The sequence below is a fragment of the Notothenia rossii genome, assembly GCF_949606895.1.
Source record: "Notothenia rossii genome assembly, chromosome: 2".
Lineage (NCBI taxonomy): Eukaryota > Metazoa > Chordata > Actinopteri > Perciformes > Nototheniidae > Notothenia > Notothenia rossii.
The window spans coordinates 24,635,818-24,706,168 of record NC_136904.1 but is presented as its reverse complement, the minus strand read 5'-3'; the positions used below and the strand labels follow the sequence as shown (position 1 = coordinate 24,706,168).

The 70,351-nt window shown below is 41.5% G+C and overlaps 5 protein-coding genes and 1 long non-coding RNA gene across 11 annotated transcripts in view; 4 read left to right on the top strand and 2 right to left on the bottom strand.

Moving 5' to 3' along the window:
* The window catches only part of LOC307029895 (interleukin-1 receptor type 2-like), an 11,988-nt gene extending 6,021 nt beyond the window's left edge, over nt 1-5,967 (top strand). For both annotated transcript variants that reach the window (XM_079665991.1, XM_079665990.1), the window contains 7 exons: nt 956-1,211; nt 1,557-1,743; nt 2,145-2,289; nt 2,376-2,438; nt 2,548-2,671; nt 2,783-2,928; nt 4,728-5,967. In XM_079665991.1, coding sequence (XP_079522117.1) covers nt 956-1,211; nt 1,557-1,743; nt 2,145-2,289; nt 2,376-2,438; nt 2,548-2,671; nt 2,783-2,928; nt 4,728-4,867 — 1,061 coding nt within the window. In that variant the 3' untranslated portion in view covers nt 4,868-5,967. The remainder of the gene's footprint in view (nt 1-955; nt 1,212-1,556; nt 1,744-2,144; nt 2,290-2,375; nt 2,439-2,547; nt 2,672-2,782; nt 2,929-4,727) is intronic.
* Nucleotides 5,968-12,542: 6,575 nt separating this feature from the next.
* LOC307029899 lies at nt 12,543-19,829 on the bottom strand. The gene is made up of 2 exons (XR_013805441.1): nt 17,411-19,829; nt 12,543-17,216 (listed from the first exon to the last, which is right to left on the bottom strand). It is a non-coding gene; the product is annotated as an uncharacterized lncRNA (long non-coding RNA).
* Nucleotides 19,830-32,003: 12,174 nt separating this feature from the next.
* LOC307029897 (interleukin-18 receptor 1-like) lies at nt 32,004-34,070 on the top strand. Its single transcript, XM_079665994.1, has 3 exons — nt 32,004-32,081; nt 32,998-33,150; nt 33,236-34,070. The coding sequence occupies exons 1-3, from the start codon at nt 32,054-32,056 to the stop codon at nt 33,604-33,606; spliced, it is 552 nt and encodes a 183-aa protein (XP_079522120.1). The 5' UTR covers nt 32,004-32,053; the 3' UTR covers nt 33,607-34,070.
* Nucleotides 34,071-34,258: 188 nt separating this feature from the next.
* On the top strand, nt 34,259-48,638 carry LOC307029894 (interleukin-18 receptor accessory protein-like). Of its 3 annotated transcripts, none has more exons than XR_013805440.1 (12): nt 34,259-34,489; nt 34,626-34,779; nt 35,520-35,673; nt 35,765-35,939; nt 36,734-36,802; nt 36,904-37,027; nt 37,189-37,343; nt 45,623-45,760; nt 46,320-46,421; nt 46,501-46,643; nt 46,880-46,995; nt 47,976-48,114. XR_013805440.1 is itself a non-coding variant. In XM_079665989.1 (12 exons), the coding sequence occupies exons 1-12, from the start codon at nt 34,402-34,404 to the stop codon at nt 48,222-48,224; spliced, it is 1,608 nt and encodes a 535-aa protein (XP_079522115.1). In that variant the 5' UTR covers nt 34,260-34,401; the 3' UTR covers nt 48,225-48,638. The 3 variants fall into 3 exon arrangements, 2 of the variants coding, with proteins under 2 accessions (XP_079522115.1, XP_079522114.1); XM_079665989.1 differs by having other exon boundaries at nt 34,260-34,489; nt 46,371-46,421; nt 46,501-46,635; nt 47,976-48,638; XM_079665988.1 differs by having other exon boundaries at nt 34,260-34,489; nt 46,501-46,635; nt 47,976-48,638.
* Nucleotides 48,639-48,642: 4 nt separating this feature from the next.
* On the bottom strand, nt 48,643-51,782 carry pcnp (PEST proteolytic signal containing nuclear protein). Of its 2 annotated transcripts, none has more exons than XM_079665996.1 (5): nt 51,630-51,782; nt 50,407-50,633; nt 50,142-50,213; nt 49,987-50,042; nt 48,643-49,838 (listed from the first exon to the last, which is right to left on the bottom strand). In XM_079665996.1, the coding sequence occupies exons 1-5, from the start codon at nt 51,673-51,675 to the stop codon at nt 49,727-49,729; spliced, it is 513 nt and encodes a 170-aa protein (XP_079522122.1). In that variant the 5' UTR covers nt 51,676-51,782; the 3' UTR covers nt 48,643-49,726. The 2 variants fall into 2 exon arrangements, with proteins under 2 accessions (XP_079522122.1, XP_079522121.1); XM_079665995.1 differs by having other exon boundaries at nt 50,407-50,636; nt 51,630-51,752.
* An 861-nt stretch (nt 51,783-52,643) lies between these two features.
* stk16 (serine/threonine kinase 16) lies at nt 52,644-60,059 on the top strand. Of its 2 annotated transcripts, none has more exons than XM_079665993.1 (8): nt 52,644-52,750; nt 53,113-53,237; nt 53,623-53,842; nt 53,924-54,057; nt 54,703-54,790; nt 55,696-55,824; nt 55,976-56,097; nt 57,404-60,059. In XM_079665993.1, the coding sequence occupies exons 2-8, from the start codon at nt 53,152-53,154 to the stop codon at nt 57,540-57,542; spliced, it is 918 nt and encodes a 305-aa protein (XP_079522119.1). In that variant the 5' UTR covers nt 52,644-52,750; nt 53,113-53,151; the 3' UTR covers nt 57,543-60,059. The 2 variants fall into 2 exon arrangements, with proteins under 2 accessions (XP_079522119.1, XP_079522118.1); XM_079665992.1 differs by having other exon boundaries at nt 52,647-52,718.
* Nucleotides 60,060-70,351: the final 10,292 nt, after the last annotated feature.

Below are 70,351 nucleotides of genomic sequence, written 5' to 3'. Positions count from 1 at the left end.
GCCCATCCTTGGTTAGTTTGTTCTGTTACGAGTGAGCGAAGCAAGCAGGACCCAAATGCAGATAATACTGATAATACCTTTATTTCAAGGATGAGAAACAAACTTGGACAAACAGAACACTCCCCGGTGAACTCAGTCACCAACAAAAGACGAACCAACACTGAACACAGGAAGAGACAAGACTAAATACAGGGAGGGGTAATCACGAGACGAGAAACAGCTTGGCAGGGGAGGAGAAACACAAGGGCAACAGGTGAACACAATCAGACAATTAGACACACTATTATTAATGTGAGTGTCGCTGACATTTCGTATATGGTTTTTCAAATAATCTAGATGTTATCAAAACTAAATTTAAAATACTTTGGGAAGTGCTCTTGTTCTCTTTGTTGCCAAGGGTTAGATGAGGTCCACATCAGTTTCATGTCTTTACGATAAATATGAACCTTTTTTAATTTAAAAATCACATTTTTAAATCTGCGCAAAAACCAAGGTGTAAAGATACATATAATTTCTTGTTTTACAAGAAGTCATGTGCAAGACTATTTCTTTCCTGGGTTTGGTTACTTTTGGGTGAGAACAAGATTCCAGGGTTGGTTATTATTATTTTCACTTTGCATTAATATAAGAAGAATTTGGCTGTAGCTTCATATTCTTTAGACATAAGAGTGGTGTCTATCGTCTTAATCATGGCAGATAATAACATACTTTGCAAATGTATAACTATTCCTTTAATAACATCCTTTTAATTCAGAGTTGAAGCTATGCTTTGATTGGTTGACAGCAGTCCATTTACTGATTTTTTAATTAGAAAACTAATTTCCCATACCCTTTGAGCATAAAATATTACTTTTCAATCTGTTAGTTGATTTTGAAGGCCCATAAACACATTCATATACATGTATATAGGTAATGGAAGTACAATTAACAACAAATGTGTGACACTCATTTGCAGGTGTGTGTCCCCGGAGCCCCAGAGTGATTTATGTGAAGGCTGGTGAGATGGTGGCGCTGTACTGCCCCCTGAATGGAGAGGATAATCACTGTGATGATGAGCTGATCTGGACCAGTCCCCCCAGCCAGGAAATGGATCAGACCCCCAACATATCGTCAGTTGAGCAGAGGCACAGGGACCTGCTGGTTCATGGGAGGAGCCTGGTGATTCTCAACGCCACTGCAAACCATCAGGGGAATTACTCATGCTCTCTGGGGTAAAGTCAAAACCAAATAATAAAGAGTATTCCTTTTTTACAATCAATCCTATTCCCCCATTTACCACCGTTAATGTGTTTTGGATCAGAATCTGACATTAAGCAAGGATTTGAAGTTGGCATAAATAGTTCGGACATGTAAACAGATTTTTATCACCTCCTTGGCGGACAAGTCTTTTCACTCAAATCAATCCAAGTCATGGACCAGTCCAGACTTCATGGGGACCATGAATGTCTGTCTAAGAATCTGTTCCTTGAAGCCATCTCTATCTTATTTTAAGAACCTGTGCAAGGTGTTTAAAACCTAAATGTGAAATATTTTCATTAATCTTTTTTACATGACAGCAATACCAGCACCCACCTTGGTTTCAGACTGAGAGTATGTACAAAACAGTCCAAAGGGTGCGAGCAGAGGAGCCATTACCCTATGGTATGTCACTCACAAGAGGCCTGCACATTGTATTGTCCTGATGTGAACACACCCGCTGCAACCACCCCCAACATTACCAGCAATGGCGTTGTATGGTACAAGGTAAGTCGACTCAAGATATTCTTGATTTTATTGGGAAATTACAAGCTGTATTTTGCATTATACATTATTTGTTTTTACATTATCACGCCATATCTCAGGAAGGCATTGGATATATTGACTCAACGATGAACTGATACGATTTTGGTGGTTCATCCTCAAGTTATCTGATGTCACAAAACACTTGCCATATTCCAAGAGCTAATTTTGGAATTAAACAATAAAATAATGAAGTGATAACATTTTGGATGGACGTGAATGTAAAATCCAAATTAACTTGAATAGTTGGTGAAGGCTTACATCTATTTTGCGGTTATGTGACTCAAGTAGAATTTGAATGTCATTTTTTTATATTTAAGGCTGTTTATATTCATTGTATGCTTAAAATGACATTGTTCTTGTAGGAAGGCGAGCCAACGCCAAAAGCCAATTACTTCTTAAGTGTTGAAGAGAAGGACCATGGTGTCTACACCTGTACCAGATCTTACCTGTATTATGGACAAATATATAACATGACCTTTACAGTGGTGCTTGATATCCAACCAAAGGGTAAGAAAAACACCTACACACCATATGTTTACTTTTGTATTTTGAAGAAAACAGATGTAAAATGTTTCCACCCTTTCTTCACACAGAAAAACCTAAAAAGAATCCAGTGATCATATCACCACAAAGTGGTGTAATTCATGTACATTTGGGTGAGCATAAATCTTGAAGCGTGGATACACACACATGGATGAACGCACACATTCACACTCTTACTAAATGAACACATTTTGGAACTGTGTAAACTCTGTTTTTTTCTAGGGTCTCCAAAGGTGATTAATTGTAAAGCTCTCATGTATTCGGACTTTGATGAGGTGTTCTGGTTTAGCACTGATTCATTTGTGGAAACTAACAGCAGCTTTCCCGTTTTCTACAATTACACAAAGTAAATGTTTCACACAAATACACCGGCAAGTTCAAATGTTTTACAGTACGTAGCCAGATATTCACACACATGTATCACAACTAACACCTGTACTTTACCTTTCTTTTCCAGAGAAATAAATGCTGACGAGATAAAGATGACGGCATCTCTAGTTTTCAAAAAGGTGTCAGATGAGGATCTATTAAAAGATTACACCTGTAAACTGCAAACTGTTACTGGACGCTCAACATTCGTCACCATCAGCTTGTCCCAAAAACGTGTGTAAAAAGGACGGATAGATATAATTAATGTTCATATCCTTCACTCAAATTTTACATAAACTCATAGTTGTACTTTTTACGATACGATACGATACGATATTACTTTATTTGTCAGATCAAGTCTGAAATTTGACTTGCGTCACAGCAGCTCCATGTTCAACATCAACAGACAAGTATCCAGACACAATACATGAAACACAAACAACAAACATTTAACGTAACAGCACAATCAGTGAGAGAAAACATGCTCAAGAGCCTTCAGCGTGCATTTGATCTGGGATTTAGCTCTGTGTTTACTGTGAGGATTGACTGATGCACAAAGGAGTGCTTCAGTCTGACTTTATTGAATCATGGGAACCTGTATCTCCGATTAGATGGTAGCAGTTCATATTCAGTGTTCAGAACATGGTTTGGGTCAGAGAGGATGTTGTTGGACAGCCTCACTAGGTTGTTATGATAGGCTGAGTCATAGAGTCTCTGACAAGGTTGACCAACAATCTTTGAGCAGATTTTTAACAGGTGGAGCAGTTTTGATTTTAAAGCTGCTGACAAACATTTGTACCAGGTAGTATTGCAGTACTGCAGAATAGACATGATCACAGATGTAAAGAACAACAGAAGAATTTCTCTGCTCGCCCCAAAAGACCTAAGACGGCAGAGAAAATAAATTCTTTGTTTTGTCCTTTTGCACAGATATTCAATGTGAACCTTCCATGACAGCAGATGGTCAATCATTACACCCAAGTATTTATATGAAACTCCCTGCTTGATTTCATCTGTATGGATGACAATGGGGACTTTATGGGAGTCAGACGGTGAGCCAAAAATGATTTCCTCAGTTTTCTTGGTGTTGATCTCAAGAGCATTGTTATCAGTCCACTCCACCACCTGATTTACAGCCTGTTGGTGCAGCTCAGGGTCGTCTGTGTTACTGAGCAGAGATATTATTGCAGTGTCATCAGAGTACTTAATGATGACTTGATTTGGTGTGTTGGTACGACAATCATCAGTGTATAGAGTAAAGAGCACAGCTGAACTCACACAGCCCTGGGGGGCCCCTACATTGGTTGTGATGGCAGATGATAGGGTTTTGTTAACCTTCACAAGTTGCTCTCTACTGGTGAGGAAAGCAGCATACCAGTAAATCAGGTATGGATTTACTTCCATTTTGGCCATTTTTGACAACAAGATGTTTGCTTGTATTGTGTTGAATGCTGATGAGAAGTCTAGGAAGAGGGCTCTCGCATAGGTGTTGCGTTTATCTAAATGTTTAGTGATGATGTGAACCAGAGTGGCCACAGCATCTTCCGTGCCGCACCCTTGTTTATAGGCAAATTGGTATGGATCCAGTTTGTCTTGTGTTGTACTGATAAGAAATCGGAGCAGAATTCTTTCTAGTGATTTCATAATCACTGAGGTGAGGGCTATTGGTCTGTAGTCCTTATGTTCTTTTGGGCATGGAATTTTGGGCAGCGGTTTGATGTATGAAGTTTTCCATGACAGAGGGATGGTGTGCATGTCAATAGAAGCCTGAAAGATGGGTTGCCACACTGGAGCCAGCTCAGTAGCAAAGTTTTTCAGCAGAAAACCGCTGCACCCATCTGGCCCAGCCGCTTTCTTGGTGTTGGTGCACTGAAATGTTTTTCTGACCTCTTCAATTTTTTGAGTGGGCTGAGTCAAAATATAAAATCAGAAATGTTAGAATTAGCTTTCGTTCTAGTGACTGTCTACGACCATTATAATCATTTTAAATGACTGTTTAACAAAAATATGTTTCCACTGTTATCTCCCCACAGATTCCCGTTCTCATGTTCCCCTGGCTCTTGGCTTTGTCGGCTTTGGGGTGATGATTTTGGCAGTAGTTGTCTATGTGAGGTTCAAAATGATCAGAATGCGTAAAAATCAGGCTTTTAGCTCAGACTATAGGACATATTAAAAGTGCAATTCAATCAATCAATGTTTATTTTTATATATATATAGTGATGTAACTACGATCTCAAAATGACATCAGTCCGTCCGTCCCCTCAGTACTAACGGTGCTTGGGAAAAAAGCCATATCATACTCTGCCCCCTCGACCTGGAACACACTTCAGCAGGAACTTAAGCTGACCAGTTTGATACCCATCACAGATTTTAAACTCATTTTAAAAAAACTGGAGAAATCATCTGTGGGTGTTTGCACCTGCTATATCTGACTACTGTATATGGATTTCAATTGCTACTTTGTTTACAATGTTGTATTTTAGTGTTGCCTCTGTGTTTAGTGTCCTGTCTGTACACATTGATGGTTTGGAAGAAAGAATCATTTAATTCAATTGTTCAAGGTTTATGGCTGAAAAGCATTCTAATTTACTATCTAGTGTAATATTAGAACTTACGTTTCCGGGAGCTGTTGATAACACTATACTGGTCAAAGGCAAGAGGTCATTAATTTTGATCTAAGAGTAACAATTTTATCATTAAAAAAACACATAAAATCATTGCTACTGAGTGCTATGGGAATAGAAGGCTCAACCGAGCTGTGGATCTCTGTCAGCCTGGCTACAGTGCTGAAAAGAAATCTTGCATTATTCTTACTCTCGTCTATTAATGAAGAGTAGTAAGCTGCTCTTGCTTTACGCAGTGCTTTCTTATATTCATTGAGAGTAATATGCCAAGTTAAACGAGATTCTTCAAGTTTAGTGGTACGCCATATCCTTTCAAGTTGTCTCGACTTTTACTTTATTTTCGGGTTTCGGCATTATGCCATGGAGCTAATCTATGTTGTTTTATTTTCTTCTTTTTCAAAGGAGCAACAGAGTCTAATTGTATTCGCAGCGCACCTGTAGCACTATCAACAACATGATCAATTTGGGGTGGTGTACATTTTGTATAAGTTTCCTCCCTTACATACAGACATGCTATCGAGTCAATTGTTTTTGCCTATCCATCTTTTATAAAGAAATGGGGGGAAGCATTGTTATGGAAATCTTAGAACTAGTCAATACTGTGGAGATATACAATTAGAATGATCATTCAATAAACTGGTGAAACAAACAGAGTTGTCTTTCTGGATCTTTATTCGAGGTGCCTCGAAGGCACAAGTCTCACAGAGTACAGGGTAGTCTGCAGGAGTGTGCGCAATAGTCACAGAATAGCAAAGCTTATATACAAGATAGGGCGGGCAGACAGAGTTTTTGTGTAGCTAGGCGGAACGCCTCAGAAATCTGCTTTCACACGGATGTCTCATATTGTTATTAGACACCTGTGTCCTTGAGCTGTAGAAAGTATAATGGTTATCAGAATATGGAAGTTCAAACTTTGTGTGAAGAGGAGTAGTTTCAACATAGTCTGCCAAATCAGCTCTGTGGCCTTGAAGCGCTTGAGAATAATAATCCTCATTAGAGACAACAGATGAAACAGCAAATATGAAGAAATGGTACAGTAGTGTTAGACAATGCTTTCAGAAGCATTTGGTTTTACCATATAAGGTAACATAAGAAATTGCCACTACAGCATTTCACCTCTACTAGTGGGTCCATGCAATCTAGATATACAGTCAGTTGTATATCTAAAAAAGTTAGTTACCCAGCGTCAGACCCCTGCTACAGTTGTTGTTTAGCATGCTAATTTCATTATCTAGCAATTAAATACATTCAATCTTTAACATAACTAATCACTTTAACATCTTCACATTCTGTTGATAATGTAAATATCTGTTCTAATGTTTTAAACAACAATTCTGTCCATGTCTTACACACATACCCTTAATGTATTTAGTCAAAATGAATATATCGATTCATATTGCTAAAAGTAGGCCTATGCTATGTGACATATAAGTCAAGTCATACTGCAAGTAAGCTTGAGAACTATATTTATCAGATCATTAATATTTAACCTGAATTGTTTTAATACTTTAAAATGTTTGAGGATTCACAATTAACAGTTAGCTTTTAAGTGTAAAAGTAAATTTTGCTTAATCACTTTAACTAATGTTACCCACTCGTGATTTTCTCCACCCGCTCTTCACCATCACTTATTTTCCTATAATCCTGTGTAAAATGTAGTGACTTTAATGAAGTGGTGTCTGCCCCATTTATCGTCTCTCCCAACTACCCAGACGTGACGTGATGGGCCCCTGTTTGTTTGAACACATGGGGAACAGACTTTTTCACAGCAGTCATGTCATATTGTGATAAATCGAAATGTGTTAGTGATCTTAACCATTTCATTCATCAATAATTATAGTATTTATTCATGTGTATTTCCTTCTGTAAAATATCCGTGTTGTGTGGAAAAAGCCTGTAAGATGTGGGTAATACAGGAAAGATGGAAAATATTATAAGAGCATCAAATTCAGTGCCTTATCGTTGTCTTTTCTTTTTGTATGAGTTGCCCATGCTCTGTGAACTGCTGAAGCACAATAAGTATATTTCAGGTGAATGAAAACCTTTTGTCTAATGCCACCTAGTGGATGACTTTCAAATTACCTATTTTGAGCTAACAAATGTGCAGGCCACATTGCATTTCCTGTGACTTCTTCACAACAAAAACCACCCTTTTGTTTTCTCAGTTGCATCAAAATCAAAATACATTTTATTTTCATGTTGAATTTCACCCTATAACGCCAAGTGTATCATATTTGATACATGAGTTTCTGAGACCTCTACGTCATCCAAATGACTAGTAGCCTACGTTCCTAGAAGAACTTGTATGCAATGTGATACATGTATTCTGCCCTCTGGTGGATTATCCGGGCACTGCAGGCTGTAGAGCGCTTTTAATGACCAAATCCAAAATGGCTACAGTCATGTAACGGTTCAGACGCTTTTGGAAGCGACATCTTTGCCAATATTGAATACATTACGGTGCAAATTACTTTTATATTGTTACTGATATTTCACTATGAATATTTACTGTATTGAAGCAACTTATAATCAGTTTATATTTTGTAGCTTATTTCATAGAAAAATCGTGTTGAAAATGTATGTATTGTGGTGACAGTTACTGGACATAATTCACTGTCATACAGTGTGTGTTGCATCCCGGACCCGTTAGTGAGGGTAACAGGGTGAGAGTTCATTCATGCTAGCTGGTTACACAGAGCAGCTCATGTACTCACGTTGTCTGGATTAATAATAATAAAGTGTGGAAATCCATTCTGAATGCACCTCCTATGACTTCCGTTCATCGGCTCTACACTGGTGACCCCGACGTTTTCGTGAAAGTTTCCGAAGACTCAATGAACATGGCTGATCGCGATGTTTTAGTAAAGCTGCAGGAGTTTTGGGAGCATGCCACTGCGGCGTGGTTCACACACGTGGAGGCGCACTTCGACCGCGACAAGTCTGTGATGGGGATTTGAAATACTACCATGTAGTAGCAGCGCTGGGAAGCTCCACGTCATCCAGGTTGGTGGGATTTATTGCTGACCCCCCACACCATGGCAAATATGAGGCGATAAAAGCCCTTCTCCTTAAGACATTTAGCTTATCTGCTAAGGAGAGGGCCCGCCAGATTCTTGAAATTCAAGGCCTAGGGGATAGGTTGCCTTTTGGGCTCAAGAACGCCGCCCAAACGTTCCAGCGCCTGATGGAATTCGGTGCGGCGGGAGCTGCCGTTCGTGTTCGTCTACCTGGATGACGTACTCGTCGCCAGCGCTTCGGTGGAAAAGCACCTGTCACACCTCCGAGCCCTTTTCGTGAGGCTCAGACAACATGGGTTGATCATCAATCCTGCAAAGTGCCAGTTCGGGGTGTTTGACATTGACTTCCTCGGACACCGCGTCACCAAAGGCGGTGCAGCACCCCTGCTGGCGAAGGTGGAGGCTGTTGCGGCATTTCCTCGCCCACTCACAGCCCGGTCGCTCCGTGAGTTTCTGGGGATGGTGACTTTCTACCACCGTTTCATCGCCCGGGCCGCTCACATTATGCGGCCGCTGTATGAGGCTTTGAAAGGAACAACCCCCATCCAGGCGATCGACTGGACGGCGGTCAAGACCGCGTTGGCTCAGGCGGCCCTGTTGGCACACCCATCATCCACGACTCCCATCTCCATTACCACAGACGCATCGGACTACGCTGTTGGTGCGGTGCACGAGCAGTGGGTGGAGGGCGCTTGGCAACCACTCGCCTTTTTAAGCCGCCAGCTGATGCCCGGTGAACGCAGGTACAGCGCTTTTGACCGAGAGCTCCTTGGACTTTATTTGGCTGTGTGGCACTTCCGCTTTTTACTAGAAGGCCGTGAATTTACGGCGTTTGTCGACCACAAGCCGCTCACGTTCGCCATGTCTAAAGTGGCGGAGCCTTGGTCGGCACGTCAGCAGCGGCAGCTTTCCTACATCTCGGAGTTCACCGCAGACATTAAGCACGTGGCTGGCAAGTCGAACCTGGTCGCAGATTGCCTCTCCAGAGCCGTCATCGGAGCCGTCCAGTTGGGCCTGGACTATACTCGCATGGCGGCAGACCAGGTCACAGACCCCGGCATCCAGGCTCTGAAGGTGGAAGGCGTGGGGCTGCGCTTGGAGGACGTGGTGTTCGGCGACGCTGGCGTTAGCCTCCTGTGTGTGACGTCTCCACGGGCCTGTCACGGCCAGTCGTTCCCGCCAGCTGGAGGCGCTCTGTGTTCGAAGCAGTGCACGGCCTGTCACACCCCGGCGTTAAGCCTTAGTGGCCGAAGTTCGCCTTTCCGGGTTCTGGAACACGGGGACAAGCACTTGGTGGTCGACCTGGGTGGCAGAACCGAGCACGTCTCGGTGGACCGGGTGAAGGCTGCTCACCTGGACTTGGACCAGCCGGTGGTGCTGGCCCGACCTCCGTGACGGGGCCGCCCCCCCGGCCTCGACCCCTGTCACGGTATTGGGGCCTACGGTTCCGGTCCCAACTCTTCCAGTGGCCGCCCCTTCAGAGGTCGCCTCCCCGGCTCCCGTTCTTCGGAGTCGGGGTGGTCGGCTTGTCGTTCCTCCCCACCGCACAGACTTTGTGTATGAGTGAATTCTGGGGGGGCTTGTGTGGTGACAGTTACGGGACATAATTCACTGTGTCATACAGTGTGTGTTGCAACCCGGACCCGTTATAAGCGGGAGAAGATGGATGGATGGAAATCCATTCTGAAGGCTCTACAGTATCAAATGGTATACAGCAGGTATTTGAGAACATTTCTCTGGAAAATAATCAGTGTCATTGTAGTACATTTCATGATGCAATCTAGATTATGCTTACCACAATGCCAAAAACACTGTTTAGATTATTTAATTAAATATTAAAATGTAATATATAAAAAGTCAAAATTTAGATATTTAGGCCTACGTGTTTTTTTTGTAACCCGATCTTGTTAGCTAAAACAGGGTTCCTGCAGGTTTCGCCAACTCAAATTTAAGACTTTTTAAGACCTTTCTAAGACCACTTTGAATAGAATTTAAGACCTATTTCACGACAAGAAAGTATGAAGGAAAATTGCTATGAAAGAAGAAATACGTCCCATAATTACCTACAAAGCAAATGTATTCATGTTCAACATAAGAACAATGACTGAACATAACAGCATAACAGTACAGAACTGTGTTAGCCAAAAAGTGTGTATGTGTGTGTGTCTTTGTGTGCTTGTGTGTGTGTTAGGGCTGTGCAATTAATCGTATTTTAATCGCAATTACGATTTTGGCCTGCCACAATTACAAAAACAACATAATCAAAAAAAATCTGGTTTGAATTGCTAGGTTGTGACAGTGCACTACAACATATTTGATCTAATTAATTTTTGTCTAATTTATTTTTCTTTATATATGTTTAGTAGCTTGTGGAAGTGCGCTCCAAAATATTTGTTGATCTTGTTTATTGGTAAGCTATTTATTATTTTGATATTATTTATTTAAATATATCATTTATTTAATTTATTTTTGTATTGGTTTTTCAGTTGAATTATACGTTCAGGGTAATCAACAGTTAAAAAGATACAGTTCAAATTATTATTTGTTTTAAAGTTCAATAAATTGATGTTTTCAAAGTCAATGAATAATCGTATTTAATAATCGTGATATCAATTATTGACCAAAATAATCGTGATTATGATTTTTGCCATAATCGAGCAGCCCTAGTGTGTGTGTGTGTGAGAGAGAGAGAGAGAGAGAGAGAGAGAGAGAGAGAGAGAGAGAGAGAGAGAGAGAGAGAGAGGGTAACAAGAGCTATATTCAGAACTCTGCTGCCTTGGCTACAACCTTTCATCGTTGCTGTTGTATGTTTGGTGTTTAACTACGGTATTTAGCGTCTACAGCACCTCCGCTTTTAGGGTTGACGTCGTAGACCCAAACGTCGCCCGGAGGTCCCCCGGCGTTGTTGGGGGAGCTGCTGCACTAGCTAACGCTGCACTAGCTAACGCTACATTAGCAAAACAAGCGCTAATTTATTTTGCAAAAGGTGCAGCGGGCTTCAAACACGTTCCCCTCCACTGGTTTCAACCAAGCACTAAATTCAATGTTTTCCAACCAAATACGGTTGAACTTCCCCATATTTATTTGTAAGTAGATTCGAAGAGACATGAGTTTCTGACTGCCGCTAGCTGAAGCTTGGTTGCTAGGTTACTAGCTGGGTGTTCTAAGCTAATTTTGGAATGAAACAATAAAATAAGGAAGTGATAACATTTTGGACGGACGTGAATGTAAAATCCAAATTAACTTGAATAGTTGGCGAAGGCTTACACCCTTGTGGCGGTTATGTGGCTCAAGTAGAATTTGAATGTGCTTTTTTTTATATTTAAGGCTGTTTATATTCATTGTATGCTTAAAATGACAAGTCAAATGTTCTTGTAGGAAGGCGAGTCAACGCCAAAAGCCGATTACTTCTTAAGTGTTGAAGAGAAGGACCATGGTGTCTACACCTGTACCAGATCTTACCTGTATTATGGACAAATACTGTATATAACATGACCTTTACAGTGGTGCTTGATAGCCAACCAAAGGGTAAGAAAAACACCTACACACCATATGTTTACTTTTGTATTTTGAAGAAAAAATATGTAAAATGTTTCCACCCTTTCTTCATAAAAACCTAAAAAGAATCCAGTGATCATATCACCACAAAGTGGTGTAATTCATGTAAATTTGGGTGAGCATAAATCTTGAAGCGTGGATACACACACAAACACACACACACACATGGATGAACGCACACATTTACCCTCTTACTAAATGAACAAATTATGGAACTGTGTAAACTCTGTTTTTTTTCTAGGCTCTCCAAAGGTGATTAATTGTAAAGCTCTCATGTATTCGGGCTTTGATGAGGTGTTCTGATTTAGCAATGATTCATTTGTGGAAACTAACAGCAGCTTTCCCGTTTTCTACAATTACACAAAGTAAATATACCGGCAAGTTCAAATGTTATACATTCCATTGCCATATATTGACACACACCAATCATGGCTAACACCTGTACTTTCCATTTATTTTCCAGTGAAACAAATGCCTACGGGATAAAGATAGCATCCCTAGTTTTCAAAGAAGTGTCAGATGAGGATCTATTAAAAAATTACACCTGTAAACTGCAAACTGATAGGCCCAACAAACGTCACCAAAAACGTATGTAAGAAGACGGATAGATATTGTAGCTCCCTCCAGTAAATGACACGAGGCTGAGGTCTTGATTAAATATGGGGTTTATTCCTGTGGGACCTATTCCAACCCGTGAGAACTGGGTTATAAGACAGAAAAATATAAAAGGTAAACAACAAATAAATATGTAATATATGCATATGTCATCACTGTTAATGCCGCCAATTAAACAATAAACGGCGCACATATCACACACAGTAAGTAGCACAAGCTAACAATAGCATGTAGCACAAGCTAGCGCATAGCATACATACATACACACACAAACCTGCAGCTCAAACGCACACAATTACACAAAACCAGCACGAAACGTACCTCGTAGGCTGCTAGTCACCTAGAGGGGCTGATAACTTTATATGCATTTTTCCTTTGGTTTCCGTAGTTTTCCTTTAACGTCTTGCGTTGCTCTGCCTTTGCAACTATCCAGTGCGTCGATTAAACAGGTGTAACACAAAACACAGCAGATTAGTTCCGCCTCTAAATGTTGCACATAAAAAGGTAGGAACCAAAAAATACAACGTGGGAACAAATGAATACAGAAAGTGAAGACAGTTACACTCCCACCAAATCACCTGTGATTTCCATAACATTTTTAGAAAACCGATATACATTAATGTAAAAACTAACTATTTTGTTTTAGACCTAATAAGTGCAGAGTATGAGTGAGAGTAACTGAGTCTTAGTCTGCTTCCAACAACAACACCGTCTTGTGGATAGGCCTTTCGAGGTAGACAGGTTTAGCGAGGCGCTTTCCCTTTCCATCCAGGGTAGAGTCGTTAATAAACAGCTTGAGCCTTCTTACTCTTCCATCCCCTCCTGGGTACACTTCCACAACCCTGGCCAGCTTCCATTGGCCCCTTGGTATAGTGTTGTCTTGCAGAATGACAATGTCATTTACCTTGACGTTTCTGCGGTCCTTGATCCACTTTGGTCTTTGTTGGAGATGGTACTCCTTATGCTGCTGAAGGCACTTTATTTCTTGAGAGTGTTGCTTCTTGAACCATCTCGATTATGGTCAGCTCTGCTTCTCTCCTCTCCTCTAAGCGTGTGGCTTCACAGGACCTTGGCTTGAGACCTTTAATTTCCTTTGCAAGGCGCTTGAGTCTGGCAAAGGCTTTAACCACTCTTGACCAGTCTGAGAATTTGTGAAGGTGATCTAGTAGCGACTTTACTTCGTTTGCCTGGGTATCATGAACCTGGGCCTTCTTAAGCTCTGTGTCACTACTCACGATCTCTCCCACCTTGACTTCTCCACTTGGTAGCTCTTTCTGCGAAAGTAGGTCAGGGCCTGTGAACCAATTTGAGGCTTGAAGTTGCTGTGCTGTGAGACCTTTGGAGGCCTGATATGGAGGGTTATCTTCAGAAGCTCTTTCGACAAAGTCAGATTCCAGCACCTCGCTGACATCTGCAGGTGAGACTTCCTTAAATCTGTGTTCTACAGAAGTAGTGTACTTCCCTTGGGAGGTTTGAAGACTGGAGACTTGGCATCACTTGCTTCACGGTTACCTGGTGACTTACTCCAATCATATCTCCAATGTCGAGACAGGGATTGCCAAAGCCGACAACACTCCAGCCCAAATCTGTTCTCTGTGCAAAGGGCTGGTTTTCTTCACCAGGCACTACTTCTCTTCGGACGAGAGCTTGAGGACAGTTGTAGCCGATAAGCAGGCCAATTTCACAGCTTTGCTGAGGAGCGATCTCCTCTGCGAGGTGTTCAAGATGAGGCCACGCCTTTGCAGTCTTTGGTGTGGGAATATGGTCTCTGCTTTCAGGGATGAATTATCTTGAGTAGGTTACTGGCAGAGGTATCATCCTGTCCGAGTAGATTCCTCTCACTTGGAGACCAGTTAGCTTCCTACATGACACGACTGTGCTTCTTGAAGTCATTGTGGAGAGCTTTAGCTGCACTGCTTCGTTCTTTGTGCGAAGAGCCTTTGCCGTTACTTCAAGGATAAAACTTGTGTCCCTCTGTGTATCGAGGAGTGCATAAACAAGTATTTCACTATGTGGCTCACTTGTGGCTGACACCCACACTGGAACGATTGTGGATGTATGGGGGTCTTTAACATTCTGGAAGACTGTATTGGATGTTGCCTCACGTGGTGTGCTTGCCGCTTTACGGTGTGGCCATTCCATTATGCTTTCTCTTGCACCATCATGTTTTGTTGACATTCTTTCTTCTCTGGTGCGATTGTCGTGGAGACAAGTTGGATGTCCTCTCTCGCATGTTTCGCACATCTTTCTGTTTTTACATTCCTTTGAGCGATGGCCAGATTTTAAAACAGCCAAAGCACAACTTCTTCTCTTGAACAAACTTGACTCGCTCAGAGATTGTCTCGTTCATGAATTCTTAACATTTGTGCAGATCGTGTCCTGCCTTCTCACAGAAAAGACAGTTTGTGGCGTCTGCTCTTTCATCTGTGTCGGTTGTCAATACATTTGCTACAGGACTTCTGTTCCTTAAAGTGTTGCCTTTTTCGCTTTCTCTTGATTTTAGAGCATGGAGAGATGTTATTGGGTTGCAAGCTATTTTGGCTTCATGTGTGAGAAATTTAACAAACTGGCTGAAGTTTGGGAACGTGTGATTTTGTTCTTCCATTTCTGTGACCTTTCTGTTCCAACTTGAGGTCAACCAGTCTGGAAGTTTAGCAAGCGTCTTTTGGTTTTCGTTGCAGTCGTTAAGTACCTCAAGTCCTTTGATCTGTGACATGGCAGCCTCACAGCTGCGAAGGAAGTCAGAGAGCTCTTAAAGTTCTACGCTGTCTTTGGAACTTATCTTGTGCCATGCATCAAGCTTATCTCTGAGGGCCTTAGCAATGAGGAAAGGATTACCGTACCTCTCTTCTAGGATTTTCCACGCGGCATGATAGGCTGACTCTGTGCCTAGCAGGAAGTAGCTCTCTATGGCCTTCTTGGCGGGTCCACCCACATACTTTCTTAGATAGTATATATTTTCTTCAGCTGGGATGTTTTTCCTGTCAACGAGTGTACGAAAGGAGACCTTCCAGTCATTGAACCTCAGTGGATCACCACTAAACGTTGTAGGTTCAGGTACAGGTAGACGACTTGCACTGATGGACTCTGCAAGACGTCTGACAAGAGCTTAAGTACTGTCTTCTTGTTTTTGTTGTGTCGCAGCTTGAGGTGGTGAGTGGTTTTGCAGTTCACTGCTTTTATGCTTGAGTTCTTCTTTCACAACCAGAGGAACATGTTGATGGAGCAGCTCGCTAATTTCTTCGTCTGAGCATGCATTGTGTTCATATACTTGATGTCTCGCCTTTGCAGCTTTTAGCTTCTTCATTGTTTCTAATCGCTCTAGTTGTCTGCGCTTGGCTTGTAACTCTCTTTGCCTCTCGGCATTTTCTGCCTCCTGTTTGGCTCTTAACTGAGTAGCTTCAGCCTCCAGTATATTAAGTTCTTCGATCTGTTGTTCCTGTTCTAGCATTACTTCTAAAGTCGCTTCATTTGCAGCAATTTCAGCAGCGGCTTCTTGTCTTTTGATAGAAGAGAGGAATGAACTTCTTGATGTGGCTCTCGAGTTGCTACGAGAATGAGTCGAGGACCTGGTGACATGAGAGCCATTACAGACTCTGTCTGGTTTTTACCAATTTCTTCTTCTTCATGACTTTTGTCCTTTCTTGTGTCCATTCGTTCTCTTGCAGTCTCAATGATTGTCTTTGTAACTGCTTCACAGGTGTCTTCTCTGCGACGTGTGTCATGGTCGGGAATGTCAATGAGCCTCAACTCTTCATAAGCAATATTTACATCATCAGAGGTCTTGCTTACCTTAGTGATGTATTCATGCAGCAGGTTATTAGAGCATTGACCACTTAGCGCTTGTTTGGCTTCCTTTGTGATATCTTTCCACCTTTTGAGCTTACACTGAAACGGTGTCCAAGTCTTGTTACTTGCTCATCGTGCCGTTCTTGGCCCTTTTCCGTTAACTTCCGGACTCTTTGGCTCTTTTGTGGCTCTTGTGTGGAAAGGCTATCCATTTTCGGATCTTCAGTTGCCTGTGGTTGCTCGTTTTCTACTACACTCACTTCATCACTCTTAGTGTAAGACTCAACATTTGACATTTTACTTGTTTACTTAAGTTTGGTTTTAAATCTAATATTTAATTGTCTTTCAAGCTAAGTAGTTAGCCAATTTAGATATTAGCTTTGAGTTATCTTAAGCTTATACACAGCTATTGAGCCTTATTTAAATGAAAATCACAAGTGATAATGATATAGGCAAACAACAAAACTTGGTACATTTCTTCAACACTTATCACTTGAAATATATTGTCCTTTAAATGTACTTTGTTACTTAGTCTGCAGATACCTTAATACACAAATCAATATTAACAACCTTTAACTTCCATTAGAAAGGTAAGTAAATAACATTAACACAGATTATATGAACAATGCAAATGTCCAATTTTCTTTGTATGGCACTTTAAAGTCTCTTTGTTGCACCTACATTTACACTAAAACACCTGGACCTTCCAGAAGTAGTTGGATCTTGTGCTGCTGTGTAGATGGCTGCTACAGATGCACACGCTGCGACGGAGATGTCCCGTGCCGTCCATGGATTGCTGCCGTCTGGCGCCGTTTTCTCGTCTACTCATGCAAAGCAGTCGAGTTCTCACTGTAGCTCCCTCCAGTAAATGACACGAGGCTGAGGTCTTGATTAAATACGGCGTTTATTCTTGTGGGACCTATAACAACCCGTGAGAATTGGGTTATAAGACAGAAAAATATAAAAGGTAAACAACAAATAAATATGTAATATATGCATATGTCATCACTGTTAATGCCGCCAATTAAACAATAAACGGCGCACATATCACACACAGTAAGTAGCACAAGCTAACAATAGCATGTAGCGCAAGCTAGCGCATAGCATACATACATACTGCAGCGTCGGAGGCAATTCGGAGGCTGCATAGATAGGAGGCTGCACTCTCACGACCGCACTCCCACGACCCTAGTTGTTTTTGCAACATCACCACCTAGCGAGCAGGAGACATGAATATGAACGACAACGAAGACAGTGTGAGTAATGTGATCTTCCCTCCCTTCAATCTAACCCTTCCATTCCCCCCATCCTAACCCTAACCACTCCATACCTTTTTCCCTAATCTGGGGTTCCGTTCAAATAGTCCATTTAGTTTAGGAACCTTCCTAGCCGAGTGAAATGACCCGGAAGTCCCTCAGTGGCAGCCATGATAAGTGCCGTTCGAATTCTCTAGAATGATAGGAAAGGAGGTTTCAAACTTCCTTTATAACCTCCTTTAGCTTAGGAACCACTGGACCTCCCTAACCGAAAGGAGAGGAGAAAATGCTGCCCCACAATGCCTTGCAGCCGCAGCATTTGACGTCACACAACAGTCGGCCGTTCACGGACACAAACGATTATGACCGAGAAATTATATCATGAAAGTTACGGTGCTTATTAAGCATTTTAAAACGTATGTGGTAAGTTGCCAAAGTGCTTTGTTTTGAATGTTCATCAGTATTATAATCAAAAACAGAAATATGAACGTTAGTTTTTACTGAAATTATCAAATAAAGTCAACATTTCACTGAGCTGTGTGGGGTTTGTTCAACTTTTAAAAGATGTTTGAATGGTGATATACACAGTGATAGGTGTTAAAGACTAACGTTTATAATAAATACATTTGTATCTATTTTAAGATATTTTCATAGCTCATACAATCATACGTATTGGGATCATTTGTATTAATGTGGACCGGAGGGAGAGGGTGAGGAGCATAAGTTTCACTTTCATTTTTTATTTCAATTCCAATTTTGGTCATGAAGAATATGTTTCTCTGTTGTTCATAAAGCATAAAGCAACAGCATCAGAGCACGGTGCAGAGTCTCTAGATGAGTCCGTCGTTCTTATTAAACATCCATGTTGTAGTCCGTTTTATAGAAAACTGTAGTTTCCATAGTTTCCCCACAGCAGCAGACGCACACGATGACGTCCGCTGGCGCATCATAAACACGTCGGATAGTGAAAGTGCATTCGGATTCTCTAAAGTATTGCAGTCTCTTCTCCTAATACCTTTTGAATTCTCCTCCACTATCCCTTAACCCCGTGACGTTTCACTCAGAGGTCAAGAAATAGGAGATAGGGTTAGAATTTAGGAGCTGATTTTTAAACTATCCGAACGCAACCCTAATCTTCCTTCCTCCCTCCTAAACCTAAAATTAAATACAGGGTTTTAATTTAAAGCAGTTTTTTTCTGAAAACCCCGGAAGTTCACACTAACTATTAATTTAACACTTTCATTCTGAAAATTCTTAATTTCCGGCTAGCATGTGGCTAACGTTTTGAAAACCGTGAATTGAAGGTGAAATGACACATGATGTTGTACACTAAACACACTGGGATTAACACTAATTTATTGACGCTGAAATAACGTTTCATCAGAATTATATATATATATTAATAATCAGTGATGTAGTGGGGATTTTTTTTACTGGGTGGACGGGACGGGACGGGACGGGGGGAGGGGAGACACGACACTATTTTATATTTTATGGCTCCGTTCCTTTCAGAAAACAGCCGTTTTTTAAAAGGGGGCGGGGTTAATAGGTTTATCTGCGAAATAATCACCAGGATAATGATTGGCTGTATTGCCAGACCTAATGTCAATAATCTGCATTGCAAACATGACACAAGGTGGCGCAATATTCATGTCAGTGAATGAACTAGTTTGAATTTATCCTCTATATGTGTTAACTAAATAAACTTGACTTGCCTTGGATGAAATTCACGCAACTCTTAATATTAGATACTGTGTTTTTAAGTGGCGATGGAGATTATTATTTGACCCTGCTTTAAATGATATTTTGCCTTTACAAATGGTGTGTTTCATCAATGCCTGGGTTTTGGTTGAAGTGCATCCAAATGCTGTTGCGTTTTCACTTTGTCTCATTTTCCATCTGAAAAACATGTCGTCTACCTGTCCTGTACCACTTGTTGTGACTTCCCTCTCTCTCGCGTATTCCGTTAAGTCCCACCCATAGGTCCCACCCCATCTCACTCCTTGTGCTGAAACCTACCAATCAGAGTAGGGGCGGGTCTTCACAACATACGTTTGGGGAACAAAATCAAGCTTTTTAAAAGGCGAGTGGATTTTGGCAGGCAGTGAGTTCGGACCAACGATTGAACGATAAAAAGAACGGCTCTCAACAAGTACGATTCGGTTCCCCTCGTGTACCAAAGAGCCGTTCAAAAGAATCGGCTTATTCGCGACATCACTAACACACACACACACACACACACACACACACACACACACACACACACACACACACACACACACACACACACACGGTGCTGCCCCTCACACACACACGCTTCAAATTAAGTTGCATAAATGCTTGAGCTACGTCATGCGTAGAAATGGTGAATTACTGAGTTTAGGCACGTTAACACTAGAACTGCCAATCGGGTCAATTTGACTCAGAGCTGTTTTTTATTGTATGTAACTTTTTTCCGTTAAATATTAAAGTCTCCCAGTCCGTGACTTTACCTGAAAGTGTGTTTTGTAGCACCCTATGTTGTTAAAAATTGTCAATATGAAGTCAGATTGAAGAAATCGCCCAAAAAATTGCCATTTATACCTATTACCGCCAAGCTGGTCATATTGACCCCACCTCTTTTCGCGCTAATGATTTCGCGTGTTAACAAACATGACGAGTTGCTATAGCAAAGCCTTTTGTCTACTGCGGTTCCTTATAAATTGAGAGATAGATTGAGAGAGAGAGAGATAGATAGATAGATATATTGATAGCGACAGTCTGTAGGGAAGGAGCGCGCTCCCGCTCACGGGAGACTGCTCGCGCTGCGCTCCGCAGCAAACAGCTGTTTGCTTTTCACCCAACAACGACAACCGCCTCACGAAACACTATGTTGCGGAATGTACCTGTGTGTGGTGCGGAGCTTCCCTGTGCTTTAAATCCATTTTCCTGATGAAAAAACAAACCAATGCTTTTTGTAGTTGTAGTACACCAACATGGATTAAACGTGTGTTTTTTTTACCACAATGTTGGGGAAATTAATGGATAAAATGCACGGATTATTATTAATTCCCACTCCGATCGGGACACTAGGTCCACCGTTTCCCCGCAGCGAGGCTCCCCCCGTTGACAGTTTACGTGGACGAATCCCGATGGGCCGGTACCGAAGTGGGCTGGTCGGATAAGTCAATAGCACATCCCCCACTCCCCCCGTTGACAATTTACTCGCGGTATAGAAGTGGGCCGGTCAACCCGGGATGATTTTTAGTCCCAGTCCACCACTGACTACATGATCGCACATATTGACGCACCTAATTCCTAAACTTCTAACAGATACAACATAAACCGATCCTTCAGCCTCATATGAGCTCAGACACGTTCAAAATTAAACTGTCATCGCTGTCTGAGCTTGTTGCTGTGTGCGCCATCGTGCGTTTACATGCAGATGCTGGGATCCTGAACGGTGCAGCTGCAGCGCTTGGCCCGCAATGACGTCACACATAATTTGGCGGGATTTGAAGAATCCCAGAGAAAATCCAGAATATGGTCAACATTGAAGGGGCAGATTATTGGTTATCAAAGTACAAATATCCAAAATCAGTTCAATAACGGTTTTCAAGGGGACAATATTTACTCAAATGGATGGGTTTGGATGATGGGGGAAACTCGTGTCACAGGCTCTTTAAAGATTGCAGTGTGGCGCTAGCTAAACCCTCCTGTTCTCTGGATGACAGTTTGCCCATCGACACACTCCGTGAAGGTATTTCATGTTCGGGGTCATTTGTTTTTTGTATAACCTTGCTTCGTGCAAGTGATAATTGTTGTCGTCTTCTGAACGTTTTTTTTGCTGTTCTTTTGCCATTTTGAGATTTAAATTTCTAGCGGAAAGCTAACCAGGAAGTGTTTTAGCACACCACATGACGCATCTGAACGAATCACGTTGTCAGAAATTGACACCAGCCAATGAGATTTTGTTGCTTGGTTTAAGACCCCTTTGTACTTTCACGATTGGTTGCTGATACAAAGGAAATGACCATATTTGGATCCGATGAGTGCAAGAGAAACGGAGCTTTCCAACGATACCTCTGATTATTACATGGTGCAAGCAGCGGTCGCGGTACTTTATGTTAAGTTAGAATCATAGGTTAGAATGCTAACTTTTGGTGACATACGTCATATGTCAACATGCATAAAAACCTTCATAAGACACAAGGGGACGGGTAATAACCGGAAAAGCATGATATGGGACCCTTAAATAAACAAATAGTTGTACTTTTTGAATGGGCTGAGTAAAAATATAAAATCTGAAATGTTTGAATTAGATTTCGTTCACATTTAAGTGACAGTCCCCTTTCAGTCAATGACCTTATATTAGTGTTTCAACCTTCAACCTTTTCTCTGTTTTTTCAGTTTTCTCCCTGTAGCTCGCCCTTCTTATGTTCCCCTGGCTCTTGGCATTGTCAGCATTGTGTTGGTGACGGTTTTGACCAGGGCCGGACTGGGACAATAAGTCAGGCCGGGAATTATACACCCAGCCAGGCCACTACCAGTTTTTTCGGCCATTTTGCTGGATTTATTTGTCAATATTTACAGCGTTGCTGCCCATAGTGATAGCCCTCTAAATCTACTACCAAAAAAGAAACATATGGAGATGGGTTACTATTTTAAAAAAATTGCAAATCTATTTAGGAACCTATTCATGTGAACATATTTTGAGTGGGGGCGGACCTCAAATCCTCTAGGGGGGTCCGGGGGCATGCTCCCCCGGTAAGATTTTTTTTTAAATGTTGGACTTAAATGCATCAATCTGCAATCTTAAATTGCGTAAAAACAGTCCGGGCCTGGCCAAGAGTGTCTCTTAGGAGAAGAGTGATGGTGATTTTGAACTTCACATAGATAACTACTGTCAAAACCAGACCCGGACTGGCCATCGGGAGCACCGGAAGGTTTCCCGATGACCTGGCCTGCTAAGTGGCCTGCTGGCCTGAGGATTTTTTTTATGTATGTATTGTGAACGCAACGCTGCGCAAATGTGGGTCTGACTCTGCCTCACAGAGGGTGACTGGCTGTCTACATGATGTGGCCTGCCGACATGGCCACTTTCATACAGACCATACACTAATGCCCTCGATTGGTCTCTGTGTGTCATTCAAGCTCGGGAGGGTGTGTGTGTATGTGTGGTGCGAGCGAGCGAGAGAGAGAAAGCGCGCACACCGGTTACGCGTAGGCTATTGTTGTTGTTAGCATCTGGTGCTAGCTAGCTGCGCTAACGGATATAAGGAGCTGTTTCAACAACAAGGTGGAGGAGAGTCCTCTCCTGTCAGACTGAGAGACTGATAACTGAAGCTCTGGGGCCTCATTTATAAAGGGATATACGCTCAAAAAATGGCGTACGCCAGTTTCTACGCAATGTTTGCGATTTATAAAATACTAACTTGAAGGGAAAACGTGCGGTCCTCCACGCAAACTCTAACCCATGCGTACGCACTAAGCACAAACACGGGAGAGACGAGAAACTGCGACTCCGTTGGCAGAAGGAAGAATGGAGAGAAATATGTGGAAATAACACCATAAATAAAATGTTACCTCTCATTTATCATATATGAAGAATTCCTTTTCAAACATTGATTAAAGCCAATCTTAAAATTATTTAAAGAGCAACTTGCAGGTTTTTTTTATACTACATTTATGCTTACCCTTGCCTGTAAATTACTATTAAAAATGTTAATGCAGGATTTGATATGTTTTACAAGACATAAGGGCAGGAATTCAGAGGAAAAGGAGCCGTTTTGAGCTCTGCTACTAAAAACTGCTTTTTTTTAACGTCATACGTCAAACGCGTCATATTACGTCACATGGGGGAGTTACATTTCTCGGACTCGTTCTCTGCCCAATCCGCCGTAGTAGTTTGTAGTTGGTTTGAGCGGTTGTGATTTAGTGAGCTGGTATTTTTTCGGTAATTTTACATTGCATTTCACCATTTGTAATCATGGTGAGCTTGTGTTTGTGCAGGTTGCACAAACTCAAGCCTGTCAGGGCATCGAGTCCACAGTTTCCCTCATGGGAAAAGGACCGGAGCTAGCGTTCGTTCCTGGGTGCGTTGTGCATCCACCTCCCTGCAGCACATACTCCGTCTCCACAGCTTTATCAAGAAACCGTATTACATCTCTCTCCCCCACTTCGCTGCTCTCTCTCTCCCCTCCGGTACACGGCACCCGTAGTGTGGAGTTAGGTAACGCTGTGGTGGCTGTACTGCTCCAGCCGTCTCCTTTGTGTTTGTTTGTTTCCCCCTGTCTGTGTTGTTTGTGTGGGCGTGGTGGCTGTCACTCCTGGCTCCCGGCTCAACCTCCACTCACCTGCTGCAATCAGCTCTGCACCCTCCCCGACTACACACCTGCTTTCCATCAAGCCATTTACAACGGCATTAGGTAACGCGAGATACGGCCAGTGTTGGGTAAGTTACTTTTAAAAAGTAACTAGTTATAGTTACTGCTCTCAAAAAGTAACTAGTTACTTTATTAGTTACTAAATTGTACAAGTAACTAGTAACAAGTTACTTTACTTTACTTTAAAAATAATAACAATACAAATACAAGTTTTTGTGTTGTTTTTTGCTGACTAGTTCTCCGAAGGCAACAGACTCGACCGTTGCGATGGGCAGCATATCCTCAACAACCTGGCAATCTGTTTAGTTGACTCTGGGTGACATGTGGCGATTTGAAATAATCGGTTTTTGGCTGTTTAGATGGTGTTGCTCCATCTGGGTCACTGCCGGTGGTTGAGACGGTGGGGTCTTTGGCGACTAGTTTTATGTACATTAGTTAGGTGCTTCAGGAGATTGGCATTGCTGTTATTCGATGTGGACAATGCTTTCTGTCCTGCACACAGTTTACATTTTACCGTAATATTTTGTGCGTCCTTTATCCCCACATGTTGAAAATAGTGGTTATCTCCAAGTTATAAATGAGCTGCTGCTCTCGCTGATACTTGCATCTGCCAATGCCATTGTGTGTGTGTGTGTGTGTGTGTGTGTGTGTGTGTGTGTGTGTGTGTGTGTGTGTGTGTGTGTGTGTGTGTGTGTGTGTGTGTGTGTGTGTGTGTGTGTGTGTGTGTGTGTGTGTGTGTGTGTGTGTGTGTGTGTGTGTGTGTGTGTGTGTGTGTGTGTGTGTGTGTGTGTGTGTGTGTGCTGGGGGTGAGCGTTGCCGTGTGTGTGTTAGCATTAGCAAGTGTTTGTGTCTGTGTATGTTCCCCATAAGGCAAGACCCGCCCAACTCTGTCTCTGATTGGCTTACCCTGAAATGTTACCCCGCGTTAATCAATCATCAATCTCTGGTTACTTTCACTTTTCAATGGTGCTGTGAGAGGACATCATTGTATTCGCCTGCATGTAAGTTACATCTGCAGGGAGATTCAGTTCAGTTCCATCACATAATGTAACGCAGTAACGCACCCATTTAAATCACAGTAACTATAACGGCGTTACTTAATGGGAATAGGTAACTAGTAACGCTATTAGTTACCGCAAAAGTAGTTTGTAACGTTTGTACTTTGTAACGCGTTGGTCCCAACACTGGATACGGCTGATACTTGCGCATTAGTTTCTGTTATGGATCAGTATCAACAGTCCTGCCAGTAACGTTACTATATTATCAATACTACTTTAGTTATAGCCTGATATATGATTGCTAACTTTACAATGTTGTGATGTGACTGACGTTAGCTAACATGCTAACGCTTGTCACTCACCAAGACAGCTGCTCTGTTCTCCACTGGTTCTCCACACACCAAAGCTCCATTTCTCTCCGATGGCCGTTATTTTTTCTAATCCTTGGCTGCTCCTGGTCTCTTGGACGCCTAGCAGGCTCATAATTATAATTATATGCATTCGAATATATATTTTCAACCTCTTCTGTGTCAAAACTAGCATTGTGATCCATGTTTTTTCATACGTTAGACCGGCCGCTCTCCCCCTTGTTTCCCCCATGTTACGTCACACGCGGGAGGTCACGTGCGGAGGCTTTTTTATGCGGAAGTGAAAATGTCTTACTAAAACGACGCCAGATGTCATTGTAGTGTAGTGTATATTTCTGTATATTTTTGGGGAAATCTAGTGTATTCATCATTTTCCTACACATTTATTCACTGGTGTCTCTAACCTGCAAGTTGCTCTTTAACAAACGCCTGTTTGAGACTCCTCAGTGCACACAAAAACATAACTGGGAGAAATAAATAAATACGGATATGTTATTTAAAACCACCTCGAATATGTTATGTTAATGTTATTAAATGTTTTCTCATAAATGATGCGGTAAGCAGGACAGAATTACGTCTAAACTGACGCCGTTTTGCATTTCTATAGGTTGTAGATACGGGCATGGTTTTATATATGTTTAATACATGTTTAATCGTGTTTTATGCCGTTTGCCAAGACTTGATAAGTCGCTCGTAAAACACAGGAGGTATGGAAACTAAGAGCACCATATGTAGTCAATTGTAAAGCTATATAACACAACAGATTAGTTGTATTTCCTTTAACAGGTGGATATAGAGTTGCTGCTGAGGAGGGGGGGGGTGGGGTTGAGATGCACAGGCTGCAGTGGAGACGCTGCGCACAGCTGATCGACAGCTGGGACACAAACCACCAAATACAAAAACATAATTCTGATCCAGTCGTCATGACTCCACTCCGGAGGGATTCCCCGATCATTTCTTACAGTTTCTCATCCAGTGGGTGTCATGTCTCGCAAATTATGTTAGTTAGTTTTTGTCTTGGTCTAGTGATTTTCCCCTTTATTTTTGAATAGTAACCTTCCCTCTCGTTTCAGATACTCTGACCTCCCTTCCTTGTGTGTCTCCCACTCCTGTGATTGTCGACCCCGCCCCTGATTGTTTCCACCTGTTCTCCATTACCTGGTGTATTTATTGTCCTCGTCTCCCTTTGTCCTGTGCCAGTTCGTTTCGTTCCTTGTGACTACCACCAGCATTAGCAATCCAGGATTAACCCCAAGCAGAGCTTTGAGCCACGTCTTGTTTAAGTATTTTTGTTGTTCATGCTCCTAGTGTTTTTCCTCTTTAAGAGTGATTTTGTTTTTTGTACCACTATCGTTGAGCTTTGGTTTGAATAAAACCTTTTTTTTGTTAAATTCTGTGAGTTGTGCATTTGAGTTCATACCCGTTTAATCAGTCGTAACAGTACGAACTGGCCTAAACATGAACCCAGCCGACTCTGAACAGCTGAGAGCAGCGCTTCGCTCTCAGGGAGGCCGCCTCGCTCAACAGGAGGATCAGTTAACGGCCATCCAGCAGGGAGTATCACACGTCACAGACAGCCAGAGGGAGTTCGAGTCATCTGTTACAAACCAGATTAACCACCTGGCGGGGCAGATCCACCACCTGCTCGCTCACCTCAAGACTGAGCCCTCACACCCACCTCCGGCCGGACCCGAAGCGAATGCGGACCCGGCGCCCGCTTCCCACACCGTGTCAATCCGCCTGGCTCCGCCTGAGAAGTTTTCCGGGGAATCCCATGACTGCCGTCCATTCCTGGTGAATTGCAGCTTACATTATAGCCAACTACCGACAGCCTTTCCCACGGAGAGATCCAAGGTGGCTTTTATGATTTCCCATCTCACCGGACGAGCGGCGGCGTGGGCTACGGCTGAATGGTCACGTGACTCGCCGATATGCGAGTCTTTGGAACAGTTTACGGACTCCCTGACGAACATTTTTGACCACACGTCCCCAGGCAGGGAAGCAGCTCGGGCTCTTTACAAGTTAAGTCAAGGAAGACGCAGTGTGTCAGACTACGCAGTGGAATTTCGCACCATTGCGGCCGATAGTGGCTGGAATTCTTCTGCTTTGTTCGATGCCTTTATTAATGGGCTTTCTGACCCTATTAAGGATCAGCTGGCACCCTTGGATCTGCCAGTGGAACTAGACTCTGTCATTGCCATGTCCATAAGGATTGATAACAGACTTGCTGAGAGGAAACGGGAGAAGGACAGGGCTGCACTACCCTATTTCCACCCTAGAGGGCACTCCTACTCTTCTCACTCTCAGGAGACTGCCATGCCACGTTCCTCTTTCCTTCCATCCCAGAGATCAGCGTCCCCCAACAAGGCCGAGGAGCCAATGCAGCTGGGACGTGCCAAGCTGTCCACGGAGGAGCGGCGGCGCCGCCTGCTGGAGGGAAGATGTTTTTACTGCGGTCAACAAGGTCATCTTCTCTCTGGATGCCCGGTAAAAGACGGGGCTCACCAGTGAAAGGGAGGGCACTGGTGAGCCGTCTTTCCACGGCAGACTTTCCTCCCCGCAAGTTGACCAACATAAAGGTAATCTGCCATGAAAGAAGTAACTCTCAAAAAGTGTTAATTGACTCTGGGGCTGACGAAAGCCTGATGGATTGGGGATTAGCTCATGAACTGAGACTTAATACTGAACTTTTGTCGTCCCCTTTGAAAGCCAGTGCTCTGGATGGCAAACTTCTATTTCATGTCACACACAAGACCGAACCCGTCACTATCATGATTGATGATCATTGTGAACTCATGTCGTTTCACCTGTTTAATTCTGCTCAACATCCTCTCATCCTAGGTTTTCCCTGGCTAACCAAGCATAACCCCTATGTTGATTGGCGGTCAGGTAAAATTAAGGGGTGGGGGCAGGAGTGTTCACAGGATTGTTTTAAGTGTGTGGGAAACATGGCAGTAGGAGGGGTTTCTGGGGAATGTAGTACCGATCGGGTTACTAATACTCAACATAGCCTGGACCGCAAGAATCAAACCCCAGATTTAACTTCTGTTCCCCCCTGTTACGATGACCTGGCCAAGGTATTTTGTAAAGTGAGCGCCACCTCCCTTCCTCCTCATAGGCCGTATGATTGTGCCATCAATCTGTTACCTGGGGCTCCAATTCCGAAGGGTAGGTTATACTCCATCTCGGGTCCGGAGAAGGAGGCTATGAAGGAGTACATTGACACCTCTCTTCGTGCAGGTCTGATCCGCCCGTCTTCCTCCCCGGCTGGGGCGGGTTTTTTCTTTGTGGGAAAAAAGGACGGGTCCCTTAGGCCATGCATTGATTATTCTCCTTTAAATGACATTACGGTAAAGAACAGGTATCCTCTCCCCCTCATGGCTACTGCTTTTGAACAACTTCAAGACTCTAACATTTTTACCAAGTTAGACTTGCGTAATGCCTACCATCTGGTGAGAATTCGTGAGGGGGATGAGTGGAAGACTGGTTTTAACACACCCACAGGGCACTATGAGTATCTCGTCATGCCATTTGGTCTCACCAATGCTCCAGGAGTTTTTCAAGCACTCATTAACGATGTTTTAAGGGAGTTTTTAAACCGTTTTGTGTTTGTATATCTTGACGATATTTTAATATACTCACCTGACAAGGACTCTCATGTTCACCATGTACGTCAGGTCCTCCAAAAACTCCTGGAGAACAAACTGTATGTGAAGGCAGAGAAATGTGAGTTTCATGCTAAGACTGTATCCTTCCTAGGCTTTATCATAGCTCCTGGTCTGATCCAGATGGACCCGGCCAAAATCAGTGCGGTGGCTAAGTGGCCTACGCCAGACAACCGCAAGGGGGTGCAACGTTTTCTAGGCTTTGCTAACTTTTACAGGCGCTTCATCAGAAGTTTCAGCGCCATTGCTTCTCCCCTTCATGTTCTCACGTCCCCTCAGGTGCCTTTTGTATGGTCTCCTCAGGCCGAGGAGGCTTTCCGCCGTCTCAAGGAGAGGTTCACCTCAGCCCCCATCCTCATCATCCCCGACCCAACTCGTCATTTCGTTGTAGAGGTTGACGCCTCAAATGAAGGGGTGGGGGCTGTCCTGTCGCAGCGGTCCAAGGAAGACAACAAACTTCATCCCTGTGCCTTTCTCTCCAAGAAACTCTCCTCTGCAGAGCGGAACTACGACGTGGGGAACCGTGAGTTGTTGGCGGTAAAGATTGCTCTGGAGGAATGGAGACATTGGTTGGAGGGGGCTCAGCTCCCTTTTATAGTGTGGACCGACCACAAGAATCTCGAGTACATTAGGAAGGCTAAAAGACTAAATTCTCGCCAATCAAGATGGTCTCTGTTTTTTAACCGTTTTAACTTCACTCTGTCTTACAGGCCGGGGTCCCAGAACGCCAAGCCGGATGCCCTGTCCCGTTTGTTTGACCCCGAGCCGGTTGCCAAGAAGCCTGAATCCATCCTGCCACTGAACCGTGTGGTAGGGGCGGTCACTTGGCAAATAGAATCTGTGGTGAAGCAAGCTAACGGTGAGAGCCCAGCACCTAGTGGTTGTCCGCCAAACCGTCTGTTTGTGCCTGTTACTGTACGTCCACAGGTCGTCCATTGGGCTCACTCATCGCTGCTCACCTGCCATCCTGGCGTCAAGAGGACCATATTCTTTATCAAGCAACGTTTTTGGTGGAGATCCATGGAGCGTGAGGTCCGGGAGTATGTGGAGGCCTGTCCTGTCTGCGCCCGCAACAAGACATCCTCCAAGGCACAGATGGGGCTGCTCCAGCCGCTTCCGGTTCCCAGCCGGCCCTGGTCTGAGATTTCCGTGGATTTCGTCACTGGGCTCCCAATGTCAGAAGGTAACACCACCGTACTCACGGTGGTGGACCGTTTTTCTAAGATGGTTCATTATATTGCCTTACCCAAGCTGCCATCTGCCAAAGAGACGGCAGAGATCATGATGACTCATGTGTTCCGTATCCATGGTTTCCCCAAAGATATTGTCTCAGACCGGGGTCCGCAGTTCATCTCACGCTTCTGGAGGGAGTTCTGCAACCTCATCGGGGCGTCGGTGAGCCTGTCATCCGGGTACCATCCGGAGTCCAATGGCCAGACCGAACGCCTTAATCGGGAATTAGAAACTGGGCTCCGCTGCCTCAGCTTCCAGAACCCTTCCTCCTGGAGCAGGCATCTCACATGGGTAGAGTACGCCCACAACACGCTCCCCACGGCCCCTACTGGGTTGACTCCCTTCCAGGCTGCCTATGGGTATCAACCTCCTACCTTCCCGGACCTCGAGAAGGAAGTCACAGTCCCGTCCGCCCATGCCCTGGTTCGGCGTTGTCACCGGATCTGGTCCGCCACCCGCAGGGCTCTTCTAAGGAGTGGGGAACGCATGAAGGTGGCGGCAGATCGGAAGCGTCGGCCAGCTCCGGAGTACAGGCCCGGCCAGAGGGTCTGGCTCTCTACCAGGGACCTTCCCCTTCATGTGGTGTCACGAAAATTGGCACCTAGGTTCGTAGGCCCATTCCCAGTGGCCAAAGTAATTAACCCTGTCTCTGTTCGCCTTCGTCTCCCCAGGTCTCTGAGGGTTCATCCCACCTTCCATGTGGGACGACTGAAGCCGGTAAAGGAAAGCCCCATGGTTCCCGCGGCCAAACCCCCTCCACCCCCCCGAATGCTCGACGGCGGCCTGGTCTATACGGTCAAGCGCCTGTTGGCGGTCCGGAACAGAGGCAAAGGGAGACAGTTCCTGGTTGACTGGGAGGGTTATGGACCAGAGGAACGCTCCTGGATCCCATCAAGATTTGTTGAGGATCAAACTCTCATGAATGACTTTTTTCGCCAGCACCCTCAGGTTCCTGGGCCGTCAGGATTCGTCCCTAGAGGGGGGAGTACTGTCATGTCTCGCAAATTATGTTAGTTAGTTTTTGTCTTGGTCTAGTGATTTTCCCCTTTATTTTTGAATAGTAACCTTCCCTCTCGTTTCAGATACTCTGACCTCCCTTCCTTGTGTGTCTCCCACTCCTGTGATTGTCGACCCCGCCCCTGATTGTTTCCACCTGTTCTCCATTACCTGGTGTATTTATTGTCCTCGTCTCCCTTTGTCCTGTGCCAGTTCGTTTCGTTCCTTGTGACTACCACCAGCATTAGCAATCCAGGATTAACCCCAAGCAGAGCTTTGAGCCACGTCTTGTTTAAGTATTTTTGTTGTTCATGCTCCTAGTGTTTTTCCTCTTTAAGAGTGATTTTGTTTTTTGTACCACTATCGTTGAGCTTTGGTTTGAATAAAACCTTTTTTTTGTTAAATTCTGTGAGTTGTGCATTTGAGTTCATACCCGTTTAATCAGTCGTAACAGTGGGGGTCCTGTCCCCGGTACAAACACACTGCCTGAGGAAGGCTATTTGTATTTTTTTTGTCATTAACCTTTTTCGGACCACTTATTTATTTATTTCGGTGACGATCCGACCTCCATGCTGCTACTCTGGTTCAAACTGCATCCACCAAACAATATGATTTATCTCGACCTCCCCAAAATAACCAAAATCTGACGCGGTGTGAGATGTTTTTTTTAGCTGTTCTGTCGTTATTTCCTGCGCTCTTCTCCATGCAGTCAGTCCAGTCAAAATGAATGAATGAAAGGGCGTTTCTTTGACTATTTATAGGCAAATATGCGCGTTACGTGAAGCCCGCCAAAGCTGCACCGCATTTCGAGTCGGTTGTGATTTATAAAGGGAAACAGGCGTAGGAAGTGCCATACGGAAAGTGGCGGAAAATGTATGGACCTATTTTTCGGATTTCTACTACGTAAGTAACCTTCCCACGTCAATCCTACGCATGGCGTTATACATGAGGCCCCAGGTGAGGTAAAAGACTCTCTGAGTGTTTAGATAGTTAACTTAGTTCTCAGTTGGTCACCATTCATGTAAACACATATTTCCATTTGAAGGGGGAGTGATTAGTAAAATATGCATGAATAATAATAAAAAAACGTTAACTAGGTGAAAGAAGGTAAGAAACTTTAAAAACGTGTTGAGAGCTAAAACTAGTCTTTGCTGCTGCCTCAAAGAGGAGAAGGGGGAGACAGGTAAGGCTGGTTCAGGAGCCCAGACACACACAACTATAAATGAACCAAAGACAAATAAATAAACAAGTTTCAATGTTTTTTCATATTGGATATAGTATGTTATTGGTTATGGCCATGTTATTATGATTTTATGATTATTTAAATGTATACAGTTCTGTTTCATATGGGTGTAGTCTCTCTTATTTCCCCCTCAAAATGCACCAGATTGATGCATTTAAATCCAACATTTTAAAAAAAATCTTACCGGGGGAGCATGCCCCCGGGCCCCCCTAGAGGATTTGGGGTCCATCCCCACTGAAAATATGTTCACATGAATAGGTTCCTAAATAGATTTACACATTTGTTTAAATAGTAACCCATCTCCATATGTTTATTTTTTGTTAGTAGATTTAGAGGGCTATCACTATGGGCAGCAACGCTGTAAATATTGAGAAATAAATCCAGCAAAATGGCCGAAAAAACTGGTAGTGGCCTGGCAGGGTGTATAATTCCCGGCCTGACTTATTGTCCCAGTCCGGCCCTGCTCTTGGCTGTCATAGCAGCACCTCAGGTGGGATTCTCAAAATATGGAGACACATATTTGTAATTTCTTATGTGTAAGCAGTGACAAAACCCTGTTTGTGTTTGTGTGCCTAGATGAAAAGAGCTATGATGCTTTTGTGATGTGCTACAAGAGTGACACAGACGCAGGACTGAATGAAGATGAAAGGAAGTGTCTGGAGAGTGTTTTGGAAGAGAGGTTAGGTTGCAGTCTCTGCCTTTATGATCGCAACGTCTTACCAGGAAAAGGTACCTATTTAACAAATACTCAGAAAAAAATCGAACTAAAAATCTTTATGAAATAAGAAATAATCTGAGCCCTGGTTGGTTGCAGCTGTAGCGGAGGCCGTGTCGGACTGTATAGAGCAGAGTTGCACGGTGCTTTTGGTTCCCTCCTCTCCAGATACCGGTCCGGGATCTGGCCTGCCGAGTGCCATCCATGCAGTGCTGGTGGAGCGGCAGACCCGTTTGGTTTTCATCAAAACTGAGAAAACAGAAGTGTTGAGATCTGATTCCTTCCCAGAGGCCCTACAGATTTTAAGCGAGGCTGGGGCCTGTGTCACCTGGAAGGGCATGAGGTCCATGCCGCCCTCCTCCACCTTCTGGAAGGAGCTACGTTATCACCTACCTGCCCCGCAGCATGCATCTAAAATAAGGCTTTTACCTCAGACAAGTCAAGATGTTCCGTCATGGTCAAATGTTTAGGCAAATTAGAATACATATCTTTTATCATATACATTTTGAGTATATGACTTGAAGATGAAAACAGTATGCCACAAATGCAGTATACAATCACATTTTAGGCAAGCTGAAGATCCTTAAAATGCATTTTTGACATTTACCTTTTTCTTATATTTCCTTTTAAAATCTTGTATTGTTGAATGATATAATTAATGCTTCTTGTTACCAGCCTATAGACCTCTGGTTCTATAACTTAAGTATTTTTGTTACAGCTGATGTTTTGCTTTCACAGCGTTAATAAAATCACTGTTTTATTTTTCAAAGAGGTAACCGGTTTTCCCTTCTTAATTTACTTTTTGTTTCCCTTTATTTTTTGCACCTTAATTGTATAACATCAAAATGTATCGTGTCTTCTTCAAGGCAGTGTCTAATCTGCCTTTTGTCTCCTATCAGAATTGCTGTCTACTATTTATTTTAAAATATTTTAAAATATTATGACACTATACACGTAAACGGTTGCAACAGAGTAAAATATGACAGAAATAACAACTCTTACTTCGTTTCACAGATAGGAAGTGGTTTACTACTTACAGGAAGACAACATCAGAGCCGATTCTAGTTAAAACATAAACAAACAGGAAATGCCACCTTATCTACATGCACTGTGAAAATATCACACCTCATGTTGCCGCACAAGAGACCGGAAGATTTCAAGCAATGACATTGATGAAATACCAAGAACCCGAGATGAAGTAATACAGACATTTTCTTTCTAAAGGTTAAGAGCACTGATATTGTTAAAAGATTTAGAGACACAGAATGCAAACTGGATACATTCTTGGGCTTTTGATCCTTCCCATTTTCTTGGAAGGATGCTGTCCAAAAAACCATCAAGTGAAAATAACAGGTATTTCATTTAAACTTGAATTGTCTTTCAATATATCAGCTGACAACCTTGAAATGTGTGTTTAAAAGGAAGCATGTATTGGTGAACGGCGTCCCAGCCCTTTTTGACTGTATCATTTAAAAACACAACTCTCTAGGGGTTCAGCCAGATACTCCACAGCAGCACTACAGAGCTGTGGAGGGGGAGATCTTCTGGAGGCCGTGCGCTGGAGAAGGAGATGAAGGAAATCATGGCATCCCGTGTGAAACGCTGTTCATAGTGGAAGCAAAACATTCTGGAAATTACTCAAGGTAAATTATCATGTCTTTATCCCTAAATATGTCCAATACATTTTTCTTTATAACAAATTAATACACCAGGTATTAATGTCTTCCAAATAATTCTTAAAATAGCTTATTTCCTTTGTGATATTGCATTGGAGAAAATAATGTAGAATTTAAGTTTCTCTAAGTGACCCATGTTCTATTATGTAGTAAACTGACAACCCCTTACTAAGTGACATATTCTATGGATATTTCCTGTTCTGTTGAATGAAAGGCAATAAAACTGAACAACAACTGTACATTTGACCCAAATAGTGAATGCTTTCGGATGCATTTTGCAAACACTATTTCTTGTGAATAATGCATCAGAGATGAGTTTTCCTCTTGTATTTATCAACTCTTAAATTAACTGTCTTTATTATGTTTATTCAATTAATTTTGTAAAACCTTTAAAAATTGTTTTGGGAAAAGCCACTTAACCCTTTATCGGGCGAGGAACCATATTTGGGTTAACTTCCGCACACCAAACATGGTGTCCCCCCCAGCGACTCAGTGAGGTCGAGAAGCATGTGGTTTTCTCCCAGCCAATCAGCGAAGATCCCTTTACGCCACAGAGTGCGCCATTGGGGAATTTGACCAATCAGCAGAGGCCTGAAACGGGTTAGGGTTAATCTGCCCTATAAAGGGTTAACAACAGTAACTTTTAAATGTGAGTGTGTGACCACATGATTGAACTTGTAATAAGTGTTCAGGTTCTTGCTGTTCAGTGGCAGCAATTTTTCCCTTTACGTGGTGGCGAGATCCAGTGTGGAATGCTCCACGGCGGAGGAGAGCAGTGTAGTGCTGGAGCGGGATAAAGGTGGGAAGGTGCCCTGTCCAGGTCTCAACTGTAGTAACAACAAAGAGGTCATCTGGTACAAGGTGCAGCACACACATTACCAGGATTATCCATTTCACTATCAAAACATATCAATCAAAGTGAAAACTCAACAACAGGTCTGTTTGTTCACAGCGTTATACACCTGTGTCTTCTTGGCATGGCCGAGACTACTGTGTGGACGAGACTGGGCGGTTACATCTCTGTCAAGTCCGCAAAGAGGACACTAGTGTGTTTTTCTGCGACAGAAAGATAATTGATCAAGGACTCACATGGACCCTCAGGAGAGCTGTTAATGTCACAGCTGCACGTAAGTGTGTGTGTGTGTGTGTGTGTGTGTGTGTGTGTGTGTGTGTGTGTGCGTGTGTGTGTGTGTGTGTGTGTGTGTGTGTGTGTGTGTGTGTGTGTGTGTGTGTGTGTGACAGAGAAATAGAGTCATTTTTATACACCCCCTATAGACAAAGTTAACACTTATAACTACCAGATTATGTATTTTAATGAGCGACATTTACTCCAGTGCCACCATTAGGTTGACATTTTCTGTTTGTGAATGACACGTGTCGATATTAGATGATGATCCACATATAAAATGAGGCCTTTCTTAATCTGCTTTCTTGGTGCATTATCATAACACACATCATGTGTTTCATTTTTGTATGTTTGTGTAACACATACATACAAAAATGAAAATGCAAAAAGCTTTTACAGAAAAACGTACTAAAGGGATGTCTCTTTCAAATTCAGTGTATTCTGGGATGTTACTGCATTGCTGTAGTTCCTTGTTAAAATAGTTGAGTTTAACTTTGAACACTCACCCTCTAATTGTTTTTGTCTGGCTGCTGACGAAACCACCAGGCTTCCTCCACAGCAGTTGGTTATCTTTTTTTGTGGTTGCTGCAAGCCTTGCCACACTGTGCAGAATTACATGTTTTCATTTGTTTTCATTTAAGAATTGTACGTTTTGTGGAGCTTCTTAATACCTTTAACACATGTAAAGGTTGTTTTTTTCAGACGTTTGGCTCAGATCTTATTTGTACAGTGTTTCTCAGACACACAGTAAGATAGATGATAATACAGAAATGTGTGACTTTATTTCCCAAACAGCTGAACCACCAAGTGACCCTCCCAGGGTTGATAAGCCGAGTGGCATTGAGACGCATGAAGTGGAGCTTGGTAAGGGTGTCCAAATGTGCTTTAATATGTAATTATAGTACCACTTTTATTAGGACATTATGGGTTAGAGTATTATCAGCATATTTTTGTACTCGTTGCAGGTCATTCCCACACTCTGGTGTGTGAGGCGAGTTTTATAACTGAGAAAACCTTATCAGTGGGATGGTACATGAATTACGGTGGTAACCTGGAGAATATGACTCTACTACCCATGGAGGAGGAAAAGTCAGTCACTGCAGTCCCCTTTTCAATGTTTTTTAAATTATGCAGCACAAGGGGTTTTGTATGTATAATTCTGTAACATTGTAAAAAAGAATGACTCGGTTGATTTGCATGATTAGTGTTCATTATGATGCAAGGAAACTAAAAGGATTTCTGTGACACAGGAAGAAGGAAGTGGGAGATACACAGACCAAAGTCTCAAGAGACGCTATCATAGAAAAGGTGACTCTACAACACTTGAACCACACATATACCTGCATTGCCAAAAATAGTGTTGGAAACAGCACTGGCACCATCAAGCTCAAGAAGAAAATTAAAGGTATTTTTTATTATTGTCGTTTTATTTTTCTATTGTCTTTTATTCATAGGCTACACATTTTTTCATAACATAGTAACGTAAATCTCAGATACACAGGATTTCTGGAACTGAACAAATTCAACTTCTGAAAAATCTAACCAAACCATAAAGCAATTTAATTTCATATTAGGCAATGTTCAAATATGTCAATATGTTTATATTTACAAAGGATCACTTGACTATGCTAGATATAAATAGACCACTGGTTCCATCTCGCAGGAACAGCTATTTCTATCAAAAAGATCAGAAGAAAAACGACCTCACACTATAAACACATCACCAAGTGGTTGAAACTTTGAAAGCTCATCAAACAGGATCCAAGTTGGTTTAATAACAAGTTTATCAAACCAACTTGGAAACTCTTTGATGATAACAAGTTCATCAAAATAACTTCATACAGTGTGTAGTGGCCGTTTGTCCTAAACTTAAACTCAAAATAAGTTAAAACCTTCAAACAGATCACTTCTGGCACCCTGGGCAGGTAATGTACGCAGTGTAGAAAGTCAACCAATTTCCAGGCATGGGTTCTGTCGTTGAGGCTGGTTTTCTTGTTTTCTCGGTCACAAACAATTCTTTCTCCTTGTACAAACAATCCTCTCTCGTGCTGGTAAAAAACCATGTGCCCATTACCCAGGTGCAAAAACAGGTGGTCTGCCACTTCCTGCCTATATACACCCTTACCTGTGCTCACCACTACCCCCAGGTGTCTAAACCAAAAATCACACTAAATAAATTAACCCAAATAAAGACTAACATATAAAGCAAAGAAATTAACTAAACAAATTATTATTAACTTAACAGAATATTACCACAAATATATACTTCTAATGTGAGCAAAATCATAATAAACAAATTAAATGACAAACTACAATTACTATATGCAAAAGACTGTGTAGCTCTAACACTCCGGCCCCTAATTGGGCATTTATCACAATTACTAGACTTAAAAAACATGGAGCTACACACTAAACATGCATTCTCAGGCACTGATGTCTTCTCTGGCAAACCTATGAAGGAAAGGTGTTATTGATGGAAAGAGACAGAGAGAGAGGCAAAGAGAAAGATAGAGAGTCCATGCGGTCACAGTGTTGCCTCCAGCAGCAGGCACAGCTTCGTCACAGGCCTCTCCAGGATACTGGTCTTTGTTTGGAGACGCACAGAGCGCACATGGCCATTCACATCTGCTCTGACTTCTAAAACTCTCCCCATCATCCAAGATCCTCTTGGGGCTGTAGCGTCTGCCACAAGAACAACATCTCCAGGTATGAGGTTTCTTCTTAGTGCTGTCCATTTTTGTCTCTGTTGCATCAATGGCAGGTACTCAGAAACCCACCTCTTCCAGAAGAGTTGCGCCATGTACTGTATCTGCTTCCATCTTCTCCTAACATACAAATCATTTCTGTCAAACAGTCCTGGTGGCATAACTGGTTTGTTTTTCAACAACAGAACATGATTCGGAGTAAGGGCTTCCAAGTCATTCGCATCATCTGAGGCCTTTGTGATAGGTCTATCATTCAATATTGCCTCAACTTCACAAAACATTGTTTGGAGTCCTTCATCGTCCAAGGTTTGCTGTTTAAGGACTGAGTTAAGCACATTCTTCACTGAGCGAATCAGGCGCTCCCAAACACCACCTTGATGTGAAGCTGATGGGGTGTTGAATCTCCATTCTATGCCGTCCTGAAGAAGGGCTCCTTGGATTTTGTCATGATTCAGAGCAATCATATTCTCCTTGAGCTCACGGCTAGCTCCAATAAAGTTGGTTCCATTGTCAGACCTGAGAGTGGAGACTGGGCCTCGTCTGCAGATGAATCTTCTCACTGAATTTATACAGGAGTCCGTATCCAGCGTGTGTGCTACTTCCAAGTGTACAGCGCGGCTGGTCATACATGTGAAGAGCACTCCATATCTTTTGAGAAGACCCCTGCCTCTTTTAACTTCAATGGGCCCAAAATAATCAACGCCAACATGAGTGAAGGGAGCTTCATCAGGCAACACTCTCTCGACAGGTAAGTCAGACATTTTTTGTTCAAGGAGTCTTCCTCTTTGGCATCGGCAAACTACACAATCTGATATGACTTTTCTGGCAGCAGAGTTTGCATTTATAATCCAATACTTCCGCATTAATCTGGACAATATGTAGTTTCTTCCAGCATGACCTAGCTGCTGATGAATGTGGCGCAGAATCAATGTGGATACATGCAGGTCTTTGGACAGAATAGCAGGACGTTTAGATTCAACTGGCAGCGAGGACTTGCTAAGCCGACCGCCAACTCTGAGGATCTCACCTTCCATCACTGGGTCCAATCTGTACAGGGGACTGTCTTTGGATATGGTTTTCACACCACTCTGCAGCGAGGTGATTTCCTCCTTGAACCGTTGATGTTGCACATACTGGATGATTGTCAGCTCTGCTCTGGTCACATCTTGAGGTATCAGACTCTGTCCTTTAAGTGTAGACTTAAAGCTCTTCATTTGGCTTTTAACCTGTTGTTGACTGAGTTCAGCAGAAGCACAAAGCTCCTTTCTCTTATGTCCCAATAACACAAGAGTCTCCTTGAACTTAAGAAGCCAAGCAACAGCTACTTGCAGTCTCTTCCAAGATGAAAAGTGATGAATCAGGTGGCTCATAGCATTGTCTGTGTCTTTAACAACAGCATTCACAGTCAAGTCCCTTTTCATCTCAGGGTCAGCACCAGGGATCATCTGAACATCTACGTCCAATTTAGGCCATTCATCCTCGGACTTGTAGAGGAAATCAGGTCCCATCATCCATCTCCTTCCATTCAGGAGGTCCTCTGCCCTCATTCCTCTTGACGCCTCATCTGCAGGGTTCTCCTTAGTCCCTACATACCTCCACTGGTCAACATCAGTTGCCTCTCTGATGACTGCAATTCGATTGGCCACAAAAGTATGGAATCGCCGGCTTTCATTGCATATGTATTTCAGGACTGTTGTGCTGTCGGTCCAAAAAACAGATTTCTCCAGCTTAATCTGCAATTCCTTTCGTAGCATGCGGTCTACTCTAACAGCGAGCACTGCAGCTGTGAGCTCCAAACGAGGAATTGTCATTTGCTTCAGTGGAGCAACTCTGGCCTTCCCCAGAGTAAAAGCAACATGCACTTTATTGTCCTTTTCCAGTCTTAAATACGATACAGTTCCATACCCGACCTCACTGGCATCAGAGAAGTGATGAAGCCGAACAGTGACAGGGTTGCTAAAGTCTTTAGGCTTGACACAGCGATCAATCTTGAACTCCGCCACCTTGTGGAGATCTTCCAACCAGCCAGCCCATTGCTTGGAGAAAACATGGGGAATAGCTTCATCCCATCCAAGATTTTTTCTGCACAATTCTTGCAGTAACATCTTAGCCATCATGCTGAATGGAGCAAGGAAGCCTAATGGGTCGTAGAGGGAACTGACCACTGAAAGAATTCCTCTTCTCGTCTGCGGTCGCTCTTGTAGAGAGGTCTTAAATCCAAATTGGTCCGTTTCAACGTGCCACTGTAGTCCTAATGTACGCTCAACAGGAAGTTGATCTGTATCCAAATCCAGGTCCATCATGTCCTTTGCTCTTTGGTCTTCGCTGACAGAGCGTAGCACTGCACGACTGTTACTGGCCCACTTTGACAGAGTGAATCCTCCTTTGTGCAAGAGTGCAGTTAAATCATGAATCATTTTCCTAGCTTCCTCTTCTGAGGCCACTGAACGGAGGCAGTCATCGACATAAAAGTTGGTTTTCACTGTACTCACAACCTCTGGAGGGAAGTGTTCTGCGTTGTCCTCTGCAGTCCTCCTCAAGGCATAGTTGGCACAGCCTGGTGATGATTCAGCTCCAAATAAATGCACCTTCATGCGGTATTCCTGTGGTGCCTGTGCGGTGTCACCATTTGGCCACCAAAGGAAGCGGAGAAAGTTGGTGTGCTTATCTGAGACATGAACCTGATGAAACATGGATTGGATGTCGGCCACAATTGCAATAGGCTCCTGCCTAAATCGGACAAGAACTCCAATGAGGCTGTTAGTAAGATCAGGGCCTTGCAAAAGCTGGCTGTTGAGTGATGTTCCTTTGTATGAGGCTGCACAGTCAAACACAACTCTGAGCTTGCCCTTCTGAGGATGATACACCCCATGGTGAGGGATGTACCAAACGTTCCCATTGTTCTGTGTCAGCTGGTCAAGAGGCACTGGTTCAGCATGTTGCTGTGTTATCATTTCACTTAGGAACGTAGTATATTCTTCCTTAAACAGACTGTTCCTATCAAACTTTCTTTTCAGGCTACCCAAGCGCTGTTCTGTAACATAACGATTATCTGGCAGAGTTACATTTTCTTTTCTGAATGGCAGGTCAATGCAATAATGGCCTCCAATTAGTTTTGCTGTGCTACTAACAATATCCATGAACTTAATGTCTTCTCTGGACATTTCCAACTGCTCTTCTGACGACCTCTCATTGAAGTCATGGTTATATTGTTGTACAAGCATTTCTTGCAGGTGTTCAACAGAGATATGGTTTGCTGATACGGAAGAATAGCCACTCTTACTTCTGCAGCCTCCACCATGAAGAGGACCATTAAGGACCCAGCCAACTCTGGTTCTGACAGCATAAGGCCCTTCATTCTGGCTGTTTATCACCTCCCACGGCTCCAAGACCTTCGGGGCGTCAGTTCCAATAAGCAGGTCAACACTTGCATGAATGTCATAGAGTTTTACATCCTTCAAATACAGCCATGGATCAAGATCTGCTTGTCGTGGAATGTTAAGAGTAGACACAGGCATAGTTCTTTGAGTTAAAACATCAGGAAGCTCTATAAAATCTTCAGCACCCATACCAGACACTTCAAGACCCGACAAAACGTGAGTATCCACAACTTTTCGTTGTCCCATTGTTTTTAACAGGGTGCTTGTCTTCTTACCCCGCAAATCCAGTCTTTTTGCCATGGCTTCAGTACAAAATGTGCCGGAACTGCCCGGATCCAAGAAAGCATATGTATGCATGGTCTTGTTTGTCAGTTTACTTCTGACCTTTACTGCAACAATTGAAAAGGTGGAATCATCTTCCACACCGGCCCCAATGTGGCCACACGTCTGAGAGGTTACATTTGGCTCATTTGGAGGACTCAGAGAAGGTTTGGCTTGTTTTTCGGATGTGCCTTTATCCGGTCTTTCAATGTGGAGGACTCCAGGGTGTTTCTGGTGACATACATAACAATCCAATCGACTCCTGCAGTCTTTGCTTGTATGGCCTACCTTCAGGCAACCGAAACAAATGCCCTTGTCCTTGATGAAGCTGATCTTTTCCCGCTGTACTTTGGCCTTAAACTGCCAGCACTGATCCAGTGTGTGGCTCCTCTGCAGGCAGAACAGACCGCAATGAGTGGAGGTGATTTTATTAGTATATCCTGCAGGCTGTGCCATAGCGTCTTCCCTCATAGGAGTGACATTTGTAGCATAGCTGCTTCCCTTCCTTCTGTCTCCTGGCTGGCTGCTTTTGATGACTTTGGGGATATTATGTTGAGAGTCTTGGATGTTTCCAAAAACTGGATCTGAGGCAACTTTCACTTGTTTCTCAATACAATTTACGAGATCGATGAATGTAGCCCTCTCCCCCCTTCTTTCCTTCAGATCACATGCAACATTCCTCCATTTTTCTCTCAGTTTGTAAGGAAGTTTTAAAATGATGCTTCTCATGTTAGATGGTAAGTCCAGTTCCCTCATATACCTCACTTGTTCTGTTAGATTTGTACATCCTCGGAGAAACAGAGCGAATGATTGTAATCCTTTGACATCTTCACTTTTAATAGGGGTCCAGTTAAATATTTTCTCCATATAAGCATATGCAACTTTATGTTCATCTCCAAAGTGCTGTGCGAGAAGACTTTTGGCTCTTTGATAGCCTTGATCTGGAGGTAGATGCTGACAACTATGCACAAGGTCTTTAGGCTGCCCCCTAGTGTACTGCTCCAGGAAGTGCAAACAGTCGCTCTGATTGTTGGTTTTCTTCTCTACTGCATTTTCGAAAGCTCTAATGAAGGAGTCATATTGAATAGGGTCTCCATCAAAAACAGGGAGATTTCTTGTAGGGAGAGCAGAGTACATATTTTGCTGAACCAACAATGCAGTGATTTCGTTTTGTTTGTGCATAATGCTCATCATGTCATTCTGATTGTTACCAGCAGTCTGTCTTTCTAGATATGGAGCTTCTGGCTTAGCAGGCTTTTCATCCATTTGTGCAGCATATGCAGATCTTTCTTTTTGCCTTACAACTAGTGCAGGATCAAGGGGGGCTCGGACATGATTTTCATGTGGGACAAAAGTGTTGGCTTGGGGATTTAAACTGATGGACCTTTGAGCTTTGCTTCTCTCCAAATAGGAGTTCATTCCATCAGATCGAGCCGACCCACACCGTGAAGAGTTCCTTTCTAAAACTTGAATCTTTGCATTAGTTGCCGCTAAATCAGTTTCAAGCGCCAATTGCTCCTTTTCCCTACGGAGCCTTTTCTCTTCCCTGCGGAGACTTTCCTCTTCCCTGCGGAGACTTTCCTCTTGTGCTTCAATGTGATGCATCTTTTTTAAACCTTCAGAGCGTTTGAGAAGAACTGCTTTTTCGGCCTCCGCCTTAATGCGCGCTGTGGATGTTGCAGACGTCTTTGATACACCAGTTGCACGTGATTTTACAGAACTTCCTTTTACACTTGAGATGTTAGAAATACTATCCTCAGGTCTTATTTCATCAACACATTCTACGTCGGAAGGTTGAGGTTCAATTGGCTTCGAATATGGACGACCGATTTTAGACAGCCACTGCTTTACCTCTTCAATAAATTCATGACATGATTTCATATTTTTCTCAAAGTTCGTAGTTTTTGCCTGAAGTGTTTGATCATCTTCTGGTAGAGGCATTTCCATAAACACTTCGTGCAAACTGCATGCATCTTCGTAACACTTAATGAACAAAGCGAGCTGAGCGTTTACTGCATCGGCATTGTCGTTTAATTCTAGTAGAGGACGTATTTTATCCATTAGCTTTTTAGCCTGCTTAGTTTTTGCAGTGCGTTTCTCTTGACAATTTTGCATGTAAAAGCATATTCCTTTTGCGGTCAGTTTAATTGACCGTCTTGATGCTGGCCTTTCCTCATCGGATGCCGCTGACTCGTCACTCATCTTATACACTTGCGGATAACACTGCGGTCCCGCAATCAGGCAATAAGTCGAGCAAAAGGTGGCAACACTATCGAAAACAACTTGGTTTAAAACGAACAGTTCTTTTTCATCCACATAAGTCACAAGCTGGGCCTACACAAGGCTTTATCTTCTCATGAATGAAGGCCGTCTCTTGCGTCAATAATCCAACAAAGCGCACAGCGAATTAAAGCAGTCCAAGTTTATAACTGAGTCTTTTCATAAAATACTGATTTTCACCATCTTCCTAAATGGCGTTTTTAAAACAGTGTACATACCATGTGGAGATTTCTTAGATCTGGACCAGGTCTTTGTCTCTCAACAGCAGGTGCTCCATGAAAAATGATTAAAACAATCCAAGTTCCTTTCCCATCGGAAAGCCCACTCCAATAGCAGGTCCGCAGGATCGTATTCCAAGGAAAGTTCTTCTTTCTTTAATCCATGAGCGGGTTTTTTACTTGATGTAGTGGCCGTTTGTCCTAAACTTAAACTCAAAATAAGTTAAAACCTTCAAACAGATCACTTCTGGCACCCTGGGCAGGTAATGTACGCAGTGTAGAAAGTCAACCAATTTCCAGGCATGGGTTCTGTCGTTGAGGCTGGTTTTCTTGTTTTCTCGGTCACAAACAATTCTTTCTCCTTGTACAAACAATCCTCTCTCGTGCTGGTAAAAAACCATGTGCCCATTACCCAGGTGCAAAAACAGGTGGTCTGCCACTTCCTGCCTATATACACCCTTACCTGTGCTCACCACTACCCCCAGGTGTCTAAACCAAAAATCACACTAAATAAATTAACCCAAATAAAGACTAACATATAAAGCAAAGAAATTAACTAAACAAATTATTATTAACTTAACAGAATATTACCACAAATATATACTTCTAATGTGAGCAAAATCATAATAAACAAATTAAATGACAAACTACAATTACTATATGCAAAAGACTGTGTAGCTCTAACACAGTGATAAGATGTTCCTTCTGTGCTAGTTTTCAGTGACCCAAGTTCAATATTGCTTCTCTGAAGGTATGTGCACATTTTTGACTGGGTTTCAGTACATTTTCCATCGCTGGTTGGGTATCCATTTGCATCTTTGTTGCTGATATCTGGAATAGGAATCATCCTGCACGTGAAATGGCTGGAAATACAGCTTATCTACAGATCTCGTGTACAACACGGAAAACATGACAAGGGTCAGAATGCAGACACACACACACACACACACACACACACACACACACACACACACACACACACACACACACACACACACACACACACACAAAGCTCCTCTACATATGGGTTTACTTCTAGCTCAACCACAAAGTGAATATGTTCTTTAATAATAATAATAATAATGCATTTTATTAATGGGCGCCTTTCAAAGCTCTCGAGGTCACCTTACAGAGCATAATTAAAAACAAGCAACAAAGAAGATCAAACAGTAATTCAAGACTTAAAAAACAAAGACTTAAAAACAACAATCAGTTTAGAAGAATTAAGATATTGAATACGCCAGTTTAAAAAGGTGGGTTTTCAGGCAGGATTTGAAGGTTGAGAGTGAGTCCATATTGCGGATGTCTTTGCATTTTATGGCTTTAACTTTATAAACATGACATATATAAAGGTACTGAAACATACTTTGAAATCCCCATCTTCATCCAGTGAATGTACTCAAATGAAAATACATGCTGAAAGCAGGTTTCCAAATCTAATGATTTGTTTTCTTTCATGTCGTCCACCACAAATCAGATGAGAAAGAATTTGATGTGTTTCTGTCGTTTGTATGGAGCCCATCAACAGATTTGGAGGGAGTTTTGACCCTTTCCGCACAGAAAGGACCTCATGAGGAAGGTAGGCCGAAACATTCAGTGTACGATATCTGAATTGTATTACATCGGTAAATCCAATTAACAGTTACCACTATTGGCAGCATGTTTATCCAGCATGGACCTTCTGAACACGGAGGAGGGTAAATCCACCTTAGAAGTGCTGCTACCCCGAGTGTTGGAGGACCAGTGGGGGTATCGCCTGTGTCTGCTGGAGAGGGACGTTCTTCCTGGAGGAGGTCAGAGGGTGTGTGTGTGTGTGTGTGTGTGTGTGTGTGTGTGTGTGTGTGTGTGTGTGTGTGCGTGCGTGCGTGCGTGCGTGCGTGCGTGTGTCTGCGTGTATGTGCAGGAGCTGCTGGTCTTCCTGGCAGTTTTGCCTGAGCTCCAGTCCAGACTAGGAAGCACCTTCAAGGCCCTTTTGACCAGTGCTGGCAGCGTGGGGTCCGGGTCAAGATTCTTGATGGTTTCTTCTTTCTATTGCAGCATACACAAATGATGTGGTCCTTGCTATACGCAGAAGTCAGATGCTGATCTGTGTCCTGTCAGCTGACTATCTCTCCAACAGCAATGCTTTGTTCGTGCTGGAATCGGGAGTTCAGGTAGCCCTAAAATTCACAGAAAGGAAAAGATTATTCCCACGTTGAGGGATACCAGAGTTATTGTAAGAGCCAAAATGCATGTTTTGCCATTACTTATTATATGTATTATTATCTTCATTTCTGTTTGCATCCCGTTTAATTCTTATTGTTTATCTCCTCCGGCAATGGTCACTTGGGTGTAGTTTATTGTTATTTAGGTCACCTGTTGGATGCCGGTTTGGGAGGATATGATGTAGGAAGAGGGTGAATTTGCTCTGATCGGTAGTTGTACATTGTTTGTTTGTGTTTTATTAAACACTATGGACTATGAATGACTTCGGACTCTTATATGGAACGCGTCACAGCAAAGAGCACATTTTAGCCTCTCAGCGCCATAACTCATAGGGAGTTAGTGCCGCTACAGTTATCATAGCCATTTTAGTTTCCCAACTCTGTGAAATATAACCTTTTTTCGTAAACTGTGCAACTTGGTACTTGAGAAGTGCAAAAAATGGATGCATCCCTTTTAGCTGTTTAATGTAATTACGCTACAAATTTAATAGATATTGTTTTATATTATCAATGCACATTATTAATCCACACACGAACAACTCAGTTGAGTGGGATTCTCTTCCATGTCTAGCATCCATCAAACATGACGTGAACACGGCATAAGCAATTTTTGTTGCACAGTATGTTTCCTGACAACCCGCAAACATTTTACTACTAATATAAACACCTTCATCATGCAAGAGGACATTTGAAGATTAAATGAAACACTTCTTTTATTGAAAGCAATTCTCGAATAACCACATAGGTTTCATTTAATTGATCTATTGACATCAACCAAAACCAGGGGATGCATCATGGAGGAAATTGAAATATGTAATTTAAGTTTCATTTCGAGAGTTACGTTTATCTTCGCTGAAAATTTGTACTGTTTTTTTTCCAATGTTCAAACCACAACTCCTGGCTGATTTGCTACTTGTTTCATATCTAAGGCTTTGCTGCAAAACACTTCCCTTAAACTCGTGCTGATTTGGACCACGAGAGACTCAGCAGCCCTCATCCAGTCGGACCCCCCGCTGCCAGCACTGGTCAAAAGGGCCTTGAAGGTGCTTCCTAGTCTGGACTGGAGCTCAGGCAAAACTGCCAGGACGACCAGCAGCTTCTGGAGGTCTCTGAGGAAGGCCATGCCCAGTCAAAGAGTGAACATGGTCTCCCTCATGCAGGGACAATTAACAGACTGACCAATAACTTAATTCTAAAATGTTCATTTATTTTATAAAGCAGCTTGTATTATTGGATTAAGCATCATGGACCTGTTGCAGGCCAACGCAAGTGAGGGAGAAAAAGTGAGTCACCATTCGTTGCACTCAAGAGTGTATGCTTATCTTTAATTTCCATCTGTACCACAACTGTGTTAAGTGTAAAATGTAAGTAATAATTACCGTTTCATACAACACCGGCATTGAACATTAAGAATTAAATAAATGAGGGATTTCTGATAGTACATAGTCATGATCAAAGTATAACCCAAACAATGTTTACATTTGTACTTATATTACCTTTAATATGGCTGTTTGTAAAGGTTTAAGAACAGTAAACTTGTCATTGGTAGATCATCTGTTGTCTCAGCATACAGCAATAAACATTGGACACAATACAGATCATTCAGAATTTTTATTTGACTGACTTTAAGATAGATATGTATTCAAGAGAGGTCTTAACAGTGGATAATTGATCCATTTGGGGGAGCATAACATGCGGGTAACCCACTGAGGAATACAGAGTTTCTGATTATCGGGATTTTCCAAAAGGAGGCACAGGAGAAGTCACTGAGGTACCCTATTTATCTAAACTAATAGGAGTGGGGTAATATTCCTGAAGCATGGGGTTTCTGATTTCAAAGTGGCGAGGAAGAGTTTTTACCAGTACCTAATCATTACTGACTTGCAGTTTAATCCCCCATAATCATGTTGTATAACTATTACCAGCACTCTGGTATCCTTTAAAGGTGGTGTTCACACAAATAACAGTATCAGTCCTTTCAATGGGAAAATAAGAGAAAATTCACAGCCACATTTTGCCAGACTTGTTTGAACAGACAGATATAGTATTGATTAAACAAACCCAGAAATACTGGCCCAACGCACAAACAAACATAAAAGAAAACAGACAAATTGTGTATGTCGGGCACAGCTGGTGAACACAAAGGGTTATACAATGGTGTTGAGAAACTAAATGAAAAAGAAAAATCCATCTGCAGCTCTAATCCATGCTATGCACACACGAACATGCATGATGACCTCACACTCAAACACACATTCCCATTTTATGGATTAAAAAATAAAACAATATCACACTTACAAATATGTTACAAGTGACCGTAAGCGCTAGCTTACCAGCTTCAGATCTGAACATGCATGTCACAAAAGGGGCATCAGGGCTCTTAGATTCTAGTTTTTTTTAATAAGCTAGCAGAAAGCAACCTATTTTTTTTTTTTTTTTACACAATTTAAAACTATATTCGGGCCAATGTATTTCTCCCATATCTACAGCATCCCAGTCTGCAGCCCGGATCAGAGAGGGTTGACAAACAAATCAGCCAGTAGTGGTTAAAAACGTAAACGTCATTATGTGTTATTCATCACTTGCCACAAAGTTGAGAGGATGAATATTTCATAGATATCTCCGATATGGTTTAAACTATACAAAATCATCAATTAGTGCCAAAAAAGGTTGTAGTCATTTACAGTTGGTCTGCTTGGGCCTTCATCTTCCTCTCCCACAATTTTTTATGATCAGAGAAACCCTGCTTGCCCTTGTTGAAGGAATTGGGACCTGCAGATGTTGGTGTCTCTCTGAAAAAGAGAAGAGATTAGCAACTTCCAATTACTCAATGTGAGATGTAGCATTTCATTTAAAAGGATTCAAAAGCTAAATGTTTTGAATAGAGCTGAAGCTAATGGAACAATTATAAATTAGGCCATGTTGACATGTGATTTATACCTGCCAATGTTCTTCATCCTCATCTTTGCTTCTGGTGGCATCTCCTCAGGTTCACTCTGCATAGCAAGAAATTGTTCAAATGAGCCTCGGCCTATTTGTTGTTTAAGGATTTAAAAACCAGGACATTGCTACGTGTGTGTGAACACTTCACTTACATCATCTTCGTCGAAAACAGAAGCCAGCCCTGACTTCTTTGGAGGAGCGGAAGGTGCAGGTTCTTTAGGTTTCTAGAACAGATTGGGAATACAAGATGTATGCAAACAAAAACATCCATCTTCTTAAAATGCAATATAAAACCTGGATCAATACATCAAATATGGGGATTTGTAACTTTTTGCCCCTCAACATCACTTACAATGAGGACAACATTCAAATAGTATCTGTACAAGCAGTTATTATTATGCCTTATGACTAACTCACTGTTGCTCCAAGTTTGATGGATATTGGGTTTGACTTCTTCGCCATGGGACTGCTCATGCTAAAGCCTATCTTGGAGACTTTGGGGGGAGCTGGTAGTTCTTCAGAGGAATCGTCCTCATCTTCAGGTATGAGTTGCTGGGATTTGCGTTTGACTGCGGCCCCTTCTCCTCCCACAGAGCTACAAGAGACAGGCTTAGTTTTCACTCTGTCTCCCTCCTCCTGCGGCCCTGCTTGAGGCAAGACAACTCAACAAGGTGAACAACTGCTTCCTGGGAGTTGGAGAATAATAATAATAGACATCACCTTTACCTGTGTGGCTAATATTACATTTATAGCAGTTAACTTTAGATTCTTACCATCTTTCTAGCATTTAACTTACTTGTTTAAAAGCTAGGGACTAAGGATGGTGTGTGCATAACTTACCTACATTATTAGGGTGTATATTAACTTGGTGATATGATCTTAGACTATAGTGGTTATCATGCTATGTTTTCAGGGTCCTATGTTTTCTTGATATAAATTAACATTGTAGGAAATTGATAAAGGCTATATTCGTCTCTCAATGTGTGTTTTAAATGCAGTTTTAATATAAAATCTGTTCGGCCAATATGGGGTTATCAAATTCTAAAGTCAAGAACGGCCGCTAATTTGAGTGCGTAGGTTTTATTGGAGACAACATCAGTAGGATATTAAACTGTAACGATAGGAAGGGGGATTTAATGTTACTGACCCAGGAAAACATACACTGAATATGACCTGGGAGAAAACTAACACCCTTTTGAAATGTCTCCTTAAAGTTATATTAAAACACTATTGAGCTGGACAACATAGGACGCTGTGAGACATACATGGACCCCTAGCATGGAGTTTACCTGCGCTAACTACTTGAAGTTATAGCGTTTTGCAAAAATAGCTATGCTTACGCCAGGCTACTACGCGAGACCTGTCTGCAATTAACTTTAGTTATCACGTTAGCCCGATAGTTAATATATAGCCAGCGACATTTCCATTGTACATGTTAATACAACGCGAATTGTTACTACGCATTAGCTGCTAGTCAATGATACGTAGCTAACATCGAGTTAGCTTGAAGTTGAACACACGTTCACTCTGTCTGACATTAGCTGGGGCACGTCTCATTCTGTAAGCAGCAAAGCATGCTAATGGAAAATAACTGAATACTTCTCAACCACATTTAGACGTTAAAATAGCTCAAATATCACCTCCGTCGTCGGTGCAAGCCCTTCTGTTTTGCTTGTAATCCGCCATCCTTCTGTTTGAGAATTTGAAATGTGTTTAGGCCACTGCTCTTCTCCGAGCGCTGTGGGACAATCAATGTGAGGTGAACGTCAAACGTTGAAGAACAAGAAAAGAGACGTCACGTATGAAATGACAACATCCTCCACGTGAGTGTAAAAGTACAATATTTGTACAGTCATTTTGAATTTCAGTCCTTTTAAATTGTCTGATGATGGTGTTAGTGTCTTCAAGTTCAAAGCATAATTATTATGAGGTAAAACCAAAAACTGTATAAGTAAAACTCAGCAAGTTGACAGAGCCTTTAAGTAGGGTACAAAGGTTCCTACAGAGTTGGAAGAAGTACTCAGATATTGTACTTAAGTATAAGTAGAAATACCATAGAGCATACTCTGTTACAAGTAGCATTACACCATTATTTTCTCAGTTTCTGTCTTTGGACTCAAGGATCCAGAACAGTGTGTATGTGTTTTTCAGCGTATGCTTTCAATGGTTAGGGTTGCAATTTAATCTGTCCCATACACAACAATATCCCACAGTTATTGTATTTAGTCTATTGTCTTTTGGATCCTGAGTCTATAAAAAGGTTAATTATAAGGTTAATTGGATGCTATCTCTCACATTATTGTTTTTGAATGTTAATATGCTAATATTTTTGTTGGTCTGATATCCTTGGTTGGCTATTTATTCTTCAAAGATATCATCTATTTTAGGGACAACCTTAACCCAAACATTTCAGATACTGATAATCTGGTAAATGTTCTGGGTAAATGTAATATTTAAGCGGAAAGACAGTGCTCTCTTTTTGAGCAATGTTTTGCCAACATTTTTTTTGAAATTACTGTCTGTCTGATTAACTTATATGTATTTTTTAATACACTTTTTGACATGTTTGGCTTGTTTGTTTATTCAAATATGTTATATTTTATATCTTGATTTTAAGTTGAATTATGCCTTAACCTCTGGTCCACACTCCGAAGCAGTAGGTGGCGGTAAAGCGCTTTAAACCCTGGTTTAAAAGGGCTGAAGAAGAAGATGGAGGAGGAGATATGACAGTAAGCTAATTTGGTAAACAGACAGCTAGCTGGTAAGAATCAATACGTTAAGCCACCAATTTTAACATATGTTTTTTTTTGTGTTTAGCTTATTCTTGTGTCAGGTAGTTAACTAACACCACCATTGGGGCTAACGTTAAACAACGACATTAATGTCGCATTGTGGCTGTTAGCCTGTTGCTAAGCTTACGTTAGATGTTTGTGATGTGCTATGTTAGCTAACGTTTATTGACACTTGTCAGTCTTACCGTGTTTCTTTACATATGATCACAAGGTTATCTCCCAGTTTTATTTTGATAATAAATACTAATCTAGTAAATAAATGGCCTTCTTTTCTGTATTTCTCTGTCTTGGTTTTTCTCTCAAATAACTTTGTTTGTCTTCTTTCTCTCAGGCCCTTAAAAGCTTGGCGTTAAATAATGTACCAGTCAAGATGGGGCAGACCCTGTGTATTTGCTCCCGTGGCTCCATCACCATTGATAACAAAAAATATTACTTTGTTCAGAAACTAGACGAAGGGTAATATACCATTAAGACATTGTTTCATTTAAAAACTCCACTTAATTGCAATTTATCTGATGTTATATTTTTCATTTGATTGTCAACAAATCCTATAAAAAGAGAAAAATCAATTAATCCTACAAGTCAAAGCCTGTAATAATTTATTTCTCTGATGTCCATTGTTGTTCAAAACTGTTTGTGAAATCATATAGGATTTTTATTTGTGAAATGTTATATTATAACTTTTTTAGTAGAAACAAAGGCTGAGCTTTGGAGCTGAGTTTAAACAGACATATGGATTGTTGAGAGGTTTCTCTGGATTTGTTGATAATGTAAAAAATAAAGCTTTTTCCTTTAAACCATTATTACAACTCATATGCTGTTCTCTGTGTCCTCTCCTCAGGGGGTTCAGTTATGTTGACCTGGTAGAGGGGGCAAAGGACGGGCGCTTCTATGCCCTGAAGAAGATCCTGTGCCATGACCGTGAAGGCCGCCAGGAGGCGCAGACAGAGATGGAGATGCATCAGATTTTTAATCACCCCAACATTTTAAGCATAGTTGCGCACACCTTTGTTGACCGTGGAGGCAAGACTGAAGCCTGGTTACTGCTGCCTTATATTGGAGTAAGTTGATGCAACATTGAGTTTGCCTAGACACTCCTGTGGGAAATGAGCTGATTCTGACTTGTGTGTTTGTGTGAACAGAAAGGCAGCCTGTGGTCTGTTCTGGAGAAGTTACGGGACAAGAGGAGCTTAATGTCTGAAAAACAGATTTTGCAAATCTTCCGTGGTATCTGCTCTGGACTCAAGGCCATGCACGAAAAAGGCTATGCACACAGGTAATCTTTCTCCATACACACACATGGAAACAAACATTTACATGCATCGGACTAGCATAAAAACTTTCTTTCAGTTTTGAAGTTACACCCCAGAGTTTTTTTGGAATGCTGGAGTCGCTTTTGATCATAGTTGAACCTTGCACTGTGTTCAGATGCTGCATGACTCAGGAGTTCAATTAATGCTCTTTGGATTCACACCACGCCAGCATTTCTACAGGCCTACCTTGTAAAGTCATCCAGAACAGAAATACCTAAATACCTATAATATTTATACATTCTTATTTGCAATCAATCTCTAATAGGGAGATGACATAAAGTCATGAAAAATTGCCTACAATTGTTAAATAATTAACTTCAGTTTCCTAAATGTACAGTAACAATTGTAAATGCTTACTGCTTGGCTAAATATAATGTTTTACAGTTTATATCACAATGAGAGTATTCTGAATATCGTAGTTAGTAATTCAACTCACTGTCAACGGAAATCCTTTTACAATCGAGAATTTTAATTTTAGCCAATTGAAAACAGTCATGTTTTTATTTACTATCTTTTACAGAAGGAAGATTTTGTGTGTTCCGTTTTCATATTCACACCATTGAAATGCAGACCTCTGAACCTGTTCTGTGTCTGCCCTAATCTGCCAGAGACCTGAAGCCGACAAATGTGCTTCTGGATGAGGACGATAGGCCGCTTCTGATGGACCTGGGCTCCATGAACCGTGCTAGGATTGAGGTAAGGGCGTAGAGTCTTTGATGAGTTTGTAATATTTACCTCATCTCTTCATTTTTTTATCCAACAACACCAAGTCCAAAATAGTTTGTTAGTTTAACTTACTGTGTGAGAACAAAGTGCATTACTTCTATGGTTGTGTCTGTTTATATAACAAAATAAGGTGTAACATTAATGTAAAACATTACTGAGCATTTCTTAGTATAAAAAATGAATAACGAAAGCTGGTATCTCCAAGAAAGTGGTCTAAAAGTTAAGACCAAGAGATGCGAGCAAGCTTAGACAAATAGCGGTGTTGCGTTTTAATTCTAACATCAGATATTACAACCTAACGTGTAGCAATGACTAATTGTGCAGTTAACATGAAGACTCAATACAAAACAAACATAAAGAAGGTCCAGATTTCCAGCTCTAGATGGCAGTGTAAGATCTTTAATTCCAATTGACCACAATTTAAAATATCATTCTACAAATCTTTTAAATTAACAGCTACTGGATATTGTCTCTGTCTTTCACAGAATACACAATTTCGTTTTTTTTTTAATGTTCTACCAATATATGTAAAGAGCAGCATTTTAAAGATTTAAACCTGTTAAAGCAAACTTCCAGTCTCCTCCTGGAAGAGGATTCCCATTTTTCGTAAATGCTTCCAACAATGTTTGATGCTCTGGCTTATTTTCCATTTGGACAATTTGACATTGTTCTGTGTGTCCGCCACCCCCAACACAGACTCATTTATTTAATTGTGCTTTAAATCAAGAATTTCTAAAGTTTGTCATGAAATAATTAAGAGTTTACGCAACATTTTATAAATATGTTTCATGTTTTAAAGGCTTATCTTCCAAACATTAGGTCCTTTAAACGACCCTTACCCTGCCATGAATTGAATGAAACTGGTTTACCTTCAGGTTCGAGGAACCAGAGAAGCCATGACCATACAGGACTGGGCAGCGCAGCGGTGCACCATCTCCTACAGGGCTCCTGAACTCTTCAATGTAGAGAGCCACTGCATTATAGATGAGCGAACTGATATCTGGGTAAATGCTCTTTCTCTTCAATCCTTTGGTCTTGTTTGTTTCATATTTTTCTCATGTGTGAGTGACATCAGTAAGCCTCTGAAACACGGTGCCAATGTTACTGTGGATAAATCACTGACCATTTCTTCTTCTCGTCTTTTGACTCTTTCAGTCACTGGGCTGTGTGCTTTACTGCATGATGATGTTGGAGGGGCCGTATGACATGGTATTTCAGAAGGGGGACAGCGTGGCCCTGGCTGTCCAGAATCCAGTGACCATCCCAGAGTCGTGCAGGTCGGTCTTCAGAATATCGCATCATCTTACAGTGTAACTTGAAGAATCTACCCTGTTGGTGAACCCAATTCTGTTGATTGGCTTGAAAGAATCCTCTCCATTTTATCTAGAAGTTGAGCCAAGTTGTGAGTAGGTGTGACTGATTTTAGGGACATACTGAATACTAGAAGACACACAACTTACTCAATTAACATGTGTAATAAAAACCTTTGTTTACACGGGAATGAAACGGGTTGTATCTGCTACTTTTCTCTTTCGTATAGCCCGTTCGTTCACACAAGGCCGTAACGGAACCGTGGAAACGGACCCCTAAAACGATAACGGGTTCCAAGGTGGATAGATCTGCAAACGGAACGCTCTGGGGGGCCAAACGGCTCCGTGTGTACGTCCAGATAACGATAGCCCGCCTCTCCCCACCTCTGCTGTAGCATGGTCAGTAGCTACTGTCAGCTACTGTCAGTAGCTACTGCTACTGACCATGCTACATATGTTAGTGCAACATCTACAGCTCCTCTACCACAACCATCAGCAACAAGTGGTCATTGAGAACTACATGAACTACATATTGCTAAATCCACCACGGAAAATAAACGGAAGGGCAACCATGGCAACCATGCTCGGGGTTCTTCTTCGCTGCTTTTGGTGTATTTTGTGGTCGAAGTACAGCGCCACTTACAGGCCCGGCACATGTACTACAGCTTCTCCAACGGGTCGAGCGAGTTGATCGGTCTCGTGTTAAGGGACACGTTTATTGAGCCGTATCCGTGTGAACGGAATACTTTCTTGATATCGAATTCGGTTCGTTTTCGTTTGCGTTCCCGTGTAATTGGGGCCTAAGATACAGCTCTAGAAAAAATGTAGAGACCACTGCAACATTTCTCTGGGTTTACTATTTATAGGCATGCGTTTGACTAAATTAATATATTTTGTTCTATAAACTATTGACAACATTTCTCTATGTTGGAATTTAACAAACACTAGAATGGAAAGGCTGCCATACATGTAGAGATTGAGATTTAAGAAAAATTTGAGCTGTATCTTAAATGTTTCCTTATACTTATTAAAAGCCTGTGTTAGTCCGCAGCTAAGTTATTGTAGGTCAGAGTTATCAAGTGCAATCCAAAGAAAAGTTTTTGTTTAGGTTGTTTTTGTTCAGCTCTGTCCAGGAAAACTCACTTTCTGTTAGTCAATCTAGTGCAACAAATCATACAGTTTTTTTATATATATATATGAATGACCTTTGACAGGTGTTAAAGATGATTTGACAACGTCTCTAAGCTCTAATCTGATCTCTGTTTGTCCTCAGTTACTCGGGGAGCCTAAAGATGCTGCTGAGCTCCATAATGATGTCCAATCCGCAGGAGAGACCAAACATCCACTGGGTTCTGGACCAGGTACAGGATCTGCAGAGCTGCAGCCCCAACACGCAAACCAACATGGTGTGAACATGCATGGTGAACTGGACGTGGGTGTCATGGAAACCTTTGCACACACACAAATGAACGTATTTTATTTTTAGCTTGAAGATTTTTTCTTTTTATTTATTGACTTGAGTATAAAAGTGAAGGTGCTGACTTTCACTCAGCATGGGTAGCTTGGCAACAGTTTTAGCGTTCAGTTTGAATCCTAAGATCCAGCCTGCCTCTCACAGGCGGCTCCTGTAGTGATAGACCTGATCTGAAGAATCTGAAGGGACTTACATGTGTTTTCAACCTGCAATATAATGCTCTTGGCAAGGTAGAAAGGTTGCTTCTAATTTAAAGCAGCTTTTCCGTATAATTTTAAAGGGATAGTTCGACATTGTGCAAAAATTGCTCTTCCGAGATTTGCATGATCGGATAGAAACCGCTCTCATATCTGTCCGCTAAATTTAAATCTGGAGTCAGTCTGTTAGCTTAGCTTTGCATAAAGACTGGAAAGAGGGGGGGACAGCTAGCCTGATGCTGTCTAAAAGTTAAAAATTTGCGGACAAGAACTTTACAAACTCTTCATCATGTAATATAGTGTTTGTTTAATCTGTACAAAAACAAAGTGAAAATAATAATAATAATAACAACAACAACAATAAAGGGGTTGTTGTATACTTACCACAGGACATAGCGTGGTGAGCTTTAGATGTGCTGGTATGCCAGATTTCGATAACTTTAGATTAATCGAGGCTAGCTGTTACCATCTGTTTTCAGTGTCTATGCTAAGTTTAGCCTATCCAATTACGCTAATTTCTAAATATTATTTAAAAAAGTTTGTGTCTTAAGTTTGTGTATTTAATAGGAAAAAGGGATGCCATTAAAGCTTTGCCAAACTGTCCGGTGGATGGGTTTTTATGTATCTTGATTTCATTCCCTACCGAGAAGGAAACCTTCTACTTCCTTTTATTTTTGTAATCTTAATTCCTGAGTGTTTATTGTGTGTAAAATCTTGTGTTACGCTTGTGCTGTAGTCACAAATATACTACTTGGCCTTCAGCTTTTCTCCTCACTTTCACTCGTACTGTTTGTTTGTAATGAGGGAAAGGTTAGAGGCAGAATGCTCCTCACCTGCAATGCTGCATTTAAACACACAGTGGTGCTCCTCCATCACGGCTCCACATGTTGACATGAAGATGTTTCTGTCTGTACTGCTGATGATGTGTGAAGAGGCTCTTTTGTAAAACTCAACAAAGAGTGTCTGCGTACGGGTCAGGTGTTACTGTGACTGTACTTTCATGATAGAGAATGAACTTTTAATCACTTTAAGGAATTTCATTTTTTTTTGTATTGGTCATATCCACCATTGCAGTTTAACCTTCACTTTTCACTGTATTGTTTTAAAAAAAAAAGTGTTTTCATTTCTGCTCTACTTGTGGTGAATTCTGATTTTCCTGTCATGTGTGAATGAGGTCTCACTATTTTGTTCTCTCAGGGTTTACCCATATTATTAAAGGTCTGAAGTAGTCAACCTCAATGGTACCTTTCTTTTCAAGGACAAGTGTGGGGGATTTATTGGCAGAAAATGTAAAATATTAATACAAATTACAGTATGTTTTCATTTCAGTAATATCATCTGAAACAAGGAATTGTTTAATGATTGGGACATTTTGAATGACCCCTTCGTAGTAAGAGATCCTCTTCCACAGGGTAAGCAATGTTTGACTGCCATATTTTAGGCCTGAACAGAAAACCACACTGCCTCTAGAGAGGGTCTTTCATGATTTGATTTTCCCTTAAGGCCACCGTACTTCTCTGACATGCTTGAGATTGGAGATCTGTTCAGTAGCAATCTGCTTCAACCTCAACCCCATATGCCTCTAAATTCTACACACTTGACCTTTTTTAAAACCATCGTTTAATGAAATAATACTTTGGGCATTTAAGTTGAGATGGGTGCTTTCGTGACCCTGTATGTGGTGATATTGGAACACATTAGAATCCTTAATGGTTAACCTTTAAATTAAATAATTGAAGTTGAAATTGGCATAAGGTTTAAATATATAATATTTTTAATAATACGTTTTGAAAATGTCTGTTTTGTTAATACCATGGAGCTAGTAAACTAATTATATTTTCTAAGTATGGATGGAGTTCACAGATATTCAAAGGAAAGAATGTGTTTTTATTTATGAAAAATTCAGTTTTATCATGAATTGCAAAGAATAAATAAAGAATAAATATGTAGCACTTGTTTTACATTTAATTTTGACATCAGACGGTATTCTTCAAGCAGTCCAAGAAAAGTACCAGTATGTAGATAAAAAAATAATTAGTCATGACAAACACAATATGTATTCAGATAGCATTTGAATGAGTTTGTTCAGCTGCTGCCTCGGTAACGTGGCAGCGTCACAGGATGCTTTAAAAAGGGTTATTTCATAAATTTTCTTCATTGCTATGAAGGAAGAGCTCATTTCCCTTGGAAATATAGTAATATTGTAATATATCCTTTGTATATTATGTGCAAAATAAAGTCCAGCATTGATAACGTTTCTCAAGTGAAAGCATGAAGTATTTTTTATTTAGAAAAACTGAAAAGTGTCATTAACTGTGCCATTAATGATGCATTAATGAGCTAGTAGTATTTTATTTTGGATCGAGGTCATGTGAACTGATTTAATCAATAACAGAGCATCATATTTTTATAATCTGATCATATGTCTGGCATTGAGATAAGGAATATGTAACTGTAAACTAAAGCTCTATTTCATACTTCTGCATTTGGAGCTGAATTATAAATAACAAACATGTGTATGTCGGGCCAGTACTGGAGTAAATGTACTTTGTTAAATTCTACCACTGCCTTCTAGATTTGCCCCGGTCTGCCGGGAAGAGATCAGCCAACGAAGCTCACAGAATAGGACTGCCGAGTGAGGTGTGTACTTCAATATTCACTCACTTAAATGTTACCATTAAGTAAATAATAATTATACAGTATTTAAGAAAATGCTGTGCTTTCTGCTTTGAGGGAACATTTTGGGAATTACCCTTTACTGCTTTGAAATGACAATGTCTTTCACTCATGTTCAACTTATGTTACAGTTTTGTGTTGAATAACTTTACGGTCCTGCTCTGAGTCCTGGCTTGAACTCCACCTTTAGGGTTGAAATTAAAAGTCAATTGTAACAAGACATCTGTGCCAAACCTAACTAATGCTTTACTGGGAGCTCATTTGCAGCCAAGTTCCAAAATCTTTAGTCGGGTCCAGAAGAGTGGAGACATTTTTAAATCAGAATATCAAGTGTGAACAAGGTACAGAAATGGTTTAAAAATACACAAGTGGCTAGTAGATCACTGTGACAAATGTAATTCCAACGTTCATCAAAGGTCATTCAAATAATTAATTTTGTAAAATCAATGGCTGTCCATTAATCTTTGTCTTCATAAAGTAGAATAAATAATAAAGCTGACATATATTCCTTGAAAACACATTTGAAAAAAAGTAAATTATTGAGTGTTATTGAGAATGGTATTATAGAGCTTTTAAATAACATTAATAATGTTTTTTTTGTTGTTATGCAGTTTCACATAAACTGAAAAAAAATGAAATGCTGTCCTTTTTTTAATCCAACTGAGAAAGAATCATCTCTCACAAAAGACGAGCATAACCTTTATCCGACAGTATTTCGAGCACTATGGTGATTCGCTGCGTGTGTGTATGTGTGTGTGTGTGTGTGTGTGTGTGTGTGTGCGTGCGTGCGCGTGCGTGCGTGCGTGCGTGCACACATCCTTGGAAACAAATATCAAACTGCTCATCTAGCTGGATTTACAGCCCCTGCGTCCACTCAGATCAGTAAGATGTCACACTTCACTGCTGTCCCAATTACTTTCAAAGGTAATTCCAATCTTACCATGCAGGCCTACACAAACACACACACTCACACAAATGACCTGTCATAAAGTATACATAACATACCACATATTTACAGTGCATATGCCCTTTTATACACAAATAACCTAAGGATTCATTACACTTGAATTAATGATATCCCAGCTGATTTCTTGCTCAGGCCCACCTACAAAGCCCAGACTCCCCTGAGACTGGGTCTAGGACAGAGCTGTGTTTATGGAACACACACACACACACACACACACACACACACACACACACACACACACACACACACACACACACACACACACACACACACACACACACACACACACACACACAGTGTCCCATGCCTTTTATATTCACTATCATCTGCCTGTAAGGGTCTGAAATGATGTCATACAACACAAGCACAAGGTCAACTCAATATTCACCTACATTTTAGCACCAATTTCATGTGCTTTTGCTTATCGTTCAGCCAGGTGGATGCACCAGCAGGTTTGATCTTGTGTGTGTGTGTGTGTGTGTGTGTGTGTGTGTGTGTGTGTGTGTGTGTGTGTGTGTGTGTGTGTGTGTGTGTGTGTGTGTGTGTGTGTGTGTGTGTGTGTGTGTGTGTGTGTGTGTGTGTGTGTGTGTGCACGCGGTGGTGTATTTGTGTGTTTCATTTGTAACCCTCTGCAGTCCTCAAACACAAACACACTTTAGCTCTCACACCATAAACCATCTGCGGGCTTTATTGATTTGGCAATGAATCAATTAGTGAATTATTTAATTAGCAAAGCATTATGGGTCAGCGCAGAGCTGCTCCCACCCTGCACTGTTCCTAGGTCTCTTTAAATCATCTTACACATATGTTTTGAAACCTGTGTGGGTGTTAATGTGTAGTCCTATCTGTGCCCAAAGACATTACCAAAGTTTTCTGAATGCAGTGAATTCAGCCATGATTTTTGTGAGACCTTGTAAAGTCAGCCTATAAAGTTTCTGTTGTTACTTCCCCAGACAAGGGATCCTATTTCTCTAAAGACTTATGTGTGCAGACCTAGAACTTTTGCCATCACTCAAGTCAAAATTAGCCTTGGCTGCTGTTGAAAGAGGGAGAAATATGGACATTACGTCTGCCCTGTTGAGTGGATGAGTTATGACTTGTGTTCGTGATCGAAGCGTTCTCTCCATGCAGGGGCTTTCTTTGTGCTCATTAATTCATGGGAGTGTTTGGGTTAAAATGCATAATGAGTTCATTAAGGGGGATTGGCGTAATCAGGAAAGGTATTGCTTTAATTACTGGCTCAGGGCCAGATCTATTCGTTCTCTGGGAGATCGGCATCCCACCCTGTCCACAGAGCTCACTAATTTAATTAAGTGTACAAAATGCTACACCCTAACGTCGCCCTTGGGGGCAATTATGGCACTAGAGATTGAAAGATCTCCGCCGGGGGTATTTTACTTACTGGCAGGAGATTGCCTGTGCCAGTTAGCTGATTGCATTGATTATATTGATTTGTAACAGCTTTTCGGGTAATTTCATCTGCAAAGGTGAGAGCAACACGTTGGCTGGGGTCTTTTTTTATTTATTCTTTCTTTATTTAGACCCCGGACTCTTTTGCCAAGTGGTTAGACAAAATGGAGCTCCACAATAAGTCTTTTAAAGTGGGAGTTGGGGAGGGCGGATCGATAGTTTTTATTTGCTGTATAGGGTTAGCTTGATGTTTTGAATTATTTTAGACATCGCAACTCTTTCACCTAGAGTAAAAGTGCATCATGGTTGTGCTGAGGCAGCAAACAGTGGCTTAAACAGGCAGCTATGATCTTCAGCTGAAAACTCAGGCAGACTTGGTGGGTTCTAGTTTATTACAAAAACTAGCTTATAGAGATCTTCCATTATTGATCCTTACTACATGCTGTTATGTTACCATAACAGCACTTGTATCTATTTTTACCTGAATGCCCAGTTTACAATAGTTTTTACAAGATAGCAACAGGGTGTTACATTGTAGGGGTAGCAGGAAAGTTGTTAAAGAATTGTTAAGGGCTTGAAATTTCACAAATATTACAAAAGAACTTCATCAGTATAATTGGCAATTTAGCAATACCATGTGGCCATCAGGCTTGGTACGCTGAATGTGTGTTTTTTAGCATCAGTAGGCTACAACTTTCTCTCTTGGATACCAGTTATTTTCTGATTGAGTTTGTATAAATATTTTGGTTTGAAATCTGTGGAACTCACTTTGGGATCATTTTTTCTGCCAGGTAACATGAGGCGTTAGAATTGCTAACAATCAAGCTAACAGCCTGCCATGAATGTAAGTAATTCATAGTGGAAACACAGTGGACAAAAACTGTGTCTGATAATGATCGCTATTGTCTCAGCAGATAACTAATAAGAATCATAATGATAGTATTGTAACCAATATTGATCAGTGATGATTAGCAACCTTTGCTATCATCCAATTGACTGTGCTCTAAACAGTCTGATTGATAAAATGCCATAAAAAGCCTCTGAAGATGAAAAACGTAATGTGCAATACACCTGTTAATTAGAAGCAATGCTAGTAGCTATTTAATCAAAATCTGCAATATAACCTTCTGAAAACAGCCAAGAGGACCATCCCGATATCTCTTCTATGTTAATATGAAAATAGGCTTTTTTACAGTGGATTGTTAAAATGTATATACACGACGACACGTATATATTACATTACATTACATATGTATATATATATATGCGAGTTTCATCAGGAAGCTAAGCCTATAAATATGATAATCACATTTTGTATTATTCACATACATACCAGATTTGTTTTAATTTCTTCAAAAATATATTCAGGCTGACAGAGTTCAAAACACCGCAATTCAGCGAAACACAATCAAATAAGTCAAGATCAGATTTATTTCTCAAGTATATTCATGAATAGAAGAAGTTGACTCCAGTTTCTAGTATATGAAGTATTTTTAAATAATAGCACTCAGTGTACACACAGGCCCAAAAACACTGTAGGCCTACAGGGAAAAACACGGTGATATGTGGATGAAGAGGCCATCAAAAAATACTTATTTATTCGCAGCTTATTTTCCTTGTTTATCATCAAAGGATTTTTTTTCCACATAGTTGTGATGCTTTCTTCATTTGATTGTAATTTCTTAATTTGCTGTGCGGTGAAGGTTGAGGTCTCTTGGTCACTGTATAAACGGCTTCCATTCTGTCAATTAAAGAGAGAAATATGACCCGGCAAATTGGATTTAATTACAGACATATAACCCTTGTGAAGCGTGTCAAGGGCCAAGAGGAGGCTAATAGTTTGATGAGCAGTTCATCAGCGCTGATGAAGAGGATGGGATGACAAGATAATCCAGAGGTGGTACGGTCATTAACTAACAGTGGCGAAAGAAGAGCAAATTAGCTGATTAAACAACTTCCCGCCCAGCCCATGTCCAGCTGGCAGAGGGGAGGGGCTTCCAGAGTGATGGATGAGGAGGCGTAGAAGAAGTGTTTATGTCGCTTGCCAGTAGAGTTGTCACTGAATGAGTGAAGTGTCTTCATCAATTTGGAGCCATTACCATGTCAAAAGGAGAGGATGGTGCTTGATGGGGGGGAACAGATTGGGGGAGGAGAGAAGCAGAAAGACCATCTGCATACTACAAGCTTTTTCATTTTCTCCCTCACTCTCTCTCACACACACACACACACACACACACACACACACACACACACACACACACGCACACACACACACACACACACACACACACACACACTCCTCCAGCCCCTCCCTCTAGGCAGGCCAGTTTACCGTAAGGCCCTTTAATTTTCCTGAAATAGGGCTGTGACAGCTGTGTCATGCTGATGAGGAGAGTGGCAGCCTGTCACATCTCATCTATCTCAGCTCTGATCCTGCCGAGCCTCCTCCCTCCCCCCCTCCTCCTCCTCCTCCTCCTCATCATCCTCTTCTTCTCCTGCCTTCACCTCCTCATGTCTCTTTATTCTTCCTTCAGAGATGTCAAACCATTTCCCCCCAAATAAACGCAGCCGTCCCGGTCTGTTAGGCTGATGTGTGCAGGGGAGGGGCATTGATTGACGAAGGACAAAAGTAATAACTGAGAGCTGTTTTTTATTTCACCTGCATTGATTGTTATAGGTCTCTTTATCATCTGACCCGGCTCAATTATGCCAATTGGATAGTTCATTGACACTGTGAGGTTGTGGTGACAATAAAATGAAACACAAAAAGCGAGAGGGGGATTAAAGCGTGTGTGTGAGTGTTTGAGAAAGGTGGAATAAAGATGGTGTAGATGAGTGTAGAAATAACTTGTTGGTGGAATATGCATCTCTTAAGATGTATTACTCTGCAGAGAGAAGGACAACAATTTAAATGTTTGTGATGTCATTTCCACCTGTCAGTCATGTCAGGGTGCGATAAATGTGGAGCCATTACATAAATGAGATGTTGACGTGACCCTCTATATGTATGCATGCATGCAGACACACTCTCTGCTACCTCCTTTGATTTGCAAATACAATAGAAATACAGCAATCCATGTTAGCTGTTAGAAGGAACACTTCTGATTGTTGTACATCCTGAACGTCCAACAGATCTAAATTTAATTTGTGTGCTAGCTTCTGTTTTTTTTTTTTTTTTATCAAAAACGTATACAAAAATGCAGGATGGGATTGACTACAAACCTTCCAGATTCATTTTTAGTTTTGTCTTTTTCTTAGACAACAAAACATAAAAATAACTTTCTTCTCCTGCACTTCTACGTCACGTAGATTCACTTAATTTGTTAATTTATGTTGTTTTATTTTTCCATGTTTGCTACCAAAATGGTTCTTTGCTTCTCACATTTCCCATAATGTTTTAACAAACCCCAGAGCCCGATCCTGACGTAGCTGTGTTGTTTGTTAATTGGAAAGCAAGAGGGAGACGTTGGGTGCAACAATAACTGGGCCTGAATGACTTGATGTCGACCAAAAAAGTCTCAGTTTGTTATTTTGCTATTACACATAGTGGTGAGCACCACTCCCTCTGCCACTCTACCTGCTGCTGTATTATCATTAGCTGATAGGGATCAAACAATATACCTGCTGTTGGCCTTCTGTACAGTCAACAGCTAATAGAGTGTGATATTATGAGCTGAGAGAAAGCAATGTGTGCAACGCATATTATTATGGATGCATTTCACTGTAGATTATTATCATATTATCAAGTATAACAATGAGTACATTTATTATTTCCCTTTTTTTAACACTATCTATCAGCTTGTCTAATTTACGTTTTTAAAATACAAACAACAACAACAACAACAACAACAACTCAGTGTAAAAGAAAACACATAGATATAATAGTCATTATGGAGTAGTCATTATGAAATACTCTAATACATCTCAAATTCAGTTTAAGAATGTATAATAAATAACAAGGATCTATACGTTGTAAATATTCTTAATTTTAATAGTCCGTTTTTTTTTGTCAAACTGTGAGACATCTCCTTAATTCCATTCACTAGAAAATGTTATTGCCATTACATATTTAACCTGAAACAGGCAGAAATTATTTATATTGCATTAACATTTAATCATCAGGATAAGCTACGGTATGTAGTAAATGTATTGAGGAAAAACACTTAGTTAGTTTGAAACAAGGCTAAATATTTCTGCATTACATTTAAGCTTTAGAGGTTTTGTATTTATAAGAGTGTAATGCAATTTAAGTCCTGAGCAGACATTTATACCGTAACATCTAATGTAATTAGACTGAGTTCCTCCACAGAGATTGTCCTTGCAAATAGATCATGTAAGATACTAGAACCTTAAAAACGGGCTAGTAATAAACAAACTAATCATCTTCTATTTTATGATGGCCTCTGAGTGACAGAAAAAATGTAATTTGACATTTATCACTGTTCTGTGACATTGTTAAACATTTTTACAGCAATAAACTTTGATAGCTGCAATTTAAACATTACCAAATTTAAAACAGGACCAGAAAAGCAAAAGCATTAATAACACAAAAGTTGAACTTTCTTTTTCTAATTTGTATTTAAGTGTGCCAGCACACAAATACAGGTGCCTGTCTCTACAGGCATGCAAGTTGATGTGTAACCTTCACAAACAGTGCATGGAGCCACTGGGACTACGCCTCAGCCGGCCGGTATTAATGATGCCAGCCGCTTTGATGCTGTCAGCCGGACAGATTACCCTGCTCTTAACCCGCTTTTGAACCCAGCATGCCCAACAAAAGCCAGCTGTGAGCCTTCACACCAGTGCAAACATGTATTCACATTAATGCTACTTTATTCACTGACATTACTTTACAAGTGAAGGAAGGACACATTTATTTTGAGTCAGCACTAACATCATATGCCTCTCGCACTGAAAACAGGCTGGATTAGAAAAAGTAAACAGCTCAGTGAAGGCATACATAGTTGAAAGGGGAAAACCATCATCATCATATGTCGATTAACTCAACAACCCTGGGAAAGCAAATAACGTAATAACAGCAAAAAATTTGAATTTATCATTGTGGAAAGTGCATAAAACACAATGTTCCTTTTTTTTAAAAATGGATACATACTGTACACTGCCTTATTGCCACAGTTTGTAAAGAAAAAAAGAACGGACACACTGTCACACCGCTGTACTCTATGAATTATGCTCATAATTTGTATTTATTTATGAATAATTTAATCTTAACATACGCACATTAAAATGACTGTATAAGAAGTGACCGTAGTCACCATGACGTCACCCATTTGTTTGTTGACTATACCTACCAGGTTTGTCATTTAGCTTGTTTTTTTGTAACCAACTAAACATTAAATACTATTGTTTTGCGCTAACCTGAAAACACACTGCAGAAGGGTTGAAGTTGTAAAGACAGAAAACGGTTTCCATCGTTTCGGTTAGCAGTGCTGAGGTGGGAGATGCAGGCGGCAAAGGGGGATGCTGGGTTGGAAGGTCAAAGTCTCTCCTGCCGGAGGAGGGGAGGCGGTCTGTGTAGGTGTGGGTGGGAAGGTGGAGGGGGGATTTAATTAGAGCGAGTGCCTGCATCCCCCTCTGGTCTCCTGCTCCGTATTACTACTTGCTGCCAGGGGTTAACTGGCCTGATAAATGGGATCACTCACACTTGTACACACACACACACACACACACACACACACACACACACACACACACACACACACACACACACACACACACACACACACACACACACACACACACACACACACACACACACACACACACACACACACACACACCTGTGCTGTGTGGAGGGAATGACTAAGGCCTGTTTGATACTCACAAAATGTGTGAAGATGCAGATACAGAAATGGCAAAAGCTTCGCTAAATGTTCTGATATGCTCCATTCAGACACTAACAGTAACATCAAGTTATATTGCCTACGTCTTATTTGTAAGATAAACGTTCGCTTGTTAGATGTTTGATTAGTCAGAAGCGTCTGACCAATCAAACAACAGCAAAAGCGGTATACTTTTATACGTGCAGGACCAATGTTGAAATATCTCAACAAGAATTGATTGGATTGACATAAAATGTACCAAATACCTGCAAAACATATGACGTTTTACACCTGCAGCTGCGCTTTGATTTCAGTGCCAATTAGCACATCTAGAAATACTAACAAAGTAAATATGGTGTTGAAAATGAAAAGCATTACACCTGCTTAACATCATCGCAAGGCATTGTCATCGTGAGTATGTTAGCGTGCTGTCACTGGCATTAAACTCAAAACACAGCTGTGCATTATATACAACCTGAGAGAGCCATTAGTAATGCTGTAGACTTTTAAGCCTTCTAAATGGTGATCTATATTAACTCAGGACACAGTGATGTGAAAGAGACAAAGATAATTAAATATAAGTAACATTCATGAATTTTTGAATACTTCTAAAGGTATTTCACATTTTAAAGAGTGTTTTCTGGCAGTTTTTGCCACTGTAAATAACAGCAAATCTAAAAGAGGAAATTGTCCTGTATCTATCAAACTATGGATAGATAACCTTCCAATCTGGTCCCTCTCATAAGCAGACTTCCTGCGACGTGTTACACTCCTCAGCAAGGAAATGTTGGTTGGTACTCCGTCAGTGCGTACTTTTCATAAATCTTCAGTCTTAATCAAAGCGAAGCCTGTGTCCATTAATAACCCAGTGTGTTGGCCTGATGACAGAACACAATGCACCTAATGGAACAATTTATTTCCATAATGCTGCATTGTCAGGGCAAGTGCACAGCCTCGAGGGGGGGGCACGGGACAGGACAGGAGAGCGGGGGGCCCGTGTACAAAACAGAAGGACAGTGAAGGACATTAAAGGCACATTCGGTGAGTTTTTAAAACATTAGTGGATGCCTCCATTGTGAAATATTTGTAATGGTGCAGGGAGAATAAAGGTGAATTATTTGTTATACTTCGGGTTCTACTACTGTATCTTAATCAGAAATCCCAGCATTCACTATACAAAAACAAACCTACAAATCTGGGATTTCTAAGAGGCAATAATCCCCAAAATACAAACTCACCTAACGGAAACTCAGGCCGACCTTTGGTGACATTTTCCTTTCAGACATCTATCAGCGAAACACTGAGCATCTATCATACTACAAGGTAAAACACCTGTTGACCCTGAGCTTCACTCACACATTACTTCATAAGATGATGACTTAAAGCCAATTTAACACAGCTACTCTCAAATATTTAGTTCAACCAAAAGATGAAGTGCCACACAATGTTCCACTTCCTTCTCTGGATGAAAAGTTCAAATGAAAATAAAAATAACTCACTTAGGTGTGGTCAAAAGTGTGCTCTGTTTCACCTCTCAACACACCCAATGATGTTGTCACGGTATGTTGAAACCAACTGACTGAAACACCCGGGTGTATTACTCTGCTTCACTGCAGCAAGGTGAGCGGCATTTTAGCTTGTGTTAAGGAGCTTT

Excerpts from the sequence above, each read along its gene's own strand:
- pcnp (XM_079665995.1), bottom strand. The coding sequence starts at position 51,675 with ATGGCGGATTACAAGCAAAACAGAAGGGCTTGCACCGACGACGGAG. Across the intron at positions 50,214-50,406 it reads CCATCAAACTTGGAGCAACA|AAACCTAAAGAACCTGCACC; the intron begins GTGAGTTAGTCA and ends AATCTGTTCTAG. Across the intron at positions 49,839-49,986 it reads AGGATGAAGAACATTGGCAG|AGAGACACCAACATCTGCAG; the intron begins GTATAAATCACA and ends TCTCTTTTTCAG.
- LOC307029897 (XM_079665994.1), top strand. The coding sequence starts at position 32,054 with ATGGACCTATTTTTCGGATTTCTACTAC. Across the intron at positions 32,082-32,997 it reads ATTTTTCGGATTTCTACTAC|ATGAAAAGAGCTATGATGCT; the intron begins GTAAGTAACCTT and ends TTGTGTGCCTAG. Across the intron at positions 33,151-33,235 it reads CAACGTCTTACCAGGAAAAG|CTGTAGCGGAGGCCGTGTCG; the intron begins GTACCTATTTAA and ends GGTTGGTTGCAG.
- LOC307029894 (XM_079665988.1), top strand. The coding sequence starts at position 34,402 with ATGCAAACTGGATACATTCTTGGGCTTTTGATCCTTCCCATTTTCTTG. Across the intron at positions 34,490-34,625 it reads CCATCAAGTGAAAATAACAG|GGGTTCAGCCAGATACTCCA; the intron begins GTATTTCATTTA and ends ACAACTCTCTAG. Across the intron at positions 37,344-45,622 it reads GCTCAAGAAGAAAATTAAAG|TACATTTTCCATCGCTGGTT; the intron begins GTATTTTTTATT and ends ACTGGGTTTCAG.
- stk16 (XM_079665992.1), top strand. Across the intron at positions 53,238-53,622 it reads GTTCAGAAACTAGACGAAGG|GGGGTTCAGTTATGTTGACC; the intron begins GTAATATACCAT and ends TCCTCTCCTCAG. Across the intron at positions 56,098-57,403 it reads ACCATCCCAGAGTCGTGCAG|TTACTCGGGGAGCCTAAAGA; the intron begins GTCGGTCTTCAG and ends GTTTGTCCTCAG.